General features: G+C 41.2%; 5 protein-coding genes and 1 long non-coding RNA gene across 6 annotated transcripts; 4 read left to right on the top strand and 2 right to left on the bottom strand.

Annotated features, from left to right (window-relative positions):
- Window positions 1-799: 799 nt before the first annotated feature.
- On the top strand, window positions 800-19,237 carry adnp2b (ADNP homeobox 2b). The gene is made up of 4 exons (XM_080837773.1): window positions 800-898; window positions 3,074-3,190; window positions 9,246-9,338; window positions 15,885-19,237. The coding sequence occupies exons 2-4, from the start codon at window positions 3,083-3,085 to the stop codon at window positions 18,705-18,707; spliced, it is 3,024 nt and encodes a 1,007-aa protein (XP_080693899.1). The 5' UTR covers window positions 800-898; window positions 3,074-3,082; the 3' UTR covers window positions 18,708-19,237.
- A 3,491-nt stretch (window positions 19,238-22,728) lies between these two features.
- Window positions 22,729-24,811, top strand: txnl4a (thioredoxin-like 4A). The gene is made up of 4 exons (XM_080836773.1): window positions 22,729-22,800; window positions 23,335-23,509; window positions 24,062-24,165; window positions 24,286-24,811. Exons 2-4 carry the CDS (start codon window positions 23,357-23,359, stop codon window positions 24,455-24,457), a joined length of 429 nt encoding a protein of 142 aa, XP_080692899.1. The 5' UTR covers window positions 22,729-22,800; window positions 23,335-23,356; the 3' UTR covers window positions 24,458-24,811.
- Window positions 24,767-29,471, bottom strand: LOC308363884. Its single transcript, XR_013968611.1, has 4 exons — window positions 29,450-29,471; window positions 27,286-27,393; window positions 26,784-26,908; window positions 24,767-24,904 (listed from the first exon to the last, which is right to left on the bottom strand). It is a non-coding gene; the product is annotated as an uncharacterized lncRNA (long non-coding RNA).
- A 170-nt stretch (window positions 29,472-29,641) lies between these two features.
- Window positions 29,642-34,639, top strand: neu1 (neuraminidase 1). Its single transcript, XM_080837182.1, has 6 exons — window positions 29,642-29,763; window positions 29,939-30,131; window positions 30,319-30,581; window positions 30,786-30,968; window positions 32,996-33,215; window positions 33,397-34,639. Exons 1-6 carry the CDS (start codon window positions 29,671-29,673, stop codon window positions 33,615-33,617), a joined length of 1,173 nt encoding a protein of 390 aa, XP_080693308.1. The 5' UTR covers window positions 29,642-29,670; the 3' UTR covers window positions 33,618-34,639.
- A 2,213-nt stretch (window positions 34,640-36,852) lies between these two features.
- Window positions 36,853-39,980, bottom strand: zbtb8b (zinc finger and BTB domain containing 8B). Its single transcript, XM_080837905.1, has 4 exons — window positions 39,909-39,980; window positions 38,255-39,284; window positions 37,704-37,882; window positions 36,853-37,177 (listed from the first exon to the last, which is right to left on the bottom strand). The coding sequence occupies exons 2-4, from the start codon at window positions 39,264-39,266 to the stop codon at window positions 37,133-37,135; spliced, it is 1,236 nt and encodes a 411-aa protein (XP_080694031.1). The 5' UTR covers window positions 39,267-39,284; window positions 39,909-39,980; the 3' UTR covers window positions 36,853-37,132.
- Window positions 39,981-51,808: 11,828 nt separating this feature from the next.
- heyl (hes related family bHLH transcription factor with YRPW motif like) lies at window positions 51,809-56,157 on the top strand (the record flags this gene model as incomplete). The annotated part of the gene is made up of 5 exons (XM_080837512.1): window positions 51,809-51,888; window positions 53,854-53,920; window positions 54,349-54,432; window positions 54,569-54,650; window positions 55,520-56,157. The coding sequence occupies 5 exons, from the start codon at window positions 51,809-51,811 to the stop codon at window positions 56,155-56,157; spliced, it is 951 nt and encodes a 316-aa protein (XP_080693638.1).
- Between the last annotated feature and the right edge of the window lie 15,472 nt (window positions 56,158-71,629).

Here is a 71,629-nt window from a genome sequence, read left to right on the forward strand (position 1 = left end):
AATTACTGATTGCTGACAATGTTTTTGTTCAGGTAATCCGTATTTAAAACTGTTAGCTGTTCTAATGTAGGATGATCCATTCGGCATTCTGTGTGGGCGCTAAAAAATACAGGTGAATTCGTAACCTAACAAATTTCGTTGTGTATCCAATGCACAATGACAAATAAAGTCTATTCTATTCTTAAGTAAACATTCTTGGTTCTGTAAGTAGGAAACAAAGAAAGTTACTTGGACTGAGATATATACTTTTCTAGCCAATCAGCATATTCAGGATTACGGAAGGGAAGGGTGGATTGGATTAGAATTGCAACTGTACCTTTAACTTTTCTTGCGCCATACCTATTGGCTGTAAAACTATGGGGTGAGATGATGTCACTACAAAATCCATTCAGTCCCACCCATTGGATCTTGTTGCCTAGCAACCTGGGCTATCCAAGGGAAAGGACTAGCCTAATTTCCCTTAAAGCTTTTCCAAAACTTTTGAATGTCATGTTACAATAATGATCAACACTATTTTGTTGGTATGTATATCACCTCTATTCACTACTCACCTGAAATTTTAGAAGTTACAAAAGTTTCCATTCCCTAATTTCATTGGCTAGTTCAATATTATGTAAATTGAATGACGGACGTCATTTCCTTTGAAGGTAAACGCCATTTTCTCTTCTACCGAAGATGATTGTGTGTAAAATTTAGCTACAGGGACGAACATAATGCATCTACATTTAGGTGCAATTTCCTGATATCATTGTTAGCATACATTTGAGCCAGCCAAGTACTGTGGGGAGTGCAGCTCTATACTGGCACCTACGCTCACTTTTGTGCAGCTTGTGTGCTGACTGGCGGATATACTTACAATTACGAAAAAGCGGGAGCTCCTTCCAAGACTCGCGTTAAGGTAATGGTTAGCGTTTTAAATAATGGCCGAATATTTGTAGCTAGCCGTTGATAGCATGCATTCATGAAGGACCCTTGTATGCTATGTATGGTTGTAACAGCTAACTGTTAGCTCTGTATGTTAACGTTGTAAATAAAGAACATTCTTCATATCCTGTTAAAAGAGCTAGCTAGCTACGAGTGTAGTGACGATATTTGTGGGAGTTTAATGATGGGTCTCCTGGAGTTTTCGATGCAGTATCAAGATTGTAACCATTTCAAACTGGTTTAGGCGCACATGCTACATTCACTTATCATTCAACCAGTATCAAGAAAGTAAGATGACTTCAGCGTGAACCATCCAGATAATTTGGGAGATGAACGGTCCTGTTATCGACGTCTCTGTATAGCAGCATCGCGTTTATTGCATCTGAAATACTTCTGATTACAAGATAGGACTCTTTTGCGAATCAACAGTCTTCATCTGTAAATTCCGTAAACTGGATGAGGTAAAAAAAAAAAAAAAAAAATGGTCTCTGAAACAAGGGCAGATATGAAAGTTGCGGCATTGTATCAAAGCTAATTTTAACATAGTAACAATCGCGTGTCTTGACATGTATACCACGTGTCTTGACGAGATACCACGACTGGAGTTATCAGCATACGCAACTTTGAAGTGTAGGTGCTACCCTGTATTTGCACTAGTCTACCGTACTGTATTGCCTACTAGCTTACTGGTGAACTTAGGCCTTGCCCACCCGGACAATATGCGACTTTATCCCTGTGTAAGCGAGGGTAGTGTGAGTTGGTGAAAGCAAATCTGCCCCTTCAAGATAAATTCGAAAGTTTTGTGTGTGAATACATTTGTAATTACACATGGATTGTAAAAAAAGCCTTTTCTTTGGTTTGTCATTCATGTGTTCTTGCCATTTCATCGAATCTGAAATGTTGTGGAAAGTTATGTAGCTGCTAGCCTATAACTTTTACCATGCAGTGGGTTTTGTACACATTGCAGACATGTGTATTCAGTACATTGTTGATACATATTTGTGAGTGCTAGGCTTATTCTGCAGGTACTCTAATGCAAGTAACTTGTGCTCTGTCCACTAGTCTAGTCCAATAACCAAATCCTGTATTTGTCCATCACATAATAAGTTATTGTCCATGGCCCATGGCTACACTGAAAATATAGGTTAGTGGAGAAGCACATAGATACTCCATAATGTGATAGCTATTCCATGCTAAATGTATGTAATGTACATTATCTCTTAATAATTGCTTAGACATGGCTTTGTTGGTGTGGGACAAAATTGTGTAGGCTAAAATTTGTTCATGAATGGCTATAAATAGCACCACTCAGAAATGAGTAGAGATTTTTGCCTGTATTAGAGCTTAGAAACCTTAATAGTGCATACTTAAACATGCATATTCTGGTCATTTTGAGACCAAATTCAAGTGTCTACGACCTTGCTACAGATGCGCTGGACGCGTGCTAAAAATGCGTGGCAAAATTTTGATGTTCGCTCGGGTTACAGTAAACAACGGCACCTACTTTTGTTCCTCATGGTCAAATTAGCCAGAAACCGTTGAGAAAAGTAATGCCGCTCATAATTCATACTCAACTTGAGCCTTCTACTGTGTATTTGTCTGAATAATCTGGTAAATTGCCAAGTCTGGGCGATCTAGAAAACATTTTGGATGACATCTTATTGGATAACATTTTATTTAAATATACAGTAGGCCTTATTGTAATCTTGTAATATCTTGTAGCCTATGTAAAGATTGAACAATACAGTGAACATCAATACTGAAACCATCTTTATGATCTTCATGATGGTTTACAGTGTTTCATGTGATATAGCCTAATAGCACTGTGTTTATTGTAGGCAGATAGCGTGCTATTTGCACTTACTGACTGTTGTTGGTATTGCTGGTTGTTAATACTAAAACTTGTATCTGTAGCCTAGGGCTCGACGATATGTCACATATGGCCCTAGGCACTAGGGAACAGTAAAAAAATAATATATTATCATCCATCACACACAAAAAAATCGAGTTAACAATTTGTGGTCTTACGGCCCAGCCCTAGGATGGGGTAATGTGAACATAAGACTTAAAGTTTTTGTCTTTGTTTGCTTTTTTCTTGTCTTTGTTTTGTGTTTATTTTTTAAACACATGAAAATATTTGTCTTTTCAGGTGCAAGAAATGTATCAAGTTCCTGTTTCAGGCTTGGACAAAATCAGAAGATCAAGAAAGAATGTGAAGAGTTTCTTAAGTGAATTTGGACTTGAGCAATGTCAGGTCTTTTCCCAGGTAAGATGTGTTTTTCACTGTAATGTATACTCTTGTAGTCTAATACTTGATTTACGGTTAATGGCGTCATGGCATCCGTGTCAAGCTAAACAACATGTTTTTGGAACTACAATTTTTATGTTTACACTGTCCTTGACTTCAATATACTACATTTATGTCACGCCATTGAGATAATGCACACACCATTGAGATAATGTATACGCCATTGAGATAATGCATACGCCATTGAGATAATGCATACGCCATTGAGATAATGCATACGCCATTGAGATAATGCATACGCCATTGAGATAATGCATACGCCTTTGAGATAATGCATACGCCATTGAGATAATGCACACCCCATTGAGATAATGCATACACCATTGAGATAATGCATGCACCATTAAGATAATGCATGCCTTTGAGATAATGCATACGCCATTGAGATAATGCACACGCCATTGATATAATGCACACGTCATTGAGATAATGCACACAGCATTGAGATAATGCACACGCCATTGATATAATGCACACGTCATTGAGATAATGCACACAGCATTGAGATAATGCATACGCCATTGAGATAATGCACACGCCATTGAGATAATGCATACACCATTAAGATAATGCATACACCATTGCACTTTTATATCACACTACCACACCTGCAAGATTTGTACACAAAGAAAGACGTTCACACGAATAGGGGAATTGAAGTAAATGGACAATGTACACCTAAGAAAAAAGTAAAAAAAACAGGAATTGCTTGACGCCTGTTTCATGCTGCTGTAATGACTTTAAAAATTAATATACCAACACACTATGATTAATTAAATGATGAAAAAACGTGTAATTCATTAATTTTACCATTATGATCTGACATACCTTAATCACAATCATTATTAAAGCCTATAATTCATCTGACATTTTGCTTGTGTTCATTAAGTGACCGTAACCTCAACAATACGCTATACTTTGTTGTGCTTTATTCACAACATAACCTCCGGTAAATCTTGCTGACAGTTTCTCTCTCTCTCGTGTGTTTGTGTGTGTAATTTAGTTTTAACATGACACAATGACATAATGTTGAATAAACCATGGTTAAAACATGAGTGTGGTTAATGCATAGGTTTTTAAAAATGTAATACAATTACATAAAACGCTGTTATGTGGTTTATATACAGTGCAGTTAGTAGTTGGGAAACTATGCTAATCATTTCCACCAATACTAAACTCAAATTTCCTCCAAAGTAGTGGTAATGTCGTTAACTATTAAAAAACTACTACTAAATATGCTAATCTGAAACGGATTCAAACCCATATCACGTCTACACCAACCATTAACCTACCAGCTGTTTGACCCATGACACACCACAGACTGGTGAGCATCAGTGACCCTTGTTCCACATCGTTGGCACTAGTTGGACCCCTGTCTGGCTATTCAGAAGATTGAGCATGCTGCATTGGCAGGGAAGCCAGTTGGTGATCAATCACTCTGATTGGCAATTCAACAAACATGATGAAAATAATATTATATCCCTCAGACGAACATTTGTGTTTATAAACATTTTGTTGATAAATTACATGGATTTCTATGTAAAGTCCATGTTAGGCCTAGGAAAAAAAAAATTGTGTTTCCTGTTTCAGCCCTGAAAAAATTAGGGTAGGAAGTAGTGATGCGCGAGAGGGCGTTATTTTAACACCCGCCCCAACCCGCCCCAAGAAATTTTCCAAACCGCCCCGCCCGACCCGTGGGGAAGTCTGAAGCGGCCCGCCCACCAATTTGACCCGCAAAAAAATTAAAATAATAATAACAACAAATAAAATAAAAAGCTTGGGGCTGAGGGTTATGCCTAATTTAACACATAACTAAATGAGAAGGATTTGCGCTAAATTCGCATTATTGTGAAACGTCAACGGCAGGTCTACATCAAACAACAACAACAACGACAGCTTTACGCAATTATTTATTGAAGAACTGTTAACAAATGCGTGGAAGACATAGATATGTCTGTCTATGATGTTCCCACAAACAGACACATAGCGCAGGCAATGCACACGCACTAACTGGCAAAACTATCAAAGGCAATGTAGCCCAGATATATGACAATCTGATTAACTAGACTCTTAAGGCCGAATTATGCTCTGTTTTAGACGTGACGCGTAAGCACGTAAGATACACAACCCCCCCTTGCGCGGTAAAATACCCCCCCTTACGTGCTTAAGTGCGTCGCCCAAAATTCCTGACTATGCGACTAAAACACTACGGCCCTACACAGCTCGCAAAGGCTGTGATTGGCCGGCTACCACAACCTTTCACAGAGTCTCACGTTTCCGGGTTAATAGCATACAGTCTTTTTTAGACCCAGATATTTTTTTTAAATCATGAATACCCTGCAGACCGTCTCACAAGCCTTTTCTTATTGATTAGGAACAAACATAACAGAAGAGGTCCGAAGACATGAACTCCTTTACAAATCCTCTTTAAACACTTATAAGGACGCTCAAATTACCGCGAATATCCCACTCTCACCCGCGATTGTGTGGAGAGAATGTGGTCATTCACGAACAAAGGTACTTTCATATTCATTTTCCGCCACTTGTGAGTCATGGCGATATCTTTCATTGAGTTCATATTGACGTGAATCCATCAATTGCACCAGCGAGTTTGATAGAATGAGCCCGGTCTGCTCATATACAAAAGTTAACAGTAACCTGCCGTTACCTTGTGGCCAGCACCATTGTAGTTACAAGCATTGACAACATGATGAGATTCTCTCGCCGTTTACCACCTCATCTTTGAATAATGTAACTCATAAACACATCGTTTTAAAGCCTGTCGCAGTCATTAAAAGATGTCAATAAACAAACTTTTGCGTCATGTGCTGTCTTTTTCGCCACTGGTACTGAATTGCCAACATTTGTATTTTGTGTAACACATGTATTCATAACATCAAGCCTTTCGCCCACTACACTTTCATGCTCCGGTAAGTTTTTTTCCTTTGTCCTGCTGCAATAAATAGGCTTACTTAACTCAAAAATAAATCTACAGTTCTGGCGTCAATTTGCTTTGCAACACGCAACACGGCTCACAAGCCTTGCAACACGGCTCGGCGTCTAAAACGAACCTTAAATCAAAACTTGTCTAAAACAAGTTCCTTGTGTAAATTACGTGCTTACGTGTTACGTCTAAAACAGAGCATAATTCGGCCTTTAGCGCAATTTTGTCTAAAACAAAAGTGGAACAGCCACTTCATATCAAGTAGCATACTCAATAGTTCACCTGACTACAAGGTTCCTACAAAATAAAATAAACAAATAAATAAACTAACATCAACGCAATGTAACCATAATAGGCTATGACAACGACTTTTTAGTGCAATTTTGTCTAAAGAAAAGTGGAGCAGCCGCTTAATAACAAGTAGCCCACTAGGTTTCTACAAAATAAAAACTCAAAAAAATGATAGGCTACATAGAACTACTGGTCCACTGTTTTATGTCAGCTGTTTGGAAGCACTGTGGAGAAATAGGATGGCATCAACGGTGTCTGGGTTTAGCCTATTTCTGCGCGCTTCCAACGAACTGAACGCACGCTCGCTGGAAGTTCCGGGTTGCGGGTTTTGACTATTTTGACCCGCCCCACCCGAACCCGCGATACTTAGAGAAAACTGCTACCCAACCCACCCGGCCCGCGGGTGCCCGCGGGTGCCCGCGGGTAATTGGGTAACCCGCGCATCACTAGTAGGTAGTAGGTTATCTTTTTTTTTAAATTATTATTATTTTTTTTTTTTTTAAACAATTGTGACGGACCGAGCCCCCCGGTAACTGTCTATCCGTGGGTATGGCCACAAGCTCAGAGTCAGAGTAAAGTTTTCCAGTTTTTTTTTGGAATTATTTTTCAAAAGTTCAAGTATCCAAAAGTTATTTCACAACTCATTAATTCCATTCCATCAGGCATTCACAAATCTCACAAAGAACAAAATTCTGTTGAGCCTCTAAAGCAGTAGTCCCCAAACTTTTTAGGCCCAGGATCACCGACCTTTGCCTTGGTGAAGGCAACATCTACCTATTTAGGCGTTGAGAGAAAAAGACTGTCCAGACTCCAAACTGCACTTACAGCTTATGTTTGTATTGGGCCTAGTTGTAATTGAATTAAATCAAACACTTTGTTCCAGCTTTCAAATTGATGTGACCAAGAACACATTTAACCAGGGGTTCTCAATTATATCAATTATCAATCCATCTCAAACTATAATTTTTCTAAATTATTTCCACAGCCCATATAGAACCACAGACAGCAATTATTTCATTAGTTTAACGCTGAAACTATGTGTCAGATTTTCATCTTAATATCCAATTTGAAATCTCTATCTGTCTGCAATACCGCTCGCGGCCACTACTTAACTTCGGCGCTCTCACACTTGCCATGCATACACAGTAATAGAAAGCACACGCAGCATCTACTGTTTGGGCAAACCTGGATACAGGGCTGTTAACGATGTGTTTTTCGCCTGGAGGTCTCTAGAAATCTGGCACCTTATTCAATTTCAAGTTCAATTTAAGAATCCTCCTGAGAACACTTCAGCTGTGTTCAGAGCTATTTTCTGACTATGGTCTTCCGAAGTAAGAAAACAGTTAGAAAATGAAAATTAATAATTTTTTTATATTTTTTTGGGGGAGATCGACAGGGAAACGCGGCCGACCCCAAAAAAAGTCTAGGGTCGGCAGTTGTTTTTAAGGGTCGGTCAGGAAACAGTAAACACAACATTTTTTTTCCTAGGCCTTAAGAAGTACACTTTTCAAGATCATGACCATCATATCTAAAGCCGCATCTGAGAGATGGTTGTATTCCCAAAGCCCTTATAGGCAAATCTCCCCACTCGTAGGATTGGAGGTATCCAAAAGAAATGACCTTACAGATACCTACAGTGGAGGCGTTTGACATAGGACTAAGACTAAAATATAGCTGCAAGCAGCAATGGCGGTTTCCTCCTCCAAACATTGCGAACCAGGGAAAAATGTTATTTTGTGACAATTTGTCACTTTAAAGAAAAATCCATGCTGCAGACTTGCCAATGGGATATTAAATTTCAAATCCAACATTTACAATGCTTTTGTCTTGAAGTTTAGACTGAGTGGAGGTTGTGTGTGTGCGCTTACCCTGTGTGTCTGTTAGAATGTATGTGCGTGACACCAAGCTGTGTGTCTGTGAGAATGTGTGTGCCGCGCGGATGAGGAGACCGAGAGACATTCTATAGAGAACCACCCTAGCAAGTGGCCAAGCATGCGTGTTTCAAATATTCACCAAAAATCTACTTTTCATCTTAGTCAACTTTCTTTCAGATTTGTGTACTAAACATTCTCAAGTTTCTTCATATGAACTTGTGATTGAATCAGAGTATCACTTTTTGACCTGCGGATGTGTAAAGCATTATTTTAGCGTTAACAATGTATCCAATTTGCTTTATATCAATAATTTTTGAAGATATGAAGTTGCTTTTGCACATGGGAACATGTTGTAGTGTCTTCCAAGTGACATACCAGTTTGGTGTTGATTTCTCAAAGATTTGCCAAGATATGACTTCACTTCCTGTTTGGCGACTTTTCTGCTAAATTTGAGTGGCTGTACCGGACAAACGGTTGTGAGGATCAAAATTCTGTTCGATAACTTTTGTGAGGCTAGGTCTGAAGATCATCTCTGGTGATTTTGAAGAAGATTTGCCAAAAATTGTAGGAGGAGTAGGCTTTCAAAGGTTTTTGATAAAACCGGAAATAGCGGAAAATCTTTATAACCGGAAATTTGGGTTTAATTCGTCTTGATCCAGAGAATCCAATGGTACCTCATTTTTGCAAATCGGTCATACGGTTCAAAAGTTGCGTGTGTTACAAAAGTCCAACGTTGACCTGTTGGTGGCGCTAGAGTGGTGTAATGATCCTTACAGAGGAAACCTAATAAGAAATTGCTGACAAAAGGAACACTACTCAAAAGGTATAACATACTTCTGATGTATGGTATATTTTGTGTGTTTGGGCTGTTGAAAATAAATGCAATTTTGTGTTTCTTTGGTAGGAGCTGCAGGAAGATGATCCAGTGGAAATAGCCTTCAATGACACTGAATGGGATGATCTCACAGAAGGATACCATGGCAGAGGGAAGAAAAAGGTGATGCTTGTGGACAAGTACAGAACAAAATAGAACGCATCAATAGAACGCATGATAGAATAGAACGCTACCCAAAACACAAACCACTCGCTGTTGCATTTGATCTCAGTCAGAACAATGACAGCCTGTCATTGGCCAAAGCCCGCATAGCATAAACCAATCAGGCTGTGTTCTCAAAAATAACGCCAAGACCTGGGCCCTGTTCGGCGTACAACTGAAGCTAAGATAATTAATTTAGCTCGCAACTGGAGATAAACTAGCTCGCTAAATGAGAACAGGCCAAGCCGGTCTGGCGACGGGTGCTAATTTATTTTAACCTCAAGTTAATTTATCTCGTCAGCTAAATTGCGCGTGCACGTCTTGCTTCAAAAGGCAAGAAAGGTCGATCCCCAAAACCATGATTTTTTTTGAAAGGTACAATGGTCTAAACTCAAAGAAAAAGACTCATTTTTTTCTCCGCTAAGGCGGGATATGACCATAAACGCCTTATGAAGAATTCAAGACCATAATCATGTCAAAATTCATCACTGTTGCGACTGCAACAGCATTAAAGAAACTGTCCATAGGCTGTGTAAGTAGTGATATCTTTTCTTGACCCGAACATGCAACTTTGGGCAGAGCGTAGGGCTTGCATGCAGTTAATCGCCGGTTCGATTCCCTCCACCTTCGTTAGAATTGTAGTTTTAAATCGCTTTGAATAAAACCGTCTGCTAAATGACTAAATGAAAATGTATTAATAAGAAATTCAATAAATTGAAGCAATGCAAATAAATTGTGTTTCTTTCTTTCTTCTTATCATTCAACCACCTTACCATCCACCATCCACCACTGCACAAAAACTAGACACGTTTGCAAAACTAAACGTTTGCAATGATGTAAGTTAAAGTAGGTAAAACAACTTTAGCCAAATCTCCGTAATGGTGATGGGTTATGTGCTCAAATTTCCTGGGATCAAAGAAAACGTTAGTATTCATGTGCAAACTAAAAATCACGTCTCAGGCTGAGCATGAAAGTTATTTCTGGTTTATCAACTGTACCAATGTCATATAATTATGAGTGCTTTTTTCTCCGCATCGCCGACATTACAAAAATAGAAGACATTCAATGTTCGACGGTGGTGTATGCAATAAATGACTCGAGAAGGTCTTTTAAATTAATTATTCCTTGTCTGGTGGATCGGTAGCACTCATACAAGAACTCATCATGATGGAAAAATGGATTTTCTTGGCGATCGCAAAGAACTCTTCCTACGCTAATCAAACTATTAACCTTGTCAATGGGATCCCTCCTTTTGGCGTGGGTGTGGCAAGTTTAGCCAGCTAAACTTTGCTTAGCCTGTCCTGGAGCAGGCTAGGGCTAAGCGATTAATTACCATGGAAATTGAGCAAAAGTTGCTTCGCCGAATCCGCTAAAGCGGTGTTGTCTTTTTTTAGCCTGGAGTTTAGCTCGCTAAACCGCTTAGCGAGTGTCGCCGAATAGTATCCTGGAGAGAATGAGTGATTACAACTCCCATTCATGTCAATGGCCAATGCTATGCTAGCTACGCTATTCAATTCAATGGCCAATGCTATGCTAGCTACGCTTTACCAATGGCCAATGCTATGCTAGCTACCCTATTCATTTCAACGGCCAATGCTATGCCAGCTACTTCAGCCAAGGAAGATAAATGGTTGTTGATAAATAATCGTTTTCCAACATAAACAAAAGCAATATATGAACACTGCTAATAGCAGTGAATAAATAAATAAGCACTAAACTCAATCGTGTGGATATAGCCATAGTGGAATAGAATGGACACATCTACATTCTGCAACAGTACCTCCACCTCTGCCCCGGTGAAAATAGGTCTGGGTTTACCGGTGCTTGTTTTGACATTATTTTGAGCAGTCTCTGAAGTTGCTTTCACGTTGCCTGTGGAGTGTGCACACGTTGAAATAGCATGCCCTTATAAGGAGCTGGCAGGGCGTTTCTGTATGCACGGTGCATGAGAAAGCACGTTCAATTAACAACACATTTCCAGCCGTTCATGAATCCGATAGAGATCATTTCTGAGGTTGGTCTTCCGAGGTTGGTAAGAAAATATGTAATAAGACACTTAGGAAAATGTTTGAAAATGAGGTCCATTGTTTCCTCACAACTCAGTGTTTTCAATTATTGAACTGCATTGAACCGTATTGAATCGTTTTATCAACATGCATCTTTTTTTGTATCATAATGGAGCATGAATCGGATCGTCTTTTTCATGAGACATTTACACCCCTACAGATATCTCAGCAGTGAGATTCATAGGAAGTTATTAGCTTCCCAGTGAAGTCTTTCTACATTTGAACTGTTCTAATTCATCAGTTGTTAAACTAGCTTTGGATAGTTTCTGGATGATGGAAAAATGGCGTCAGTTTAGTGCCAAAACTCAAATGCGCAATAAACGTCTATTCAAGCAACTTTCAGATTTTCGCAAGCGTGAATTTCTTCTGCGCACTTCATTTTAGCAGCTGCCAGAGAGGAAATGTAACTGACATACTTGGTCTGTGGGCTCTTCTCTGATTGGTCCTGATCGTTAAGGCTTTGACAGAGTTGTCACGTCCATAGAATAAAGCAATACGTATTCTATGTCTTTGGTCAGGTCACTCACTTCAGTAGCTGCATATATGTAGGTGAAAACTGATATTTAATGACGAAGTAACTGTAAAGTCCAGGCAAAATAGCCCATTTTGGAGCCAAAAATAGAATTAATTGTAAAATAATTTTTTTCAGCGTAGATCATTTCTATGAGGTGTCCAGAACAACATACTAAAAGTCCTAAGAAATCCTACTTGAGGAAATATGTTTAATTCTCATCAATCTGAGATGTGTGCTAATAATGCATGGCAAAAATACACCTCAAAAATGTAATTTTTTCCTTTACTCCTATCAAAATAAAACTTTACACAATGAAAGTACCCATGACAATTAAAAAAAAATTGTATTACAAGTTTCTTTGAAAATATGTTTAAATATGCAAATGAGCTATACACTAATCGAATATGCCCAAAATACACCCAATAGGCTTAATTTTTTCCTTTACTCCTAACACAATTAGGGCTGCAACTAACGATTATTTTGGTAATCGATTAATCTATCGACTTTTTTTTCGATTAATCGACTAATCTAACGATTATTTCCATAAATTTAAAAAATGATTCAAAATGTTGGAATTTGAATTTCAAATGTATTTGAGTAACAAGTTAATACAAATGTAATCATCATAATAAATACATGAAATAGTAATACAAATTAAGAGTGCAAATATGCTTATAAAAGTAAAGAGAAAGTGCAAATAAAGTTTTAAAAGTAAAGAGAAAGTTTTAAAAGGAACTCAAAATAGCAATCAAGCCTCTGCAAGTGCAACATAACTGAGCTGCAGGTGACATTCAAATTCAACATATGAAAAAAAAAAAATCCACAATCTTTTGTTTGAAGATTGCTAAGTGGAGGAGGTTATCTATTCAGAACAAACGAAAATACAGGCTACTCTGATAATTCACTGATTTACCGCATTGCACTTAACATAACTGAAATAGCGTTAGCAAGCATCCTCCATGAGACGTTCTGTTTTCAAACATTTAAGAGTAAACCTTACAATAAGTTATAGATATATGTCTGTGATAATTGCTGCTAGACACTTACTGTTCTTATGCTCCCACAGCCCGTTCTCTTTGAAATACTGTAGTAGTACTTCTTAAACTACTAATAATTGACCATCATTGAGAAAAATGACAACTTTTCTGTTAGCCATATCTGATATGCAGCAGCTGCTAAACCAAGCTTTGTTTATTGTTTCCATGGTAACATGAGCCATCTCAAAATAATTCGCTTTTCGCAGCTATTTCGCACTTCCTATATGCAATTCCGAATGAAAAGTACCGGTAGCTCTGTTAGCGTCTGCAAAGAAAAAAAAGATTTATTTATTTTTTTTTATATTATATGACGCGTCGACGACAAAAATCCGCGTCGACCATTTTTCACAATCGACTAATCGTTTTCGTCGACTAATCGTTGCAGCTCTAAACACTAGGGATGCAAATGATTAATCGACTTTAGATTAATTGTCGATTAAGAGGTTGCTCGATCAAAATGTATTAATCACGATTAATCGCTAGAGGGCGCTAGCGCGAGAGACCGGTTGAAAACAAAATGAAGCGAGCGAAAAGAAGTGCGGTGTGGGACCACTTCAACATTGTCAATTCAGGCAAAGAAGTCAAATGTTCTCTGTTTAATGCGGTATTGAAATACAATAGTTCCACTAGCTCACTCAGTTATCATTTGAACACATGCTGCTGTCCTGCATGGCACCACCAGTTCACCTGATCAACCTAAAATCACAGCTACACTGTATTATACCTTCTCTCGCTTACTGCCGCGAGGTTAGCTATTAGTTCGTTAGCGGGCTAGCTCACTGAGACTTCATAGAGTTAGCTACCTAGCTCGTTAGCGGGCTAGCTCACCTGGCTATGAATATGAATATCTCTGTCTACTCCCGTGCTAACGTGTGCCCGTGAGTTTGGCTCATGAGAGTTAGTAAGTAAGTAAGTAAGAGTTGAGTTGGCTATTTAGCTTGATAGCGGACTAGCTCACTCAGGCTTAATGATATTATATACCTAGCTCGTTAGCGGGCTAGCTTACCTTTGCCTGATGGCTTGCCATTAAGAATGTAACTACTCTATCCCTCACTACCGTGAGCGCGAGTTAAACTTCAGAGAGTTGTGTTGGCTAGTTAGCTTGTAATAGCCTAGATGCAGTTTCTTCATAATCTATAGGCTCAATAATATTCTGTTTGGCTCTCTATTTAATTTCTTCTATTCTTTTTTTTTTATGTCTGTTTCAAATGCAAGAACTGAGCCAGTCCATCATTTATTTCTTTGTTTTAAATTAAAGAATGTATTTTGTTATACCATAAAAAAAACTTTTCTGCTTTCTTTTCCTAATGCATAATTACTTGAGGAATGTATAATAGAATAGAATAGAATAGAATTATCAGAATGTAATGTAATATAATAACTCAACTATTTAGCTGATATTTGTAAAGGCCCTATTGAAACACTGAAACTCAGGTGAAAAACGCCGCTTATCAATTAATCGAAAGTCGATCGATAAGATTATCAACTAATGATTAATGAATTAATCGATAATTTGCATCCCTACTAAACACAATAAAACTTTACATAGTAAAAGTATACATAAAAAGTATCTTTTTATACAAGTTTATTTTGAAATTTATTTGAATATGCACATGAGCGTCACACTTATTGAATATGTCCTGATTGCATAGGAAGAAACACCATACCCCTGGCAAGCCAGGCAGTTTTCAGGTTAGGGGCCAGTCTAAAAGCAACATTGCCATCTCCCATTGGCAGTAGGATGATGGGATGAAGATTGGGCCGATGTATTTGTCATACATATGAATGGGATTTCTGCCTATGGACATATTCAATAAGTGTGGAGCTCATGTGCATATTCAAATTCATTTCAAAAGAAACTTGTAATACAAAAAAATGTACTTTTCATGGGTACTTTCATTGTGTAAAGTTTCATTTTGATAGGAGTAAAGGAAAAAAATTAGGGATGCACCGAGCAGACCAAGTATGTCAGTCTCTGTGCTCGCAGTGGTTACATTTCCTCTCTCGCAGTTGCTAAAATTAAGTGCGCAGAGAAATTCACGCTTGTGAAAATCTGAAAGTTGCTCGAATAGACGTTTATTGCGCGTGGGAGTTTTGGCACTAAACTGACGCCATATTTCCATCATCCAGAAACTATCCAAAGCTAGTTTAACAACTGATAAATTAGAACAGTTCAAATGCAGAAAGACTTCACTGGGAAGCAATATGGAAAGGATTACTGGAAAGACATTTATTTGAAAAACATAATGGGACTAAATTAAACGTGGAAGCTTTCTTAATGAAGTAACGCTAAATATGTATAGTTCACTAAAAACGAAAAGCTGTGGGCTACTAACGAGGTCTATACAAAAATGTTATTCTGTTTAAATTTAGCTAAAAGTAAATCACAGATTAGGTTGTAAAGCAGAGGACGTTGAATAGTTCAATTAGTTAATTACAATATACCGTACATACTTTTTATTGAATGTTGTGAAGCTCAATTGATAATGCTGATGGTCATGTGAAGGATTAAACCTGTGCCTTACTAGAGTAGTCATTCCCAGCAGTTCCAGACTTTCTCTTGCACAGCCTTAGTCAGAATCTTTTCACTAGGCACTTAAAAGGGCTTTTCAGATTTCTGGCACAAGCCTAAAAGTAATTTCAACATTTATAACCTGATAATGGGAAATTGTGGGGTTGAGGCATAGCATAATTGTTCAGGTGTTATTTTATTTGTTGGTCTATGCGTCAGCACATGATTTTTTGAGATCTTGTATGCATAAGAAATAACATGTTTTGTGTTAAGTGAAGGCGTGCAGAATGAGGCAGGAGGTGTTGATTCTAATGAGTTATGCTTTAAAAATTCCAACCTATCATTAAAACCTGTCCCCCTTTTATCTCCCCTATCCAGTGGAGGTATCGGACTCAGGCACTGTGCTGTAGCCTGTGTAAGTTCTCTGCACGCTCTTGGAATCAGTTCCATGGCCACATCAAGTACTACCATCCAGAGGACAAGAAAATGGCACTCCTGGGTGCTTGTTCTGCCTGTTCATTTATTGGTCATCCCAGAGCCCTAAAGAGACATTTTTCCTTATTTCATTTCGACCTTCCCAAACCCCAGCCGCTGGAGTCTGGAGCCTCGGCATTGAAGAACACATCAGCTGTTGATAAATACATCTGTAGGAAGTGTCCATATGAGGATTCCTTGCTTTACTGCATAAAGAAACATGTTCTCTTCAGACATTGCGTTAGTCTGTGGCAGCAATATGCTGGTCAGAAGACGGAGAGTGAGCAGAAAGCTGAGGGAGGTCCTGATAAATTCTACTGTAAGAACTGTGGTACATCTGCTGAGACCACTGAACATCTGGTCTATCACATTTTGACCTCTGAGAAACACAAAGATCTAGACGGCCACATCCATGGCTTGATCTGGCAAAAATTTAAGCACAAAAAAACATACCCTGCTCTTGCTCCAAAAGCCCAGCTAACGCTTGCTCCAAAGCCATTTCCAACCAATCCAGTCCAGACAAACATCCCTGTGGTTGCATCACCCAGCAACCGGCTGCCAGTGAGCGGTGGACCTCCACCTGGTCTAGTTGTGCAGGGGTTATCCAATAGCAGTAACGTACTGATGTATGGACAGGGGGGCACACAGCTCCTCCCTGCTCAGGCTGCTGCCCTGGTTCAGCTGGCCAGTGCGGAGGCTAAGGGTTTTCTTCTACCTGATGTTCCAGTGACCCTTCCCAGCGCACAGCCTGCTAAAGTCATCAATGACCCTATGTCTACACTTGGAAGTGTACCCTCGGTCCTGCCTGCAATGCCAACCGGTCCACCCACACACCTTCAGCCGGTTGGGCCTATTAAGCAAGCGCCCATGGCTGTTGGAGCTTCAGGACCCCCGACGGTCAGGCAGCAGCTGATTTCCCAGCAGAGAGCCTCACTGAGTGTTCCTAGACAAGGCCTCTCAGGTCCAGCACCTCAGCCTGCTTCAATAGCCCAAAGTCAAACTGCTCCCAGGCCTACGATGCTCACATCCCAGTCCCTGCTGAGTCATCTCATTCCAACGGGCAACAAGGTCAACGGCCTGCCAACCTACACTTTAGCCCCGCTGCAGGTTAACGTATCTGTTCACTCAAGTAAGGGACCAGTGGTCAGTAAAGTGCCAGTTCCAGTATCCCAGAACAACTCTGCATCCCAGCCAAACAAGCCATCTGGCACATCACTGGAATCTGGGAAAACCAAAAAGTGGACAACCTGTCGTTTCTGCAAGGAGCTTTTCCCATCTTCTGTCTACCATGTTCACATGGAGATTCACAAACTGAAGTCAAAAACAGGTCTGGCTGCAAGGGCACCATTCTTAAGGAAAATGCCTGACAAAACTGTTAAGTGTTTGATGTGCAAAGTCCTACTTTCCGAAAAGGGACTTTTTGAGCATATGCAACATGGAATGACTTGCCTGTATTGCCCAGGGATGTTTTATTCTATCAAACACCTTATAGAGCACATTACGTCGGACCACAGCCCTATGCAAAAGGAAAACAGTGATTTTGTGAGAAGAGAATATAGACTTTATTCAGATGAATGTGGCAATCTGCTGTTCCCTTATTTTGACATCAACACAACTGCCCCAAAAGAAATAATGGGCGAACATGAAGTGAATCTGGCATTAGTGACAAATTCCCTTGACCTCATTTTTGTGAAGATGTCACCGAGTACTACAAAACCATTGTGTCAAACATCCACAAAGACAAACTTCAAGCTCTGTCCGTTCTGCTCAGATGAACTGATGAGTGCAGAGGACCACCGCATACACCTCAGAGAAAAGCACTTTATCACTCCCACCATCCACGCCATTCTCAAGACCCCAGCATACAAGTGTGTGTACTGTGGTGGCGTGTACACAGGCAAAACTACCACAAAGGCGATCACTGTTCACCTCCAGCGGTGCAAGTGTGCCCCCAAGACAACAATTGATGCTGAGAGGCTACTACACATAAATGCACATGGACGTATAGGCACTCAGAGTAATGGAATCAACCAGCTTCTTAAGCCAACACAGCCCATGCCGATGGGCTTAAAGACTGTGCCAAATGCCACAAAACCCAGTGTTGCAAAACCTGTCAAACCGAATGAGTCTGATGTGGAAATTCAGAGGAAGATGAGGCTCGAGATGGCCGTTAAGGAGGCTATGGAAGCAAACAAGCGTGAGCGGGAGGCTCGGGCAGCCAGAAAAAAGCTCGAAAGGGAAAAACATGCTGTTGCTTCTCCCTCTGTTCCACCAGAAGTCCAGTTAGATCCCTCTGTGCAGTTAGCCTTGGATCCCACAGGCATGTGGAAGCAGTCCTTTGAGGACAGACGGGAATTTCTCACAAAGTACTTTCACACAAAACCTTATTTGAACAAGACTGAAACAACTGCCCTCGCCAGTCAACTACTGCTTAACAAGTCAGACGTGGCCTGCCACTTTGGAACCAAGCGCACAAAGTGCATGAGGGCCATGCAGAGACAGAAGTCGAAGGTTCTTCTGGGTTTCAACATGGCTGAACTGCGAAAGGTCAAGCATAACCTGTATGTCCCTGAGATCGAGCCGGAACGAGAAACGGAGAAAAGTGATAGTGAAGCTCAGAGCGAAGAAAATGACCCTGAAGTTGAAGAGATGGAGACACAGGACACAAACTATGTGGGTGGGCAAGAGATCAGAAGAGATGACGTACAGAAGCAAAATAACGTGTGATTCACCCTTCTGTCTAAAACTGATTTTGAATTTGGTTGCTGCTGATTTTTGTTAAAGTTTTCGGTTCAATTCTTTTTTTTTTTTTAAGTTACCGAAGAATCCAATTTAATTGATCCAAGTATTGTTCTGGGTACATGTACTCAATCTTTGCTTTAGTTACATTGTGTATAAACTGCTTAACAAAATTGGAATGAAGGTGTTCTTTACCAAGGCAAGTGAGTTTCTTTTTTAAGTTCTTTGAAATAAATTGTTGTACAGTGATTTTCTGCTTTCTATGTTTTCTTACTTTATTAATTTATTAAATGAAAGTATTCATAAACCATACTTCAAGGCAACCTGTGAGCTAAAACACTGGTGTGGTTTATGAAACAGAAAGGGACAGAAACAGAAAGACCTTGCGATATGTACTTTTTTTACATCAATTTTCATATTTCCTGCTATGTGCTTAGACAGCATTGCTGCATTGGATTTTCTTTCCAAAGAAACTGTCCTGGAAATATGCCCTTGTTTGTTGACCTAAAGACCTTTATTGGCGTGTACCTGAAAAGCCCAACAAAAAAACTGAGCAGTTTATTGCCACTGAATGTGTGTATTGTCGACCTATTAAATGGATGTCTCTTCATGCCCCTGGATTATTTTTGTTTTGTTTTGATGCCTCTTAATGTAATGTTGAGAAAGTCACTATAGATAAAAAGCTTTTTAATCTAATGTTCAGTAAATCACTATAGATGAAAAAGCTTTTTAATCTAATGTTTAGTAAGTCACTATAGATAAAAAGCTTTTTAATCTAATTTTTAGTAAGTCACTATAGATGGAACGCTTTTTAATCTTATCTTTAGTAAGTCACTATAGATTAAAAGCGTCTGCTGAATACCTTTAGCCTGGATACCAGCCTGAACTCCGCCCACAACATTTTTGGTCTGGGAGATTCAGTCTGGACTTCAGCTAGTTGGGAGAGATTCAAGTTCTCGGAAAAGTGATCTGACCAATCAAATTGTAAGGGCGGGCTTTATACGTTGATGGACAGATGACCAACCAACGCTTGAGTTGATTAGATAGATAGATTATACAGCGAACAAAGATGGCGCCGTCTCGGGAGCTTAGTGGGACATATTTTATATGATTTAAGCTATGTACACGACTTTTTAATGTCCACATTGACTCGGTTAGTTGTGTATGTGCAACACCAATGTTGCAGAGGATTGTAGGTCTTAACTGAAGCGCTCTAGACCATTAATGATAGGTTATTGCTAACGCTTAGACGAAAAACCCATTGAAACAAATAGTAGCTAGCTATAGCCTAAGTACGTGAGCAGACATCTCACAGATATTGACAGCGCTTTCATTTTGAAAGAGGAACAGAGAAACGCGATCAAGGCATTTGTCGATCGAATATATGTTTTTGCCGTCCTTCTTACGGGATCCGGTAAAAGTTTGAATGTATCAGATGGTCATACTATGTTGCCCTGATTAGTTGTAGGTATCCAATTAAGCGAAGAGGCATTTCTTTTCCTGGTTCGATGAAACACGCCCCATAATCACAGCCCAATGGCTCAGCGTCAGACTCATATTCTGACTAGAATTATGAGTATGACATCGTCAGGCTAGAATACCTTTACAATAATGCTAATGCATCACCAGTTTCACAAGGTGAGCAGAAGCTAACATATCAAGCCACTAACTCACACGTGTAAGTTTGACCGCTATTTGAGAGTTTACTGTATGCTTACAATATTTGGTAACTGTTTTTGCAATATATAGGCCTACATAGACGTTACATTAACTCTGCAATGTTGTTATTGGAACACCTCATCATAACTCATAACATCATCATATTGTTAGGATTATTTATCGGATTGCTAACATTAGCTCTACAGGTTACAGGTACATTAGCTCCATCTCTTATGACTCTGTTCCTGAACAGAAGTCTTCATCACAGTCTTCTGGGTTGGATGGTACTACACAGTTGCTCCCTGAGAGTTGATGGTAAGCAGATGAAGGGGCTTGCCTTGGTCAGACACTAAATTGGTGCTACAATCAGACTGCAGTTGCCTTGGAAGGCCAAAACGAGAGAAGAAACTAATAAGAGCCTTTAGACCTGTTTTTGCTTTGATACTTCTCAAAGGCACAGCCAGGCTTCTTGCAATAAGGGCCAATCACTTCACTGGTCTGACCATGTAAGGGTTTAAAGGTAGCGCTAGCCTAACTGCTCTAGAAGTAACGACTGTATCTAGTTCTGGACATCACAGGCATGCAGCCATTTATCAAACAACAGTTCCTGCTGTCTAGCGAGATTGACATATGACTGGTAAGATTTCGATTTCAAATGCAGAACTGTTGCATGTAGGCCGTAGGTACTAACTTGTAAGCCCTACGCACTTAACCACCTCATATTAGATATGTCTGTTTTACCCAAAACACATTTGGTATCAAATGGATTTTGATAATTTACCCTTTCCATACCATGGAAAGTTCAGATAATGTGGACTTAAGGATATTTCAGAGATGCCTTAGTCCAAATATTACAATACAATACTTTATGACAATATATAGCCTCTGAATATCCTGTTATGTCAGATGGACCATTTTTTAATAGTAACATCTCTAATGTAGCATTATTTTTCTCAGTCTCAGTTCAATTGATTGTTCTTTGAGGTCTCCTCACCACAGACACGCATAGATTGGTGTCACAACAGCCTCACAGTTGTATTGCCATATCACATTTTCAGCCACCTCCTTTTATGCTGTAGTACAGTCATACTGCATCTGCTGCAGAAAGCAGCCCTTTAAATTATGCAAACTTACATTCATGGAAAACGGTATGCTATGCACATCCCCTTTCTTTCAGTTGGTAATGATGAATTAAATGTGTGGACCAAAAACATGATTAAATCATTACATTAATCATTCATTTAATGGTAGTGTATTTCACCATATTAACTGTATAATGCTTATTGCGTACATGATATGGCTTAGAATGTTAACTAGCCTGTTCCTAAATACATTTGAGCTTATGGACTTTGCATTGCATTGACAACAACTCCAATAAATGATTAAGTGGAATGAGAAAATCTGAGATTGGGTCACATTGTCAACAGTGATGAGCAGCTAGAGTCCATGTATCCTATTTAAAGACCTGTGTCAAATGAGATGTGCAGGCTTTTCTGGGTGAAGCAGCGAGTGATGGGAAAATGATGGGCTGTGATTACTGGCACTGGAACCTTCAGCAGAGCTAGTCATGGTTTAACACAATGGATACAACAGTGCACAACTGGTTGATGACAGCCACAACACCAGAGATCCGTAAAGGCCCTCCTTACAGTAACACCGGTATGCACAGTGCAAGTGCCGATTCCGTTATTCAATATTCCTGTAAACAGACTTAAGTATGGACTTCATCAACCCACTTAAAATGTGAAGCCACCACAGGTATAGAGCCATCTGCATGGCTGTCTGCAGCACCGTAATTATGAATACCCATTTCCATGTAATTAAATGGCAAAATGAACAAATTCCTTGATTTTCTCTTTCATCAGTCATATTTCCAAATCTCCCTTTGGTGTAAGGAGGAGAGATACCAAATTTAATCTTACCATAATTAATTTAAAACTCCATCCACCATTGGATATCTCGCATCTCATAGACCATTGCCTTTTTGTAAGAAGTGGTTTTACACATAACAAGAAAGCTGCTACCCATCTTCACTATAAAATAATCAATTTGAATCACAATAGCACTCTGATCTGATTTATTGAGACGAGGTTTGTGTTTTCTAAGGGTTAGGTTTTCTTTCTTTAAGTATTGTGGAACGAGTTTTAAATAATCCAGACTTGTTTTTAAACTGCAGATATGTTTTTGTATTATAAGTTGCCCAAAAAGAGGAGCTTTGACATGGAAAACGTCATGTTAACCAGAGCCCTTTGTAAACCGACTTCTCCTTTTACTGCCTGTAGTTGTGCCCAAATATCCATGACCTTTATTCTGATAGGGTTTGTTTTTATTCTAAAGTAGCGGAAACCGGAAGAGGTTGAGAGGAGTGAGCAGCATAGCTATCGTCGTCGCCTGTTTTTAAACGCAGAAGCTGTCTTAAAAGGTATGTTCCTGTAATAGATGTGGAGTATTTCGAATATTTGTTAATTAAGTAACATTTATTTAAACATACATAGAGCAGACTACCTTATGGTAACTTGAGCTGCGAGCGGGATATGGGGTCTAAACTAGCTAAGATAACATTTTATTTGGCTAGGCTAGCTATTTACTTGGCCCGCATTGGTGGTTGTGCTTTACCATAAACCAGAAGTCATGCCTTCTTCCAAAAAATGTGTTCAATTCTAATTTATATTTCAATTTGATGTTTCATCTGAAACACTGGCAACTTTGTTTCCTAGGGGTTGAGCTTAATAGGAAACTAGAGTATCGCAAACCATCGTTTCTTCACATCAAATGAATTGCTATTGCTGTAGTCGATGCATTGTTGACTTTACTTATCTATGGACACGTAGTGTGTAATATTAAAGTCCTAACGTCTCTGGCAAGATCTGTCAAATCCGTGTGCTTGGTATGTTATTCATGTGATAAATTATCCCTCGGCTAATCGGTTTCAAATATGGGTTCTTACTGTATACAGAGCGCCTCCTACCTTGGCGAGGATGTCTTACATGCTTCAACATCTACACAATGGCTGGCAAGTGGACCAGGCCATTCTCTCAGAGGAGGACCGTGCGCTGGTCATTAGGTTCGGACACGACTGGGACCCCACTTGTATGAAAATGGATGAAGTGCTGTACAGTATTGCTGAAAAGGTATACATGCGTTCTTCTTTGAAATATTGTTGTCCCCCCACTGTACGAGATATGCACATACCACCTTCTTTATCGCCCATGCCATTTGCTTAAAATCTCAATTTAATAATTATGCGAGCCAAAAACGACAATTCAATTTGTTCATGATTGACGTTCAAAAATGAGTCTGCACGTCACTGTTTAATTTTGTGCTTTACCCCAGTACCTTGTATAATGCTAGACCTTTACTAAGGTCTAATTCGCTTTCTTAACAGTTCTTGAGGTAAACAAACCGGTGTTTCTCTGTCGGGATCCCTTCCATGTTGTTAGACACTTAAAATAAGTCATGAGCCAGTCAGTGGCGAAAACAAGTGGTTTACTTTGACGTGCATTCTTGTCCCATAGGATTCCATTGTTTAGCCGTTTAGCGGTTGCTGGTTTTAGTGTAAATTTTTGTCCCTAGTAAAAAGTTGGACACAAAGATCAAAGAATAAGGCCCAGGTTGAGAAATCCCGAAGTTTTTCTTAAAAGAAGCTGCTACTGAATGCCAGAATCTTTGGTGTCCCTCTTTAGGTGAAAAACTTTGCCGTCATATACCTGGTCGACATCACAGAGGTGCCAGATTTTAACAAGATGTACGAGTTGTACGATCCTTGTACAGTCATGTTCTTCTTCAGGTGAGTGTCTTGCTGCTAAAGACAATCTGAATGTTGGTTAATTAAAATGCATTATATAACTATATATATGTATATCATATCATGTCTTGACATACAGTTTGTTTCCCTATTGCTTTGTAGGACCAAGCACATCATGATTGATTTGGGCACAGGCAACAACAATAAGATCAACTGGACTATGGAGGACAAGCAGGAGATGATAGACATTGTTGAAACGGTATACAGAGGAGCAAGAAAGGGAAGAGGTCTGGTTGTTTCTCCCAAAGACTATTCCACCAAATACAGATACTGACCTTTCTTCTTCATCATCATCAGGAACAGGAGTGTCTAGATTTTTTCACCCAATTTTCAGTTGTTATTTTATTACCATTTCTGACCATTATTTTATTTGACTCTTATGTAAATTAACATCCTTGTTTAACACATGGTGGATCAGTATGCGCCATTATAATTTCACTGGTGTGAACCTTGAAGAGTAAGTTGGAGTGTATGACTGGGGAATGCTGATATGTTAATTAGGTGTGAGCAGTTATTTGGGGTTCTATGTTTATCATGGGACTTTTTAGACACAGCCATATTTGGTTCTTTCTGCCCGTATGTATTTCATTCGATGTAAAATAAAATGGAAAAAATTCAAGAAAAATAATATGGATGTCTTTTCTGATAATGCAGTATTGGTATTGTATGAGAGGTAGAGTTTCTTCCAGGTTGTCTGCTGATGAGTATTCCATCACTGTCTCTGCAAACAAGAATGGAAAGAGATCTCTTAAACATTGTTAAATGTCCAGACATTGTTGTGTTATGTTATGCTGTTGAACTCGGTTTGACTTGATTTCAGTTTGGTTACAGTTCCATACAAACGTTTTGGCATGCTAGAGCACTTTTAAGTGAAAAGAAGAACCTACATCAGCTGTAGCAAACCGGTATTTCAAATTTAGAATTTCTTCAAATGTATATGCATTGTTCGTTTTTTAACTTTATAATAGGAAACAAACACTAGCATATGCAAAAGCACTATTCTCAGCACTTCTTAGGTCTTAATAACCTTACATTTCCATTCAGAATCATAGGCTGAATACAATTTCAGATGCTGATCAATTCTGTTGACTCTTAAAATGGCTTAGTTATACTCAACAAAAACTTTAAATTAAGCTATTTTATACCCGAAAGCAGCAGAAGGTCAAAGCATTTCCAGCTCGCAATTTCTAATAACCAAAAAGAAATTGCTATTGAGGGTAACTGTAAGTCAAGGAGAGGTTTATAAGATCAAGAAGTCTTTTCTCAGATAAACCTACATGAACATCTAGCAGGCACAGCTGTGGTGCTACACCATTTCACTGTGGAGTGTTGCTTGCACCAATGGTCTACTAGGGCTACTGGAGGGGAACTACCCACAACCTAATCAGAAAAGGTAATGAGTGAATTGTGCACATGGTAACACCTAGGCAGGGCAGGGTCATTTTGGAAATGTAGACCGATGGGACCATGCACGACCACAAAAGTTATGTTAGGAGAATAACATCAGCATTTGAACCTCTTGCCAACTGCTAAGCATACAGAAAACCGATTCCACTAACTATCAGGAATTCCAGATGTGAATGTCATACAGTCAGTCAAAGCCTTAAAGAGGTTGACTTTGACAACAGGGCAATGGGCATACAGAATTAACTACTTAAAAAATATTAAACATGATGTGTGTGCAAGACAGCCTACAATAATCTCAGAACTTGAAATGGTCTGCAAGGAAGAGAGTGAAAACTCATGAATCAAGAACAAAGACACTGTGCGGTGATGTCTGCCAAAGGTAGGGCGCCCAAACTTTTGCACAAATACTGTTAAAAAGTACCACTTTATTTGCGCAATTGCTGATTTTTCAACAATTTGTAAACGAATGCAATAAAAAGTAAAACTGTATTTGCAACATCATGATTGCACAGCATGTAGTCATGGCCCTGAGCAATTTAGGCAAATGTAGTTAACTTCAAGAAATGCAAAGCTATATTCAAATCTAGCATGTTCAGTGCCTTGCAAAAGCATTCAACCCTTCAATTCAGAAGGGACGTGTCCTGTAGATGAGATGCATGTAGCCTACACACTTGGATATTGGGTAACACTTAATTAGTCCGCCTACAGAAAACCAACAAATAGTTGTTTTCATAGTCTGAGCATCTGTAGATGGTCTTTAGGGGCTCATCAAATAAATAAAGTGTGACCTGATATTTTCTGTGCATTTTAGTTTTTTCCCGAACAAGGCATTTGCCTTGTCTTTTTAGCCTTAATATTCTCTGTTATTTCACAACCTGGCTAAAGACCCTTGGAGTGATTTTTATATCCAGAAGATCTCTATTTGAACCACAGTTATGGTTAGATAAGTGGCACCTCTATCATTTGTGCACATTCATTTTTAATGTTAGCATACAAATAATTTATAGTGCCTTGAGACCTGAAAATATGTCAGGACATAGATGTTTTCAATACAAATACTGATTGGGATGGTATGTCAAAGTATGTATTGTAAAAATGGTGATGACTGTTAGGAGGGTTGAATACTTTAATAAGGCACTGTGAAATAACATGGATGGCACTGGTTACAAATTGGTGTACTGTTTTTCAACTACCTTGGGAGGCGCCTCCTCTGTTTGACATTCATCCATTCCTGATTGTCTCATTAGGTCAGCCACAGTTTCTTCCAAGTCCTCGATGTGCGATCCCATTTCTTCCAGTTTTGGTGTTCAGAAATGTTCTTATAGAAAGTGTGATGCAGATAGTTGCTTAAAGATACATAACTTTAAAATGAATTAACAATTGTGCACCTCTTCAGAAATGGTTGAATATGGGCTTCCCCCTCAACATTATACACAAACTGTACACTGAATAATTTGTTTGAAGACAGGAAGTAGATGTAAAGCTTTCCTCAAATAATGTTTCCGGTGTGGGATGGAGCTATGTACGTATATTCAAACTGAAAGGATATTTCTTGACAAAATGTTATCAGAGATAGCTTGGAACTTCTGACTTAGTTTCTGCATAGTGGTTTCCATCTGTAAATATGACTTAACATCATTAGGAGTTACACTGGAAGCATTTACCAAAGAAATGCAAGAGGTCAAGTCCACTCACCACTGGTGTTAAGTCTTGTGCTGCTTTTGGTTGAGGTTTATCCATAGTGCTCGCATGTGGGTCCTTTTGTTATGTCTGTATCTTAGGAGAGCTCTTTGCAACATTTAACTGAAACAAAGAGTGATTTCATTTGTATCAGCAAATCTACACTGGCAAAACCAACTAGTTAATGGGCTAAATAAACACATTCATCAGGCAAATCTTTGTTTGAGGATGTTTTGTGCCTCAAAGTCTAACAGGTCTTCTCAGTAAAAATACTTTCACACATTTTTCAAAGCCTTACAGTTATCAGCCTTTGTTGTTTACGGAATACCTAAAAGAAATGTTTGTGTTGTCTCGATAGAACTAGCCCACTCAATGATATGAGCCCCCAAACCAGACAGCCTATTTCAGCCTTGAATATATGGATAAAGGCTATCTAACAGTGGTGGTCCGTCAGGGCCTTCAAGGCCTTCTCTGCTGGCCTAAACATCATCAGAAAATAAATGTAATAAATACATTTAATTTTAATATTTTCTTTTCATAAATATGTATTCAATTATTCCTCATAGTCCATTATCTTCATTTCATAGCTTCCAGCGTTGTTAATTTATGTTAGAGCTTTCATCCAATCATATTTCAGCTATCATGTGTTGCCACGCTCCGAGAAACCTTCCCCGAGAACAGAATTCTTCCCTGAGGCCTTCAGAATTCACATTGAAGGCCCGTGTACATCTGATTGGTTTTCACAACTGGCTGTTTCAGTTCATTTAAGTTGAATGAACTGAAACAGACAGTTGTGACAACCAATCAGATTTCGAGTTGGCGACACTGGGCCTTCTAGAAGGCCCGGAATATTTCTTTCCTCGCGTTGAACGTGACACGTAAACGTCCTTTGATTGGATACTGAGGCAGACCGGTGCAGTGCTTCAGTGCTCAGTTTAGCTGGCTAATGCGAAAACGGAAAACGACGTACATCGGTTTCAATGCTTATTATGCTAGTTGTTTCAATTGGTAAGACTAAATATAATTACATTAACCAACTCAAATAAACTAGTTTACACCAACTTGATAATTCCAGTTTTTGATACAATTACAACGCCATTTTCAAGACGGAACTTTCAAGAAAAACTGGATATCGTGAGGATGGGAAGTTTAATGAAACTGCTTTGCAGGTGGGACAATGCGATGTTTAGTGGACAAACTTGTTTAAGCTCTCATAGGCTACTTTCGGTAGACTTAATACAACTTTGTAGACTAATCCCTGAAAATCGCCTTTTATTTTTAAGTTGTGACAGTAATATCCAAGCGATCATATAACTGAGAGTTTACTACTCTCAATGTATTGTTAATACGGGTGTATTGATTTTAAATGCTCCGGAAATATTAATAAAGTCTGTTGTACTCGACTATGTTAAGGTGATGCAATGCTCACTTATACTGCCTTTCTGTATAAATATAATGGTTCGAGAGCCATGGCGTCATAATGATAGTATTAGGAGGTGGATTCACTCAGTTTAACATCGTGTAGGACATCGCTGAAGGCCCAGTCGTGAAATACACGGACCGCCACTGCTATCTAACTATACTTTCAAGAAAATATAAATAAATAGTAATACATGTGTATGTGTGCTATATCTATGACATTATGTATCAAAACATTGTAGGCTTATCAGCATCATTGTAGAAAAACATTATCATTGATATCATGCGCATTTAAGTGGAGACACAGTGCGTGACGTAAAAGTCACATGAACATTGTTGTTAACAATGTGTTTTTGATTAAGTTAAAATGCAGACTGTGCTGCCAGTATAATTAAGTTGTATTCTGAGTTTGGAATAATTGCCTGCCTAAACTTTTACTATGTAACCGGATAACTCTAACTCCGCCCATAATGTTTTTTGTTGGTTGTTGTAAAACCACATCGCTGGCTTATTTGGTATTTTAAATTTATTTGGCATTTATTTTTATTCATATTCTGCTTTAAATCGCTTGTTCTACTACTGTTATTAAGACCTTAAAAGCCACTAATGAGCTCGAACATAATCTGTGAAGAACTATCATACTCAGTCCTGAAGCACTTTGCAAATTATATGTATATATGTATGTATACATTAATCGTCGTATACGAGAATGATGCATTCATTCGCGGCATAATTTAAATGTTTAAGTTATTATTTTTACCAGTTTTGACAAGAGACAGGAGCTTCTCGTGTTCCCACCCACACAGGTCTCAAACGTCTTTTGATCATGTGACATAATATGGTCATATGACAAACTGCGCTCGGACTGTCTCCAGCTTGAATGATAAAGTTTTGTGGGCTTCATAATAAACCTCGTCTTATATCAAACAGTACAGCCTACGTAGCCTCCTTTACAAACGTATTCGTTGCGTGAACAGCAGCATGCTTGGAGCGGTCTTTTCCAGAGGATTGTCTAGCCTTATTGTGATCTTACTCTCGGTTGATTTACTTCCGTGTTTGTGTGCAGATGTAGAGGTAAACTCGACTTAATGTTACCCTGATTTTACATATCAGGGGCAGTTTTTTTAATGATTTATCATGATAACCTAGTTGAGAATCTGTTACCCTAAAATATCGAGAAATCTGCCTGTGACGCATCACAGAGCTTGCCTGATCTTCACCCCTGGTTTATGTTTTCCAATTTTGCTAGCAAATAAATCCGCTAGTGCTCGAGGAGTTGCTGCTATGGGTAGGTGGAGGAGCTGGATCGGTAAATACCTACCGGATTCCGTTGCTGACTTTCACGAAGCATGGCAGCTTACTGGCGTTCTCTGAAGCCAGGAAACAAAGTGAAGGCGATACTGGAGCCAAGTTCATTGCTATGCGCCGTTCCACTGACAAAGGTAAAAAACACTAACTTCAAATTAATATGAAATTTAGCTAACTACAAAATCTATAGCATAATATTGAATTGGTTTCTTGATTAGAATGTAATAAATGTAGGAAATTGTATTGCTTGCATGACAGGGTAGGATATGAATTTGAATGATTGTCTACATCGTTATTTTATGGCAATCCTCCCCTCTCCAGGAGCGACCTGGGCCCCCACTGCCTTCATTGTGGATGATGGCTCTCTGGCTGATGGTTTGAATCTGGGATCAGTGGTCATAGATGAGGACACAGGCTCTGTGCTGCTCATCTACTCTCTCTGCTTTCATCGGTACCACTGTAGTCCTTCCAGCACCATGCTGGTGCAAAGCCTTGATGATGGCCTCAGTTGGAGTGCTCCACGCAACCTGTCTGTCACGCTGGGGGTCAAGAGCTTTGCCCCTGGCCCCGGATTTGGCATACAGGTGCTTAAATTAGGCACATGATATGATCCAGCATTCTACATCTCTAAATAATTCATGCTTGTTTGTGATTCAAGGTGGGACACCACCATAAATGTATAGGCTTTCAGGAAGAAACATACACCCCAGCCTACGGTACATGTTCAGTATCATCCATCTTAAGAGGCTCTCTCAGTCATGTTGCTGCCCATCTTGTGTCCATTACAGAAGCGGTACCCTCCAGCTGTAGGCCGTTTGGTGGTTTGTGGTCATGGTTCAATCGCTGGGGACGGGGTCTTCTGCATCCTTAGTGATGATCATGGACTCTCCTGGAGGTATGGGGCTGCACTGAAGAGCATCCCTTACAACCAGCCCAAACAGTCCCTGGATTTCAACCCTGATGAGTGCCAGGTGAGGACACACCTCTCGGACAGCATGTGCCAAACTGATTCAGATGTAAAATGTCAGAATAGATATGTTCACATGTCCAGTTTCTGTGCTTAACATCAGAAGGACCCATTTGTAAGTTCAGTTGTGTTTAGTCGGCACAGATCAGTAAGTGGGCTTGGAAGAACTTGGATAAGGAAGAACGTTATTGCAGAGATTTAACCCCATGATTCTGGTTAATCAGAAGCCCTTTGGAGCCCTTTTTATTACGTTACTCACTGAAAAGCCATTCAGCCCATGAGAAAAGTAATGTGACACTAGTTAATATTTGACAAAACTAGGCAAAACAATTCAACCACCCTGTACTTACATGACATTACGTGACTTATCATTTTGTAGATCTTGCCCTGAGACGTTGTGGTGTTACCAAAGTTTTGATTTGAGGTCCCCTGATACGTCTCTAGGCCCCAGACCTATAAACATTTTGCTGAACTGCACTGATGACATTAATCTATGCATTTCACTGTACTTTTATATAAGCAAAGACAAAAAAAAAACATCAGATTTCCTGTGTTGTCATTCCTTGGCTGCACCAGGTAATGACCTATGCCCCCTTTACAAGGAGTCTAGTTTCACTGAATCATTTTTCACACGTATCGAATCTTTGAATTCCGTAAGGACGGAGCCTGGTAACGAGAGATTTGCGTAAAGACCGACTGTAGTACATCCCCCACGCCTTTTGGTGGCGCTTTAGCGCTGCTACAGACAACTGAAAAAAACGTAGAAGAAAACAGGAGGACACGGGTAAACAGCCAGTAGACAAGCTACAACTAGCAACGTTTAGCCTAACCGCATAACCTACATTTAATCTGCACAGTAATACATTATGGTGGTTAATAAAATCGGTGGTCAGAGCAGACTATAGGTTATGCGAAAATGAATTCTATTTTCTATTGATAATAAAGAGTCTGGAACAGTGCAACATGATATGTCTGTCATCCCATTTCCCATGAGGCTTTGCTCCGACCATTCTACATTAATTTTTGAACAAAAAAGCAAATTAAATCGCTGGCCAATTTATATTTGTGGTCATAAAAGTTATTTAACGTCTGAATAAAAAGAATTAGATCAAGATAGGAGGCTAAACAAAAATCAGTAGGCTGGATTAATGAGAGTGAGTTTGAGACACACCATGAGTGAGATGTAGAGAGACAACAAGTGTTATATATATTGGTTGGAGATCGCGATGGGATCACGTGGGACAATGACGTCATCAGGTTGCGTGAATCTGTGCACACGAACACCAGCCCCCGTACCGATTCAAATCTACTCACTTTCTACCCCCGATTCGAATCTTTGCAGATACCATGTGCGGATAGAGAGTGTTCGTCTAAATGATAGGGCTATCTGTATTAGTTTCAGCTCGGACGCAGACAAACTCGACTCCGTGTAAACTAGGCTTTAGATAGCCTTGGATCATCCCTGGAGTTGGGGCTGAAGACAGGCATTAAGATAGGCAGTGTTAGCATAGGCTGCTGGGATAACTTAGCTAGCTTTTGAAACCTAAATTCCAGGAGCAGTTTACTTATTTAATTACATTTTAATGTCCATGTATTGCCAGCTCTGACTTTTTCTATACCATTACTGCTAAGTTCTATTTACAAGTCACCAGTGGTGATGTTCTCTCTTTGCCAATGTCCTCAATGTTAGAATTCCCAATAGAAATAAAAGACCAAGATTATTCAGTAGGTCCTTAGCCCGTGGAGAAACCTCAGGCTGATATCTTTTCACTGGTGCTTCAATCGAAGCAAAAGCACTGGGCTGGCCTTGGTCATTTTACAGCTGTGTTTCATGAAGTATTTTTCTTTTGGTCCATTTTTATTCTCTCTGGTGATTTTATAGCAGCATGTCTTTTTTTTTTTTTTACCTTTCGAAAAAATATTTACACCCTGTGTGTGTCTATATACATACACACAGTAATCCTTCTGTAAAGTTGTAATATAGAACATATAGCTGCAATAAGAGCCTATCTGATATCTCTTCCTTCATAGCCAGTAGAAATGGAAGACGGCAGTATTGTCGTTAACGTCCGCAACAACAACAACTACCACTGTCGGTGCCGTATAGTGGTGAGGAGTTTGGATGGAGGAGAGTCCCTGCCTGTGGACGAGCTGGTCTTTGACCACACACTAGTGGACCCTGCGGTGGCTGCTGGTGCTCTGCAGAAAGAGGGAATCCTCTTCTTCACCAACCCATCCAATGAGCAGCGCAGTAAGACAGCAAACAGATGGGGTCGAGGGCTTCTCTCTTTCCATCCTGGCTGAACAATGCTAGTACCTGTGTTTTTCTCTAATACGTCTCTAATATTTAATTTATTCTCTCTCTCTCTCTCTCTCTCTCTCTCTCTCTCTCTCTCTCTCTCTCTCTCTCTCTCTCTCTCTCTCTCTCTCAGGAGTGAACCTGACTCTGCGCTGGTCTCTGACTGATGGTCAGTCCTGGGAGAAGAAGGCTGTACAGATATGGGCTGGTCCAAGTGGCTATTCCTCCATGACATCAGTTAGAAGTGACTCCCCGGTAGATAAGAAGTTCATTTATGTCATCTATGAAAAAGGACACAAAGACTATGATGAGTCCATCTCCTTCGTGAAGGTTCACCTGTACGGCGGGCGATAGGATGGAGGGATCTCAGAGGGAAAAGGGTAAAGGGATTCCAAAGTTATTTGACTTTGCAGAATGTTATGGAAGATTACTGAAAGATTACTCCCCCAAAGTAATGCACCTGAGCCTGCTGTGAGACCCGTGTGTCTATTGGAAGTAGTGAACCTGTTTTGTGGGAGTTCAAGTTATGTTGCACGATCTCCTCCTGCCCAGTGCTTGCAGTGCATTCAGTCTGGTCCACCTGAGACTGTGATTGGTTGGTTTATTAGCACAGGATTTAGCCAAATCTCCTGACCATAATGTGAGTCTGTTGATGCATTGAAGTTGTCACTTTACCTGATCATGACACTGTTTTCACATTGTTTGATCACTTGATGAGTGATGTTGTGTTCATAACTTAGACTTCTGTCTGTTCCTAGGGTTAATGTTTTTATACCTCATAACCATGAGTCCTCATGTGCACATCAATTTGAGTGAACTTTATATAAGGTGATCTAAATAACCACTTTATATAGGGTGATCTAAGTAGAGGTGATGAGTGAGTTTGGAACTGGAGCCTTTTTCCATTGGAGTTGTTGCATGCATTTATGACCCATTCTCTCGTCAAATTAACAGTGGAGTTAAAGATATTCCAATAATTATCTGTTTATATTGTGGATGCAGTCATCAGAGACTCTGTCTAGTATGATTAGTCAAGTTTGAAAAGTTGTGTTTTGAAAGTGGCGTTAACATGACAACAACAACATAAACAACCTTTGGGTAATGCTATGGTAACTGTCCTGAAGATTTTAGCACTGTTTCTTTTTTTGGTCTTGTGACACAAATTAGTTTAAAACGGATTTAAACATTGTGTGTAAATGCTAAAGGCAACTTTGTGAATTGTGCCATTTTATTAGAAAAATCTGCCTGTTGCATGTTGACAAAGGGAAAAAGGGATGTATTAGTTGTTTACTTAAAAGTGTAAAGAATGGATTGTCATTTTGCAAACATTTGGAAACATCTCATAAAAGCTTTCCCTTTATTTCTGTATACTTTTAGTAAATTTGGTCATAAAATTGTCCAGCTTGATGCAAATCTTTAATATCTAATTTTGAATTAAAAATGTTTTAAGAATATGCTTTTATTTAACCTAATTCAAAGAGATACAATGACCTGGATATTAGAATGCAGGGCTTTCAGTAACGGGCATCACCTGTGAACAGATCACCTCAGATGGCTTTTATGTAATTACTTTTTGTATATACTGTACATTATCTTATTTTGCTATAAACAACTGGATCAAAAACAATCTTTTCCTGTTTTTTTTGTAGTTTATTATGGAAATATTAAGTTATAGCAGTTGATGTTACTGGAAATACAATAGTTTAACTGAGCTTTATTGAATATGAAAAGGGCTAAACTGATTACAGGCATCTCCTGCAAACAGCCTAAGCACCCAGCACACTTTGATATAGTTACAGATTCATGGCAACATTCCAAATGATAATGACTGATTATTCTGTTAACATGTTTGCAAACAAGGAGTTTTAAAGAATTCCGAGGTACAAATGCCCTCTCAACTGTACGCCATTAAAGTGCCTGAGGCTGCCTACTCTGCATATCCTGAGATGGGGGTCCTGAGTGAACAAATGACCCATGGTTTGCACCATCCATCAAAGATGTGTCTGGACTTGACATCCTTCTACAATGTGAGAGACAATCTCTTGTTTGAGGACAAGTCTGTTTTCAGAGGTACAATATTGCTTCTAACTGTTTCCATCCACCACACTGGTTCCTTTGGCCCGAGGGTCATCATCAAGAGTTGTGCACACGCAGAAGAATTTACACAACCTCTATTGGTGGCCATTTGCTTTGCTGACTATGCTGCTGGTAAAACTTTTGGTCCTGAGCTTTTTTTTATGGCCTACTCTACTGCTACAAGTGCTCTATGTCATGTTCATCAATCCAGCCAGTTAGTTGTAGCCGGTCATGTCATAGGCCGTTATGATAACATATATGTTGGCGATGATAGTCTTCTGCTTACTACCATCAAACTATTGTTGAGCTCTTGTGCATTGCTACACAAGTATTGAGTGGCAGCATTCGATTCATAGCAATACTTAACTTTATGAGTACAATAAGCCCCCTCTATGTTATAACTGGTATTTAGAAGGCCATGTAAGAAAAAAAGATGTTTCTTGTGGTTGATGCAGCAATCTGTCTTTATTCCCATAGAGGACTGCAACAAAGCACGTGAAACATATGCCGGAGTCAGTGGAGTTAGTCTGAACCACAAACATCTCCATTATGTTTGGTTGTCACTGTAGCTGCTTTGTAGCATTTCTCATATTCTCAGGCAGGATAAACCTTACAGCTTGCATCTCACTCTCCCCTATCTAACCCTACTGGTCATTTTTATATGTATGCTTGAGAACATATTTGCTGCTTCTGTGCTAATGTGTTTACTCCTTTACTGATGTGTGTAGAAGTTCTCTGGTTTCCTTCTGGTTCTCTGTTCCTCTTCTGTCCCCCCTCCTCTCTCTGTCCTCAAGCAGATGGGTAACCCTTTGAGCTGGGTTTTGCTCACATTGGACATAATTGCCAAAGTTTGTTCCTCACTCACATACCCATATGTCACTATGGATAAAAGTGTCTGCTATATGAAATTAAAAATGTATATGGTTGAGGTATACTGTAGGTTCAACCAATGAGTTTGTTTTAGGCAGATGAAGGCAAGAGGCTTTCAGAGGAGACAAACAAGGCTAAAATATAACAAAACCCTTCAACATGGCATTTACAATCATAGATTTTTAAAAAGAAGAGTCAAATGTCATTAAATGTTCTGCTTATAATTGAAAAGATGTAATGACATCATCCATCCAGTGATGAGTACTGATGCAACTGAATGAAAGAACAAAACAGGAATCACCAGATCACCAGATCCAACTACAATTTACACCCTTGCTTTGCACATCTTTGGTCTCAGTGATCTTAGGAAAATGACACATTAATGGAACATACATAGTCTTATATCTCTATACAGGATTGAGGTAGCTTCGTTTTTCTTTTAACATGTTCTTCCAAATATACAAAAGGTGCAAAATGTCGTTTCTTTGTGAAACATACTATGCAGTGTTTTCAAAACTATACTGCTCCCTAAATATACTGTTCAACCAAAAATAGGTATATGAACCTATATGATTTTGCCCCCCTTTCCAAAGGACACTTTGCTTTAATATCTGTTTACAGGACATGATAGGGCAGAGTGATTGGTCTGTCACTTGAATAAGCAGATAGTCGAATGGGTGACAATGTTCTAAATGAGGATGTTAAACTTGAGTTGATCAGAAGAGTGTCTCTCATTGACTCTTGTGTCTGTGTCTTATTATTGTTTATCTCCATCCTAATGGATGTAATGGTGATGGGGGATTCTCTTCAGTTCCCCCTTCTGTCTCCTTGGCATCATCAATGAAGACTTGCCGCAGTCCGACCCCTCTGACTGACTGCTGGGATTGGTGGAAACCGGGTCCTCCTTCACAGGACAGACCATCTTAGACTGTGAGAAATGCCATATGTGAACTGCAGTTCCGATGTACCTGCCACCCAAACAATCACAGACAAGGAAAACAGACAGAGACAACACACCAAACACAAATAAGGTTAGAGAGCCTATTTTCAGTTTTCAACATGGTCTCAACAGTCTATTTAAAAAACAATTAGGCGTTGACCCTAATTGTCAACGGCATTATGGAAGTTTATATTGGACTTTATTATTTGCAACCCATTGAACCCAATCCACAAATGTATACCGTTATCCACAAATATTTCACTATCCACAAACATGCATTTTTAAATTTGTGTTGTGTAAAATCATATCCACAATAATACGGAGCCATTTGTACTTATGAATTGGGTTTTGTACATTTGTGAATTGCTTCCTGTGAATTTGTGAAAAATCATACCCACCAAAATACATTTTCAAATACGCACAACTTACTATTTAAAAACGTATTTTAAAATGGTCATGCTTAGCTATTTTTGAAAAGTGAAAAGTCCATGTTTGTGTGCTGTATGGGAGAGATGTGGTACGTCATTCTAAGGCATAAGCACATGTGCTCTTACACTGAGGACATGACTGCGAAGGTGCTCCTGGCGTGTGAAGCGCTTGCCACATGTATGGCAGGGGTACGGGCGCTCCCCAGTGTGGCAGCGGATGTGGCGTTTCAGGATGCCCCTCTGCTTGGCAGTGTAGGGGCAGTATGGGCATTTGTGCAGTTTCACAGACCCCACCAGACCATCCCCTAAAGCACAAACACACCAACAAACACAAACACAGTGGCTTTGATTAAAACGATTAACAGACAAAAGCAAGGTATCAAAAACGGCTGTTGTTTTTTAAGCTTGGTTTACCTGTTGTTAGATGACAGCAATGGAGATTTAAACATTTTAGCTACAGTGTTTAATGCAACAGTATGCAGCAATGTCACTTTTTTGTGTCTATTGTCAAGAAGTTTTGTTATCAACTTCAAATTAATTTTGATGTTATATGATCATGTGAAGGACAGAAAGCCCTTAGCCAGTAGTCCAGTACAGCACTGGTTTCCAAAATGCAGATGTATGTCTCTGACTTTGCCATACTAGTGCTAGACAAGAACAACTAGGCACCCTCTCACCTGTGTCCTCCCCAAACCAGTCACTGTTCATCTCCATACTGGCTGTGCTTCCAGGCCCTATGCTTTCATCTCCACGCCCTGGTGCTGCGCTGCCTCCTAGGCCTTGACCGTAGTACTGCATCAGTTTGAGCTGATAACTGTCGTACTCCTGTGCAGCTGCTTCAGTACTAGTGGATGGGCTTGCCTCCAGTGTCCGGCTATCAAAGTGAGTGGACCTGGTATAGAGCCCTCCTTCTCTAGATTCTGGGGACTCCTCAGTCTCCTCATCTGGGTCAAACTCTACCTTGGGATGCACAAGACCAAACAGCAGGTTCCCTGAGGAGCAGCTCTCTAGGTTCTCAGGGTCTGTCTTAAGAGGGGGGCCTACAGGGTGAGCAGCTGGGAACTCCCCCCGTGAGCTCTCACTCTCCTCCGAGTTCCTGCTGCTTAAAGCAGCCGAGGTGGTGGTGTTGGAGGGAGTATTGCGAGAACATTGAGAATCAGTGTTGGGCTGTGTCGTCATCCTTCCATCTTGAGAGGTGGGAGACACAGTAATGCTGGAGCCCTCAGCTGGTGTCCTCCTATCTGCTGCAGGCCCCTCCGCCTCCTTGTCCGTCTCTCCCCTTGTCCGCATGTCCTGCTCCTTGCCTCGGGTGCATATCTCAAGTGAGGTGTGGATGTAGTTCTTGCAGAAGGTCACCACATCAGTCATCTGAAGATAGCTGGCAGCTGACATCACCTCAATAACGTTGCCACTACACAGATCCAGTTGGCCAGAGTACAGGAAGTCCAAGATTAGCGAGAAGGCTGTTGCCGTGACGATATCCAGTGAGGCCGTGCTGTGTTGCTGCCCATTGTCCTGCAGATAGTGGACCAGTAGGGCACGGAAGTAGCCGCTCCCAGCAAACAGTATGTTCCTGTGTGCCTTGAAGACTTTACCCTCCACAATGATACTGCAGTCACAGAAGAAATTCCGCTTGCGCTGTTCGTTTAGTTCACAGAGCAGCTTAGACGTGTAGCTTTGGATCTCCATGGTCCTCCCCACACACCGCTGAGATTTACAAAGAAGATAAAACAACCAAGATAGCTACATACATTTCCAGGGTTTTAAAAAAAGGAAGAAAACAGAGCAAAATAGAAAAATCTACATTATAAATGTCTTAATAATTGTAGTATTTGAGTATTGATGTCCTTTAAACAGGACATTTTTAAAACTAGCCAATACAAATTAAATTATTTTATCATGACCAAGGTTAATTTGTGAAAATATTGTTATTTCTATTTTTGGTCATATCACCTAGTCCTACCACACGTTTTCTTGTACATGTCTTTTAATGGATAATGTCATTGACTGTATAGACATACTAAACAACAGTCATTGGATAGGCTACTGCTTGAGCATGGATAATGTATCTGCTTTCCTTTCTCTTAATTCTCTTGACAATTAAACTACATAATCCCCAGCCCCCAAAGGACCATACATAACAGAACTGCACTCAAACGTCATTATAACATTTCGTATCCATGCATCGTTCATTATACGCTTGCTGACAGTAGGAGTTAACTTAACCCGTGGCATTAGCGACATATGTTTAAAGGATCCATCATGGCATATCACACTTGACTGAAGAACAATCTATGAACCTGTACAGCCTAATCTGTAGGAGCTACTTACCTGAAATATATTAAGTCTTTAACAGTCTTTAACTACCTTTTAATATTGTTTTTAGCATTACCTACTGGCTTTGTTTTCAACCATTAAACAAGAAACACTTCCTGTGTATGGTCGAACAAGGTTTCCGGTCGTTCATAACTCAGGGAAAAGTTCGTCAGAATAAAAGTCACAGAGAGAGGTTAATTGAGCAATAGATCAAAACATTTTGACCACTTGCCTAATACGCTGATGGTTTTGTATGTGCTGGTAAAACAGCTCCAGCCTGTTAATGCATAGTCTACTAGACATATACAAATTGTGATGGACTTGTTTGCCAATTTGCCTACCATCCACAGATGCCGAACTCAGGATTTCCCAGTGGAACATTGCCGAGGGGCATCATAATCGCTCCACTGGGTTTTTTTTTCACAGTGCACCCTGGTGCCATCACTTGAACAGGTAAAGAGCAAGTACATTAATCCAGCCATTCACCCAATGTAAAAGAAAATGTGACCTGTGTTGCTCTAATGTTTTAGCTATATGCAACCATTCCACTTGCACACACAGAGAGCAACACGGAAACACGTGTAACTTGTTCTATCACTTCAGGCTCAGCTAGTCTGGTTTATTACGAACGATAATTTATACATGACACAGGTGTCACCTAGTCCTCAGCATAAATGAAGCAACATTCAGCTTCGTACACAACATTTCATCCCCGCTAAGATATGTTGTCAATTAACACAAAGGATATTTTCTTTAACACAAAATACAAGATTTCAGCTTTATTGTTTTTGTTTTACATCAGATAATAATGGGTGGTTGTCTTCTTGTATTGGAAACAATATGTCTCAGAACTCACAGTCTTACGTACATCATTATATTAACTATGCAGTGTGTTCACTCAGCACTGAGTGAAGAAGGCCCCTGAGCACTTGAATGGTCTTCTTAGCCTACTGACTGTGATGCTGTCCATGATATGCACCTCAGGCCACTTGGAATGTGCGTCCCCACTGACCAGGTACATACAGTATGTCCTTTAAAAGGACCTGCAAAGTCAGTACCCTACCCGTGAGCTAACCCTAACCCGAAACTTTTTCGAAAAGTAGAGATTACCCCCGCAGCTCCCTTCATTAACCCAAACTAAAAAATGCTAGAAACTTGATGACCTGCTAATTGATGACCAGCATAACTTTTCACAGTATATGGCTACTGTCTCAAGTTTGATCTGTTTTACTCTGTAATGGTTCAGCTACTTGTGGTAGTCTCATGGTTGAACTGTTTCACTCTGTAATGGTTCAGCTACTTGTGGTAGTCTCTAGACAGGACTGTTGCTATCCCAGTGGCCCTGTCTGAATTTAAGCGCAGTGGGGTTTTTAACTTTAGCTTTGAGATTTGTGTGTTTGTGTGTTTGTCTACCCTGTATTTTTCTCTCATTCTCATTCTGATGCAATACATAATATTGCCACAAGAGGGTAGAAGACTAGAAGAAAAAGTTTCTTTTAATTTCTTCAAATGTGCTTTGCCCCTTCCTCACAGCTATTCATTCAGTGACAAAAAGGATAATGCTTCCTCTTGGAGATAGAAGGTGTTTAATTAAAAATGTACAAAAACAGAAGAGTTGTTTTTGAAGACAAACATATATAATGGAGAGAAAATAACAAAATGTGTTGTGGCCCATTGTGTAACTGCAGAGGTGAGGAGAGGTGACTGTGCCCACCTCGGGTACACTTCGCCACACCCCCGGGCTTGCCGCATTGTCAGGAAAGACTTTTGTGAATTTGCTTTTGTGTGTTTTCGCCGTGTTTTAAAATACCTTTTGACTTTTGAATCCCATGAAGTAAACATGCTGTCATTGCCTTCTGCATCACACACAGTACACAATGCACATGTCTCAGAAGTCTGTCTTGACACCCAGGGGTCTCCGGGTGACTTGTTTGTGTAGAGAATTTTCCCATGGTAAAACCAATGAGCACAAAGGCTCTGTGGCGGCCTCGGCAAACCTCAGAGTAGGCGGTTGCACATCAGCCACCATCCTCCCTCTTTGATGAGCATTTATAGCACCTCATAAAGTTATTCATGCCAATAATCCCTATATAGAAACCAGTATGAAGCCACGTGGAGTCCCCAGTGGCTGTTCCCTAAGCCCAATACACTGACCCTTCTAACTGCTCTACATATCAGTACAAACCAACATGGCAGGCGTTGGTTTGAAATGGACACACACACTCTTGGGTAGAGGGAGAGGACTGCAACACACACTGTGTTTTTGCTGATGTATCCCTGGGATGTTTTGTTCAGATCGTGGTACTAAGTTGACTGTAGCAGTGATGTGGCCACTGACTCCACTGTTGTGTTCCACTCAGATGGGTCTATTGTGCCGAGGCTCCTATGCTCCATCTCTCTGGGGTGCCATGTTTCTGTGTGGCTGCGCATGGCGCAGACAGGGGCAGCTGTACTTTCCCAGGACGGGAACACACACCGCAGTCCTATTTAGAGGCAGAGAGAGGAGCGCTGATTAAAGGGACAAGACAATGGGCACAGATTGCCATGGTACGGTGGCATTTTCTGTCTGTGTGGCTGGCCCCTGTCGGGCACACAAGAATGCAGCGTGAAACTTCAGAATTACCCCAGCATCTCAAGAATGCCTCTTGTGGCATCAGCACAGACCCCTGGCTCATTGATCACAAGACTCACCAGCCACAGACTCCCTCTGTCTTCTGCGTGGCGGCCTGAATGCTAATACATGTGCGTGCATGTCTGATGTTGGTGTGTGTGTGAAGTCTGTGGGCATGTGTTTTCAGGCGGATGTTGTAATATATCTAAGCCAAATGAAAAAGGTCCCTAGGGGGTTAGTCAGTGATGTCGTCCAATAGTTTGGGAGTTAATCGGACAGGCGCCCGTGCTGGGATCTAAAGACACCATGCTTTTGTGTGGGGAAGTGTGTGTGTGTGTTTGTCTGTGTGTGTGTGTTTGTGTGTTTGTGTGTGTGTGTGTGTGTGTGCAAAGACACAACTCTTTTCTGTGGTGGAGGGAGAGTGGGGATGTCTCCTCTCTTCTCCCTGTAATTTACACTAATGTACTTGTGCTGTTCTCAGAGGAGAGACAGACGTCTTTTTTTCTCTCTCTCTCTCTCTCTGTCTGTCTCTTTCTCTCCTTCTCTCCTTCTCTTTCACACTGTGTTTCTCTGCGAAGCTGACAGCTTCCAGAAATACCCCTGTAAACCTTTTTATTATCTTATATTTGGCAGGAGAGGTTCAAAAGATCTGTGAGCACATGCTTCCAGTGAGCTGGTGACAGGGGAGAGGCCACTCTTTAGTCCTGCCTGTAGGTGTGTGTCTGCATGCTCAGAAGTCTGTATGTGTGGTGTGTGTGTGAGAGAGAGAGGCAGAGAAAGAGAGAGCATGTGTGTATTTGATTGTCTACTTCATGGGTATGCGTATTCATACATACTTCACAAATTAATTGTGTGTATCTAAAGGGTGTGTTTCACATTGTGTGTGTGTGTGTGTGTGTGTGTGTGTGTGTGTGTGATTAATCAGGAGAGTGACAGGTTTGTGTGTTTGTGAGTGTGTGTGTGTCTGCATGTGTGTGAGTGTGTGTATGTCTGCATGTGTGTGTGGTGATTACAGGGCAGTGCTCTGACAGTAATTAAACTCAAACATAGCAGCACACCGCTCAGCCGGCCAGAAGCTGCATAGACTGATAGCCCGGAAACACCAATTAGGCCAACATTCTCACACACACACACACAAACACACACACACACACACACACACACACACACACACACACACACACACACACACACAGACACACACACACACAAACACACACACGCATGCACGCACGCACACACACACACACGCACACAAAACACACACACACACACACACGGACGCACACACGCACCACGCACGCACGCACGCATGCACGCACGCATGTATAGACATCTGTATGTACAAATATAGAGCCCAGCTACATCCTCAACACTCACACCAACCAAATACACTCACCTCAGTGACATAGAGCCCAGACATCTTTCTTTCTTTCTTTCTCTCTTTTCTCTCTCACTCACACATATACAAACACAAACACACAAAGCCCAATAACACACTATAGTTGCACAATCCTTGGCTCCAAAAAGAGCCAACTTGTGCCTGCAGGTACCAACATACTGAATATCTAGTTCTCACCCACATCATACTCAGCATTCCTACATTAAGTATGGGCCTTGGCTCCCACTGTATCTTTCAACCACTCTCCATTTTTTTAGTTTTGGTTGGGTTAGTTTGTCTTATTTCTGCACTAGAAATATTCTGACTATTGTACACATCCAAACACATTTTTAGGACTACCAATATGTGCACTAGCCAGGGATTATCTTCATATAGCATACATAGATATTTCATAGAATATCTGTTTCATATCCAAAGTATAACAGTAATGAGAAGAGATAACCCTTTCATTTGTTCCTCAGAGTGCTTCAATTCCCATTGGTTTTTAACACACATCACCACTTTGTTTTGTGTGCTAAACATATCAGTTCACAGCCACTCCTCTGGTTTTCTTCCACTTCTGTGCGTAATCCTTTTCAGGGAACTCTAAATTTAACCCCCAGAGGAATGCCACGGCCTGCGCCCTGATGCCCGGGCGCTTATTTCTGCTCTCTTCCAATGACATTACAGCGAGGTGCCAGAGAGATGGCCAGTGATAAGGTACGGGTCCTGTGTGTGAGAGTCTTGTCAAAGGGCCGTACTGACAGCCAGTAGTGTTGAGTTATCAGTGAGAGGCGTGGAGTGCTTTGTTCTCAATTTGAATCTGATAATATCATCAATAACAACATGTCATTGTTAGTTGTCATTCATTTATAACATTATTCAAAAAAAGTGGAATTGAGTGAAACGGGCCCAATTAAATATATTAATACCATAAGTCCAAAATTTAAATTATTAACATGATTATGAATAAAATCCAAACATTTATTAGAAAACAAAGGCTATGTGTGAAGAATAAAATAATTAAAATAATTTTTCATGTCATAGAGTGGTTAACTTAAAACCACTCTGTTCTCTGTACAGTCACGATACACCAAATTGAAACAATCCCTAAAATGAGAACAGTAAAGTCATTTAGCACTTTCCTGGTGGCACACACTGGCCTGCATGGAGGAAAGAGTGGCACACACTGGCCTGCGCTGAGGAAAGAGTGGCACAGGGTAGGAGAAGGAGATGAAATATTTTCACCCTTTTTTCTCTGCATTTTTTTCTCTCTACAGCCCATAAAAGATTGTGTCTTGTGTGTGATGTGGTTGGTGAGTGTGTGTGTGTGTGTGTGCGTGAGACTTTACTCAGAGAGAACTGATTACCGCAGAGCTGCAAGTCCTTTGAATCATGGCACAGAATGACATTCTTTAGACTCTTAAAAATAGAAACCGTTTTCATTCTTTTTTCAGGGCATTTGTTTTTCTCATTGGATGTCTGTGGGGCATCGTTTCTCGATTCGAGGACTGGAATCATAACCAGATTTTTTTTTATTTCTTCTTTTCACTCTCTCCATACTCCACTTTCTTCTCTGTGTTGTTATGGAGTTTGTTTCATCTTCAGAAGAAAATTGGTTTAGCGTGGGAAAGTCAGAAATCTTCAAGGATAGGATTTTGGTTGTTTTAGAGTTGTGTGTGTGTGTGTGTGTGTGTGTGTGTGTGTGTGTGTGTGTGTGTGTGTGTGTGTGTGTGTGTGTGTGTGTGTGTGTGTGTGTGTGTGTGTGTGTGTGTGTGTGTGTGAATGTATCTATGTGTATTAAGGCCAGCTAAAATAAACCACTTTTTGCCAAAACCTCATGAAGTAAAAAAAACAATAGGGAAGGTGGCCACAACACCACGACAAAGGTATGGCCTGCTTATGACTAAAAGCCTTTACAAATGAGAATCTTAGAAAGAAAGAGACAGAAAAGGAAAATAGGATTGACAAGGGGTGACTTGAAGTAGAATGGAAAAGCAAGCAATGTGAATGGGTTGGGGGTGTGTGTGTGTGTGTGTGTGTGTGTGTGTGTGTGTGTGTTGGGGAGGGGGGGAGGAAGCATTCCCCCTCGGCCACATTAAAGAGATGAAAAAGAAAACAAACAGAAAAACATGTCTGACATGAAGGCCCTGGTTTCTGTGGCGACGGACAATGCCTGGCTGTGGCATGGGGAGGCCGAGCCACCCGTCTGAGCCGCGGCACCAGCGAAAGTCACCGCAGTCAGCCCCGCGACAGGGGCTCCCTCTGTGGGAACGCAGCTTGAAAGGGACCTCATTGGGGGCCTCAAAGAGGCCTTTCAGCTTCCTCTTGGTGCCTTTAACCCCCCCCCCCCCCCCCCCATCTCCACCACTCTATCTCACAGAGCTGGATGAGGGGAGCTGAGAAAACATCAGTATTCCAGTTGCTCTCCTCTTTCTGGTTGACAGAGAGGTCTGGGCATGGGTGACAGTCGACCCAGGTTACAGAGTTGGGGTTTACAGTTTATCCTGTTTAAAGGGGCTTCATTTTTCAATAAAGACCTGGGTTGCTCTACGCTGTGAACAGTAGACGCTGGAGGGATCAGATGTCTGGAGAGAGGTCCGGGCGGTGAAAGGGAAGGAAAGTCAGCACACATACACACAGTACTTAGACATTATTTTTGTTGCTGTCCCTGAATGTAGAATCAGATCACATTTCCTCTAAAGCAATGTTACAGAACAGGCAAATAGGCTTCCTCACATTAATTATTTTAAACAGCAATGGATTTATGTAAAAGCAATAGTTGTGTCAAATATTTGCAAGTTATGCAAGGGTACCCAAGAACACACATGCCCTCCCACCCCAAGGAGATTGGCAGCCTTCTCATCCACTCTACTTTCTACAATGGCATTGGAGAATCCACCCACTTTTACTCACACATGCACAAGCACACGCATACCTATACATTCCCATACATGTGTGCATGCACACACACACACACACACACACACCACACACATATGTGGCTTGTGTTGTTGCATGACTTGAGGCAGTCAATGAGGCAGTCATCACCAGCAAAGCACATCGGGTTTGTACCAGAATGTATTTGTTAAAGAGAAAGAGTAGTCATGCACAACTAACTGGTGACTAACACAATATGAATGTGTGTGTGTGTGTGTGTGTGTGGTTGTGTGTGTGTGTGAGAGAATGAGAATGGCAGAAATATAAGCCTGTTCATTTCCATTGTGTGGCTATTCTTGTTGTGGTAAAGGGGAGGGGCCAGTGAAAGGTCTGAAGTGGCCAGGCAGGATCGCAAGATATCTCCCAGAATCCCCTCTGCCCCTCAGAGCCTGGATTCTGTCTCTTCTTCTTTTCCTTCTCCTTCCACTCTCTCCTTTCTCTCTCTCTCACAGCTTTTCCTTTTTAATTCATTTTCTAAATTAGATTTTTGTACTTTTACGTTTTCCTTTTTATTTTTCATGCTATTTCATGTTTACCATCAGTGCAGGGAGAGCACTGAAAAATTAAAAGTAAGACTTGAGGAAGAAAATAAGGAAAAGACAGTAAAGGCTGATTTTTACTTTTACGATTAGGTCGTAGAGGGACACTTTGGCACGCCTTGGCACGCCTTGGCAACACCTTCACCCAGGTGTTGACGCCCATTCGAGCCCTCAGAGAGCTGGTCGGAGAGGAACGCTTTTTTCTAACTTTTCTTAAAGAGTCGGAGAGAGTCGGATACCCCCTTGGCTGTGATTGGTAATTTCCAAACTACATCATTTCCGTAATCACACATGTCCCCACCTCACATTTCCTGTTTTCTGTCAACATGTTTTAGTACCACTTTGGTAAACTACAAAGCCGCACCGCTTGCATCATTACGGCTACCGTATTTTATACAAACCCTTGAAAAGTACATTGCTCCCGACCACTGTTGGTCTCTTGGCTGGTGGCTCGGTGTTGAAAGTGCCTTCTCCAACCAGCTTGAAATGACATCTAACGTAATTTGCAGCGGAGTAATGCTGGGAGCAATGCTCTGTATCCATTAAATAGGACATGTATTTCACGTATGTGCAGAACCTATTTAGAATGGCTGACCTTACATAAAACGGCAGTGAAAGAGACTTGAGGCAAACATTACTTTTGCCTCAATGAGGGTGGCGTGTGAGAGCATATCAGCATGATAACGTTGTACTTATTAGCAGCGAGGCTAGCTAGCTACTATGTGTTTCAATGGATTTTTGGTCTAAGTATTATTAGTTATTGTGAATACGCTAAACGCTTGATTTAGCGGAAAATGTAGTGGACGTACATACCACCTGCGCCTCCGTCTCCTGTTCTGTTGTTGTTGTAGTTGTCGCTCCAAAAAAATCGCCACAAGCACGTCCTCTGCTAATAACTCAAACCAGTCCAGCTCCACCATCAACCGTTGTCTGTTAGTTGCCAGTTCGCTGTATGTGAGGAATGCCGGGAGGAGGTATTTATACAATAAACGTCTACCACACACCAAAAAACGATTTCACTAAGATCGTCTTCTTGAAAATTGGGCATTAAAGGTGTCCAGGCAGAGGATCATAAGTGAGTGTGCTCCTGTATGTGTTTCATCATATTCATGGTTGAAACGGCAGTCTAGGTATCAGAATCAGAATCATGTTTATTGGTATAACTATAACACTGCATGTTGATTGGTATGATGATTGCAGTGGGTTTATTTTTCTGGCCCTTTCCTCAGTGTTTGGGGGGTAATTTTGTTCGAAGTGGGCATGCTTTGTTTCATAGTGACACATTCACGTTACTACTTTTTGACAAGGGCAACCGTCTCGTGGCCAACAATGAGTGCATTGTCATAGCGTTGTAGTGATATAAAGGTTACCCAGCAATCATTGCAAATCTAAATGTGACAAAAATACCAAAGAAAATAAGAACGTATTCATTTTATTGGATCGTTTTATAAAAGTTTCTATATTGTATGTAAGATAAGCATATCGTTTTGTTATAGATCGTTACTATGTTTTTCACAAAAAAATTACCACCACGATGGAGATACATTTGCCTTCTCAAGTGAATATATAGCATTAGACATGCTGATTATGACTAAGCTACATGTCTCCAAGGCCCATGTGACGACACCTGTTAGACAGGTCCAGAGGAAGCCTACATGTCAGGTCAGTGACAGATGGGAGGAGGAAGGAAAAACAATCAATGACTTTATAACAAAGAGGTAATGGGGTAGCTCCGGCCTCGACAAACAGTCGTTACCCCACCCAGTGGTCTGGCGTTGAATAGTTTTCAGCACGCATAGCCGTCGGAGTAGTATGTAGGGCCGATTAGTACGTTCAAATTTTTCTGAATCCACCGCCCGCCCATTTTTTTTCGAGGACGGAGAAGGATGCAGAAGTATATTGAGGCCTTAAGACACAAATGAGAACCCTTTTTGAAAGACATATAAAGTGACGGGGTGGGGGGGCTTTGAATTTTTCAAAATAAATGCCTATCTATCTCTCTCTCTCTTTCTTGAGCACACACACATACATTTTCCATCTGAATTACTAGTCTACAGGAAGGAACTGTATATGCACTATTTGGGTCAAAACACTCTGCAAATACCTAACCATGTGCAGTTGTAGTATTTGGAGACATAGATGTACGCGCACAACACACACACACACACACACACACACACACACACACACACACACACACAAACACAAACACAAACACACACAAACACAAACATGCACATACCAAGTGGCCTTTTGGGTCTGGGTGCCAGAAAGGAAGAGGTGAGGTTGAGCAGAGCATTGCGTGTGTGTTATGTATGTATTCATGTTTGTATGTTTATTTGGATGTGTGTGTGTTATGCATGTATTCATGTTTGTATTTATGTGATGTGTGTGTGTGTGTGTTTATGTGGATGAGTGTGTTATGCATGGATTCAGGTTTGTGTGTTTATGTGGATGTGTGTGTTTGTGTTGATGTGTGTGTGTTATGCATGTATTCATGTTTGTGTGTTTATGTGGATGAGTGTGTTATGCATGGATTCATGTTTGTGTGGATGTGTGGATGTGTGTGTGTTATGCATGGATACATGTGTGTGTGGCTGTGTGTGTGTTGTGTGTTTATATGGATGTGTGTGTTATGCACACATTCATGTGTGTGTGCTTATGTGGATGTGTGTGTTATGCATGTATTCATGTTTGTATGTTATTGTGGATGTGTGTGTGTTATGCATGGATTCATGTTTGTGTGTTTATGTGGATGTGTGTGTGTTATGCATGTATTCCTGTTTGTGTGTTTATGGGGATGTGTGTGTGTTTATGTGGTGTGTGTGTGTGTGTGTGTGTGTTATGCATGTATTCATGTTTGTGTGTTATTGTGGATGTGTGTGTGTGTGTGTGTGAAGGGCAGTAAGTCACCCTTCCTGACATTGGGCTTTGAAGGCGCCTAGGACTCATGTTGCTAGGACAACCACTTCCAGAGCGCTTCCCACGGTAACAGTGGAATCAGGCACTGAGTGTCATAGTGATACAGGAGAGGGATGAGTGTGTGTGTGTGTGTGTGTGTGTGTGTGTGTGTGTGTGTGTGTGTGTGTGTGTACGTGTCTCTGAGAGGGTCACTTGTACACTTGACAGAGTTTGAGTGTGTAAGCAAGGATGTACATGTGTCTTGGAGTGGACTTATCTTATCCACTCAAGAGATCCTCAGACACTCATTGGCTGATTCATCTCTTGACAAGAGATCCTCAGACACTCATTGGCTGATTCATCTCTTGACATCCCACTCTACCTCTCAGACACAGGCCATCGTTCAACCGCCATATCAACGCACTACAATACCTGTGTAGAGGTCAATGAGTAAACATTCTCTGAAGGTCATATACACGTGGGCACACACTCACACAGCCAGGCAAAAACACACACAAATACTGGTAACACAACAGTCACTTACCACTCTCACACACACACACACACACACATACACACAAACACATATACACATACACACACATGAACACACACACACACACACACACACTCATGCAGCCCACCATTTCTCAGCTCTCCTCCCATTGTCCCGCCAAAGAAGAAGACTAATTAAAAGAGAGGAGACAGGGGGGAGGTGGGGAGGGATGAGACAGAGGAGCACCAAGCTTAATTGAAAGGAGAGCGGTGACAGAGAAAAAAGAGGGAAGGGTTGATTAGGGGGTGGGAAGCAGGGTGAGAGAGAAAGAGGGAGGAGAAAAAGAGGCAGAGAGGGAGGGAAAGGGAGGAGAGCAAAAACTGGCAACTCTGCCAGAGTGCCCAAGTGCAGTTTAGTGGCTTGTGTCACCCTTACTGAGAGGAGCCAGGAGACCAGTGGCCAGAGAGAGAGAGAGATGCTGTTAGCTTGGTTTAATGCCAAGACTGTCTGTATGGATATGGAAAACTTCATCTTCATCTGTTGAAGTCTGCCTCTACCCAAACAGGTTCGTGACACAGCAGTGGGGGTCTGCTTCAGGGAAGAGGAAACAAGATCCACAGAACCTGAAGGCTTTGACAGTGAGAGAGAGAGACCAAAGGTGGTCTAGCGTGACAATCTTCTACCGATGTGTGGAGGTAGCTAGAGAGGAGAGGAGAGGAGAGGAGAGGAGAGGAGTAGAAAGGAGAGGAGAGAGAGAGAGAGAGAGAGAGAGAGAGAGAGAGAGAGAGAGAGAGAGAGAGAAGAGAGAGAGAGAGAGAGAGAGGAGAGATGAGAGAGAGAGAGAGAGAGAGAGAGAGAGAGAGAGAGAGAGAGAGAGAGAGAGAGAGAGAGAGGAGAGGAGAGAGAGAGAGAGAGAGAGAGAGAGAGAGAGAGAGAGAGAGAGAGAGAGAGAGAGAGAGAGAGAGAGACTCAGATACTCAGATACTTTCCTGTCTACTCAAATAGAAGCATCCATTTTGAGGAAGAGGAGGAGGAGAGAGTGATACGATGAAGAGACCTCATGACTACACCTCTCCTGAATCAGAGGCGGATGAGCTGATTGATGTGGGCCAGGAAGACGGCTTCTGGTAAGAACAGGGACAGCACCAGTAACTGACCACATGCATCCACACAGCCTACTGTCACCTGTGCACAAAGTGTCCCAAGTCAGAGAATGCTCCTCACGAGATGCATGCTATGCAAAGAAAGGCACATTTCTGCTGGGAACATTTTGTGTTTTAGTACAATCGTATCGCATTTGAGGAGTTTCTGTGTAGAAATATAGCTTAAATGTTTTGCTTACATTCAAAACTATGTATTTCAAAGTTTTTCAGATTTTCAATGTAGCAATGTGAAGTGATGCAGCATCTCTGATAGTGTGAAATGTGTTTTGTTTAATGATTTAAGCCAGTGGTCGTCAGTCCTGTTACTGGTGTCATCCCTCCTAATGCATTAAGACAGGAGCTCTCAGTTATCTTTCCTGTGTTTCGTAGTCTCTATCTAACCCTGCTTCAAGCTTACCTGAGCAGGAAAGGATGGAGAACACACAGAGCCGAGCGGGAAACCAGCGGGATTGAGAATCACTGCCTTTAGATGATTTAAAATGCAATGATTTTGAAGAGATCAATTTGACCTAAAAGTCCATTGGTATGTTATATATTTAGAAGTGTGAGTGGGTGTCTCCGTTTTGGTATGAGACGCCTAAACTTATACACTAAGCTGAGCACAAGCACAAGACAATATTATTATTAGATTAATAGCGGTGGTCAATGATAAGGTATAATTTGTCACCAAAGTGCTGAACATATTTCTTATAGTTCTGACTTCAGTCTCTCTGTCAAAGAAAGAGAAAACACAGCGTTTCCTTTGTACAGAGGCAGCGAGGGAGAATGATGCGAGACATGCTTATTGTATTTGACTTGTTTTTCTAAAAGCGCATTTCTTCATATCAACGTGGCACCGCAAATCCTGGCTTTGACAAACAATTTGCAAAAAACGCTTTTCCGGCCTCCACTGTCTGGTTTCCATTTTTGACTTGTTCTAAAAAACTTTTTTTTTTTGTCTTTTGGTGGGGCTTTGTGACAGTTCTGAGGGGTAAAAATCAGGAGCAGATTTGGGAATGGTTGAGAGCGGAGATGTGTGTCTTTGATATGCACAGCAGAGAGGCTAATTGTTTCTTACTGGTTAGAGCTTTCATCTCGGGAGGATTCAGATGCAAGTTTTCAGTAACTGGCTGCCAGGGCCACTTTGAGTGTGGGACAGCTCCCTATGCATATGGATGGGCTAGGTCAGGGTGGAGAGACAATATGTCATAAGAACCGAAATGTTATCTAAATGGACCTATCTAAACGTAAGCATCTACCAAGCACCACATTGTTAAGGTTGACAGTTTGATAGATGTGCTAGTTTGATGAATGTTCCTAGAAGGTGTTCATGTGTCTGTGTGTGTGTCTGCAGGGGCTACTGTCTATCCACAGCTCAGATAAACATGCATAGCTCCTTTCAACATGTCGTGTGGTAACATGCAATGCTGGTCTAATATTGGCCAGGACAAATGCTTTTGGAACTTAGAAGAGGCGTAGCATGTTAGCCAAGTGGAGCTAATAGCCAGAAAAGTGTTAAACCCAAATAATCTCATCTCCGCTCTCCGCCAGGGCCTCCTGAGCCTCTCTGCTCCCAAAGACAAATTAGATTGAGCCTGATGATGTGCTAGGCTGTCTCTGCTTCCTATTAGGGAGTAATGACAACAGTATGAAATTATTTCAAAGCTCATGGCTGTCCCTCTCTCTCCTACTCTTGTTTCTCTCTTCTCTCTCTGGGTTTTTTTCTCTATCCCCATTTTTCTCCATCTCCCCATTACTGGTATTCGCTTTCTTCCTATCGTGCCTCTACTGCCATTCTCTATCTCCCTATCTCTCTTCATGTATTCCACTCATTTTTTCACTTAACACTTCACTTAATGTTTTTATATCTCCTACTCCTCTCTTTTCCTCGTGTTTTTTGTCATTTTTCCACTTCTCATTTTCTCTCTCTGTTTCTTCTGTCTTTGTCAGTCCTGTCACAGGGTCCATGTCTCCAGGCTGCACCTCTCAGACTCTGGCTCGTAAGAAGAGGAGAGGAGTGAGTTCACATTATTCTATCTTCCCAGAGGTTGAAAAGGACCCTAGAATTCTCTCTGGACTGTGCTGTCTGTTGGTAGTCTTATAGGAGCAAACCACTTATTATTCTGCTCAAATAGAGTCTCTATAAAAAAACAAAAGAGCTTTCTATCCAGTAGATGCATCTGGCAATATAATTACAATATATACGAAAATATACAACTGAGTGAAAATATACAAAAATGAAAATAAACAACTGAGTCATTTTTAAATATTTGTATTTATGTATGAGGTTTGCATTGACCTCAGCAACCTCCAGAATGTGCAACACCCCACAAAACAGTCATCAAGTGTGACATCAAATACAAAAACCATTGCACAGATGCTTCAGTGACACATCCATGCATTCCTTCCTGTCTGATTGGTGTGTTCTTTTCATCCGTGGGTCAGATCATCGAGAAGAGACGACGTGACCGGATCAACCACAGCCTGTCTGAGCTCAGGAGACTGGTGCCCAGCGCCTTCGAAAAACAGGTCAGCAGCTTTAGCGACACCAGTCGAGCCATGCATCTTCATTGCTTCATTGCCTCTTCTTACAATCCTAAACATGATGAACATGAAAGTAACTACTGCGCTGATGAAAAAACCTTCTTGTCTGTCTGATCGTCAGGGTTCCTCAAAACTGGAGAAGGCAGAAATTCTTCAGATGACTGTCGATCATCTCAAACTGCTGCATGCCATGGGGGGCAAAGGTGAGATTTGGGGCTCTATAACTGCCAGGAGTTATATTGTTAACAAGTGTAAACCTGATTCATCTGATATTGAACTGAATTTACATTTTCAACTATGAAGAAACAATGATGAGACAATATTGCATTGAAACACACAAACACATATACATACATAACCACAAACCGACATGCAAAGCAAAACAATTACTTTAAACCGTTCTCTTGAAGAAAATTATAAATATGTTGAAAAATATGTTTTTGAACACTTGATGAACAGTCCGTTTAAATACCCTCTCCTGGCATTAATAAAACCCATACAAATTCAAATCATAAATATGTAGAAATTATATGTATATATACTTTTTTGATTAAACAAATTCTGTCATGGCTTAAAATGTCTTGGATATAGGTCTACTCCTTTGCCTTAATTAGTATTCCAAATCTATGAACATTCAAATACGTCTCTATCTCTCTGCCTTTGGCTGGACTCGATATCAAACAACTAATAATATCTTGCTAATGTTAGATCAACTTTGGTCCCGATCGCCAGCTCTGGCTTAGCTAGACTTAAATGATGAACATCCAGATTTGCCGTTTGGGAGAAACGCTTTGAAACCCTTCCCTCCTGATGGGCACCTTGACAGTATGGGTTCTTTAGGTTTGTGAGACTGTTGGTGGTACACTACTGTACCAAGGTGAAAATACTCAGCCATGGCATTGACTGCTCATTTGGCTCATGATGTGTTGTTTATCATATAGAAACACCGTGGCTGGATATGGAAACAAGGTTAAATACTTTGATTTTGATTTTCACTGGAGGGGGTCTCAACATTCCCTTCTCATCTCCCTCTATCCCATGGTTCCTCTAATCTCTCTTCCTCTTCCTCTAGGCTACTTTGATGCCCATGCCCTGGCAGTGGACTACCGCACGCTGGGGTTCCGTGAGTGTGTGGGGGAGGTGGTGCGCTACCTGAGCTCCCTGGAGGGCACAGAATCAGTCGACCCAATCGGAGCTCGCCTGGTGTCTCATCTCAGCCACTGTGCCAGTGAGATCGACCCCCTCCTGCAGAGCCCTGCACTCCCTTTCCCTCCCTGGCCCTGGGGGTCCTTCCCTCCCCTGTCCACACCCCCCTCCCCTGCATCCTCTCCTTCGTTCCCCACTGCCAGTCGACGGGACCTGGGCCCCCACACTGCCGCCGCCCTGCTGGCCTACCCCTCCCAAGGCCTGCGTGTGGCGCCTCTCCCTGGCACCCAAGCATCTCTCCTAAGTGCAGGCTTCTCAGGGGTGCACCGGGTCCAGTTGATGCCATCGGTGGCACACAGACTGTCTCAGACATCCTCTGAGGGTTCAGCTGGGGCTCCACTTATTCATGCTGTTACACGTTCTTCATCTTCCTCGTCCCCAGCTCCTCAGCAGACCTCGTTCAGGCCCTTCATCCCCGTGGGGTCTCCTTCTCCTCAGCGCAGGGACACAAGTGGCTCCAATAAGCCTGGACAGAACTGGGGGACGGAGATCGGGGCCTTCTGATGCCCCCTCTCCTGTCAGGCTCTAAGATGCAGCCCAAGTAGCCATGGACACTGGGAGAAGACTGAAAAGAAAAGCTTGATTGCCATATTATGAACTTACTATGCTTTGAACTGTATTGACTTCACTAAAGAATCTGATCTCAGTAATTCAGGATAACCAACTAGGGCCAGAGGTTTGGCACCCTCTCACACCTTTGCTCCTCTCTCTCTATTGGCTCTCTCACTATGTGAGAACTAGCTGAGTGGTCAGCTGATTGCCAGGTCTGCCTGCCTATACTGCAGCGATGTTGATGATTTGTTTTCCATCAGGACTTTGAGCAGTGGCACTCCTGATAACTAAAGGACTTGACTAAGTGTACTGTAACATGAAATGAACTGAGATTTCAGTTCAGACAACTCTCTAATCTTTATTGTGTTTTTTTTTGTCAGTTATTTTGTCATATTTACCCACTTTGATGCATTTCATACAGTTTTTATACTGATCCACTGATAAAAAGTGTCCTCAAATTTTTACGACTGCTTTGAGTCTGTTTAAATTGGCATGGATACACAAACACTGAATGCCCTTTTGCAGAGCAGTACTACATTGACCAGGACTATACAGAAATCACACTGACTGAGGTTTACCATAGTACAGAAGAGGTTGACCATAGTACATGAGAGGTTGACCATAGTGCAGGAGAGGTTAACCATAGTACAGGAGAGGTTTACCATAGTAAACTAGAGGTTACCTTAGCACAAGAGAGGTTGACCATAGTACAGGAGAGGTTGACCATAGTACAGGAGAGGTTGACCATAGTACAGGAGAGGTTTACCATTGCACAGGAGAGGCGACATTAAACGCATCAGGTTGGATGACACTATGAGGCTTTTTGCCTCTGTCATTGAAATGTGTCTCGTTTTCTGATATGTCCAGATATGATATGATGTGTCCAGATATGATATGATTTGAACCTGATTAAGTTTACACATGGTATTAATATTTGTCTCCAGTGTCCACATTGAGATCCGGTTGAGATCCGATAACTGTCTCCAGCTCATGTCACATCTTCCTCTTGTTTGCACGGGTCCAAAAACACGACAAACAAAAAAAGATAGAAGAATTAGAATACATAAAGATTTAGAATAGATGAAGAATTAGAATACCAAGAAGAATTAGAATACATAAAGATTTAGAATAGAAGAAAAATTAGAATTGAAGAAGAATTAGAATAGATAAAGATTTAGAATAGAAGAAGGATTAGAATTGAAGAAGAATAAGAATAGAAGAAGAAATAGAATTGAAGATGAATTAAAATAGAAGAAGAATTAGAATAGATAAAGAATTAGAATAGAAGAAGAATTAGAACAGAAAAAGAAGGTGGCCATCTGTGAAGCTGTGTTGTTGTGTATGTTTGCTTTTCAAAACCTTGCTGGTTTGGAACAGTCATGTGCGATTACGTACTTCCACCCACGTAAGTTGTTGTATGTGGATTGACAAAGCATTTGCATTTACACTTGTGTTTAATGTGGTCACAATGTGTCGCTGACCACCTCCAGAGGTAGTTTGGCCAATCAGATCGCAGTCCGTCCTCAATGTGTCTTGAGTGCATGTACACCTGTACTTTTCTGTGGTCAAACACTATCTGATTGCAATACGATGTAAAAAAAACAAATTTTAATGCCAGGTGAAAAAAGCCCCATAACGTTCAATTTGACCAAGCGTAAGCATGAGTGCAGTCTGTTCTGCTGTTGCTAGGCTGATAACATAGCACCTGCAGATAATGTCAAAAAATGCTGACACATTTTTTTTTTTTTTTGGCGTGTGGGCAGTGGGGATGGCTCATGGATTTTCAAGGGTTTTAATCACTGACCTCAGTGATGTCAGTCATGTTAACTTGACAGGTGTGATTATCACAATAGCCCTTTACTACGCTTCACTACGCTCTGACCGAATCAAAACTGTCTTGACTGCCCTTTTAGTGCAATGGAGTATTCTCAACACATTCCACAAAATCATTACTGAAATACTGCATCTCATAGGCTAATGGCCAACTTTAAGAGCTTGGAAATTCAATTGAATTCAATAAAACTATTAATTCTAGGGCTTACCACTTGAAAAGACTAAAAGTGTGGATTGTTCTCTGAAGTCAAAGTGACAGACCATGGACAACTGAGACATGAAGAAGGGGCCACCCCTAATTAATAGTATCTTGCATGTTTATGGCGGCCTATGTTTATCCAACAGGTCAGAACACAAGGGTGGTCAATGGTGAAAGCTGTTTTCTGTCTTGCTTCCTTCCAAAGGGGTGTGTGTGTGTGTGTGTGTGTGTGTGTGTGTGTGTGTGTGTGTGTGTGTGTGTGTGTGTGTGTGTGTGTGTGTGTGTTTGAGTGTGTGTGTGAGTGTGGTGGGAGCTGTGTGGCATTCCTGGGCCACAAAGAGAAAACATGGAGGGGGCCGGTGGACTGGCGCTGTTGGCCACAGTAACCACGAGGAGGAAACGGAATGCTGTGAGCTCTGTCATTCTGGCCTGTGCCATTCACAGACACGACAGAATGCAATTACAGTCACCCTTACTGTCTCTCCCATACACACACATGCACACATGGTCACTCGCCAACACACACTCTAACCATCTATCACAAAACCCCACACGCCATGTCTCACACACACACTCAGGGTTACAAATATAAGTAGACATTAGCCTTTCATATATACACATATTCATACATTCCCATTTACTGTCATGTAAACACACACTCATGCTATCTGTTTCCTTCACACAGATACTCACCACAAGGGATGGCACAGATGCTTATTTTGTTTGTGTACCCATAAGTGAAGGCCCTGGGAAAGAGAGCCTGTGCTGTGCTGATTACATGTTACCCATATTATCTGTCTGCTCCAGCCCCTCACAGTCTACAGCCCCGATATTACACACAATAACACACAGTGTGTCTATGCTTTACAAGAGCAACAGACAATAACACACAGTTTGTTTATGCTTTACAAGAGCAACAGGCAGAGAAAGAACAGAATATGGGAGTGGATATATATACTCTTACACGTATAAACTCTCACACATACTGTATGTTTATGTGTGTGTAGAGAAGAAAAGAAAAGTAATTTGTTATTGCCAGACAGTCTCTGTTAGCGTGTGTAATTTCTGATTAGATTACTGACAGCATTTCAAACATCTCTTCACCCTGTAGTATTTAGACCATGGAGGTATTAGACCTAGAGAGAGTGAGAAAGGACCATCCCCATTCATTTTAATGGCTAATGCTATGCATGCTACGTCAGCCCAGAAACATGCCATCCTGTGGGTGCTCACTTCCAGCATCATTTCGATGAAAAGCCAGTTAGGTGCCGCATTACAGATGGTCACAAAAGTATGTTGACTATAAGGATGAGTGGATGTTCCTGGCTTGTCAGTTCATGCAAGAGTTTAGGGTAGGGCACAAGCCTCCTCATGCGTGCATGTTGACAACATTTTTATTTCAGGGTAGCGGTAGAGGAGCTGAGTAGTTTTGGAATAGACATTGTTCACAGCCAATACATGAAATGCAATCATGCTGTTAATTGCCCTCTAATGGGCCTACATGTAGCCTAAGGGTGCACTTCTATTCTGCACTTCTATTGGTAAAATAATTAGCTTGGCGTCGGAAGGATAACACACTGCAAACCTTACCAACCGCGGTACAAAACGTCTTGTAGTCTAATTAGGCTACTTAATTGTCCTACAAAGTGTTACCCTACCAGAAAACCATGGAACTTGTGCCATTCCCTAATTTCCTTTGTGACAATCATCACGGTTTTCAACATCCACCAATCTGCATAGATACACTATTTGTTAGTGCCTCGTCATATGTTTTGTGGAGCCTAATTAGCTTTACATAGAGATGCTGACGGCAGTGAGCCGTGAACATTTTTAAAGATGTCGGTGGTCAATCTGGATGCTAACTGGCTGGAGATCACCCTCCAAATCCTGACCCTCTGATTTATACAGTTCTTATGCATCATTATCAGCCATAAATAGTCAAAACAGGGAAGAAAAGTAAGTTTAACTTCATATTATTATAACAAAACAAACCACAAAGAGAACGATTCATATTGCGCACATCAAAGCACATAAGGTTTCACGAAAAATCTTACCCAAACCATGGCGCATGCATACTGTGGCAGTATTTTCTTAATAATTTATAGCTGTGCCTATGCATTTGTACATTTGTAAATGTATTTATGCGTGTGCTTATATGTGAGTGTATAGAGTATTTGAGTAAGTTGAAACAGGTGACATTATACCAAGAATGTGAGTGTGATGCACGTGACATAAATATGTGTTTGCTTGTGTATTTAGTTGAAGTGTGGTTTCTGTGAGCACTGTAGTCACAGGAGAGAAGAGTCTTCTGGAAGTGAGGAGTTGAGTCCATGTTTATACAGACCATTGTGAGTTCAGATTATCATTGTGAAATTATTAGTTTCTCTGGTCTACTATTTATAGGTATGTGTTTGAGTAAAATTAACATTTTAGTTGATGTTAACTACTGACATTTCTCCCATATTCCAAATAAAAATATTGCCATTTAGAGCATCTAGGTGCAGAAAATGACAACTGGTCAAAACAATAATAAAAGATGCAATGACCACAAAAAGAAGTTGATGGCATGCACTCCAGCAGTCTGTCACACGGTGTTAAGTGACTTCATGCCACTGCTAAACTCCACCAGTCTGTCACAGCGGTAAACACGTTTTCGCCCTCTGCTGGTCTGGAGCTTTGTTGTCCTCGCCGCTGCTGCTTGACCTTGATCTGATAAACCGCCGTCTTTGAAATTTGTAGGATGGAGGCAACTTCACACCCACTGTATCCCTCTGCCAGTAAAGCCGGAACTGAAGCCCAGTTTTCTTTATGACTTCTGAGGAACTGGTAGCACTGATTACCCCATCAAGCTGGTCCTAATGCAAGAAGATAGTGATGACCACAGCAGTGTTTAAAAAAAAAATGTCCTTATTGAATAAGGTTCAATATTTGGTTCAGGTTTTGGATCACCTAATCAGCACCTCATGAAGTAGAGTGAAGTGTGCTTTGGTTGGAATTCGACACTGGAATGGAATGGCTGCCATACATGTAGAGATGCTGATTTAACACAAATTTGAATGGTCTCTTAAGTTTTTCCAGAGTTGTATATCTTTGTGCATGTGTGTGTATATGTGTGCGTGTGTGTGTGTATGTGTATTTGTTCGTGTGTGCTTGTGTATTTATGTGTGTTTGTATGCACGTGTGTGTGTGTGTAAGAGGTCCAAGTAGACAGACTGTTATGTGAATGGCATGTTAGTTGTGAGTGTCTCCTGGTAGATGAGTCACCATGGTCACCACAGCTTCCAGGCAAAGAGGCCACAAAAACACAAGCCTGTCTTTCCCACGGGGATGGGCTAGAACCAGACAGAAATGGAGGGATGCCGCGTGACAAGGTGGTGGCAGAAGGGAAGAAAGGCAGAAAGAAGGAGGGCAACACAAAGGGGAGAGGGGCAAACAAAAGACAAGGAAACTAATCAAACAAATATAACAGAAAATGACAACTAAGTATACTAGAGTGAGAAGTGGCATGAATAGTAATGATTTACACATAAACACAACAAAACACACACACACACACCAGAGGTTCCGCTAGAGAAAAATGTTGCCGGTCAAAATGACCGGCATAGTTTTCATTTGCCGGACATTTTAATGATAAGCCGGCCAAATATCTATTCCTGCTTCTAAATTAGCCTATTGAAGAAAACTGACGGCATGCGTAGCTGCAGGCCCGTAGCCAGGATTTTGTATGGGGGGGTTCTTAATTTAATAATTTGGGACAAATTTTGAAATTTCAACCCTTTGAAATGGCATTTCCTGCGTTTTTGAGACGATTTCAAAGCAAGAAATGGAGACTGCCAATAACTGTCTTAAGCAGTAGCCTATGTTATTTTATACATGTAACCTTTTGTGTTGGGTTCGTTCAGGTGAAATCCTCACTTATTGAACAGACGAACTGGAGGGAGACAAGCAAGGGCGTAACCATGGTTTAGACATGGGGGGGGGTCCACAAAAAAAAAAAATGTGTTAAGTGCAGATGTCACCAGGTGACGCATGTAAACAAATGCACGTGTGCTGTGGGCTGAGCCGATGGCTCACAGCGTCGTAGCACCAGGCACTAATCAACGTGACCATGAACAGTTTAACAGGGAACACGATGGGGACGGGACACAGAGCGTGCAGAGCTCCAGAACACAGGGTTTGAAACCTAAACGAGGAAACTGACGGGAGCATTCCGGAGCCGGACTAAACTGACGTGGACTGAGTGTGCACGATCGGAGCGTGGGCTGGAGCACCGAGATACTGCTGCGATAATCGTGGACGCTGAACTAAGCTAAGTAACCATCCCCTACCCCACGCTATGGTGCCTAACTGACGGCAATTAACTGCGGCTGCTTGGAGTTCTGTAGGTGTGTCTCATAGATCGCCCTTTACGAAGTACACTTTCATAAAGTGCACTTTCGTACAGTGCACTTTCATACGTAGTGCACTTTGTCGGTGATTAGGGCTGACTCAAATGGAACACTTACGTTTACCACTTGGCGGAAGTGACGGACGTAAACCTGCTCGCGACACCCGCAAATTAAATGCGGAAGTGACGGACGGAAATCTGCTTGCGCCACCCGCGAAACTTAACAGAAAAAATAATAATAAAATACAAATCTAAACCTGCCGACATGTCTGAAAATAAACGTGCTTCTTGTCCATTTACTGTCCCTAGTTTACCCCTTTCTCCACCCCATGTGGAAATTATGACACACTTCTGTTTTTTTATTTGTTTTGATGTGTTTTTGTGATTTAATTGTACAGCTCTTGTGTCAGTGTGAGTTGTTTTTAAATGTAATTTATAAAAACATTTCACTTGACCCCTGAAATCCTTACCTTCACAACCTAACCTTATGTGGTAGTTGCAATGACATTCTCAATTATCTGTCAGAAGCCTACTTCTTTGTAATTCACATACACACCATATGGAAATAAAACATGACAAATCTGTACATGTCCCTAGATTTCAATTAGTTTTAAGAATTATCCACTGAAATCTTAGGCACAATCTGCTTGAATTTGCAAAGTAGTAGGCCTACCTGGACTGACTGTACTTTTATACACATCTCTGTTGGAGTTAAGTTTACCCTGATACAGGAATCAATTAGCAATGGAACACAAAGGCATATGAATTGTTGTTACAAACATGCATGAATTGTAATATACATCAGAAAATGCAATAATAAAAACTACAAAACCTCAATGGCACAAGATTTTATTGATTAAAATACTTACATATTAATATATTAATGTAATCTTCCCTCCCCCTCCCCACATACTCTACAGCAGTCACCCTGCCCCAAGCGGCACTGCCAAATTAATCTCTCGATGCCACTGCTGGTATTGTACTTTGACGGCCACAGTGACCTGAAGGTCGACTTCAGGCTCTCCAGGGAGTCCTTCAATGCACTCATGTGCTGTGCTGGGCACTGAGTGGGACCACAGATGGTTTGCCAGCGGCACCTCCTATGGCCCTCCGTTCACCAGGTAATGCGGGTGAGTGTGAAGATCCATGCACTACTCTTCACAGTGGTCCAGCATCCAACTGTAGAGGAACTCCCATGCCTGGGTGCCCGCTTCGTCCATCTCGCTGGATCAGCAGCCTTCAACAGAGTGTTGGTTGGGGCTACCGTCAGAGGATGCAGCCTATTATTTTAACAGGAAGCTGTTCCACTCCATCCAGCTGCAGGCCAGCTGTGACGACACATGTATATTTCTGGCTGTGTTCGTGGGGTACACGGGGTCAGTGCACGATGCCAGGGTCCTGGGGAACAGCCCCATCCACTCCATGCACGTTTACCCTCCAACAGGCTACTGTATCCTTGGGGATGGTGGCTACCCCTGCCTGTCCAAACCCATCTCATAACCCCCTTCAGGCAGCCTGTCCGCAACCACCGCAAAGCTCGCTACAACAGCTGCCTGTCGGGATTCTCAAGACGCGATGCCGGTCCATTTTCCTAAAGGCTCTGGAGGTGGATGTGAAGTTTGTGCCAGAGGTCATTGTGTGCACTGTGCTCCACAACATCTGCTTGACCAACGGTGACCTGCTGGAGCCAGATGATGATGTCGGGAGGGCAGCAGCGGACCATCCAGCACCAGTACCTCCAGAAACCGTCTCTGGGGCAGAGAACATACAAAGAATAGCCATACAATGTTACACTTAAATTGATATATTAATTGTTTATATGTATATTTATAGTACTTATTCAAGCCACATCCATACTTTACAGTACAATAGAAACATGTAAGCATGTATTAAATAAAATAGCTTGTTTTATTAAAGAAGTTCAACCACATTCATGATCATTTCACTTATTATATTAAACATCGCTTGTCTGGCTATACAATATGCTTGAATACAGGCGAAGGGACATCCAGAACCACATCAAGCGCTCACACTGCTGCCTGCAGACACCTCACCAGAGAACAGACAAAGAATAGCCATACAATGTTACACTTAAATTGAATTGTTTAAATGGGGTTCTGATGTTTTTCAATCAATAGCCCTGTTTTTCGATTTCTCCACAAACTGCCAGTAGGAGAAAAAGCATTCTTGTTATTTTTCCTGGTAGCCCACAGTGACCTTAAACAATAGGGCTATGGGTCAAAAAACACCAGAATTCCCCTGTTATTGGAAAACAATCTATGAGTTCGGAAATAAGCATTTTCTTAAACAGTTGATCAGTGATTACTTAGAAACATTACTTCTTGTGCAAACCACTTGTAATGATGCTAATCGCGGACGCGGTCTCTATGGAATTTCACATATAAGTTAGCATTACGCTAACGAAGCTTCTATCACAATTAAACATGCAATGCTAAGTGATTGTTTATAGAAACGAATGTTACAAGATAAGATAAAGATGTATTCTTTATGTCTGCTAAGTTTTACAGTGCTTCCTAAGTAAAGATATGAAAATAACTTCAAGCTTCAGACTTGGGGAAACACTTATCTATCTGCCAAGCCAATGTAGCAGGTTGTCATGTAAACCCATTATAAAAACTGAGCAAATCGATTGTTAAACCATTATTAAACTTAGCATTTTGATTGTTAAACAGAACAGCAGTTGTTTGACACCCTTCGATAACTGACAGCTATCTGGACTGCCCTTTGGAGCGAGCGCCTGGAGCCCTTCACTTGCCCCCTCTCGTCAAGCGAAACGTGTCCGAGAATAATGCACCTTCTTCGGTCTGACAGAGAGGGCCAAAGGCGTTTGTTCCATTGGCTTATAGCATAGTATAACTGCCATACAAATTCAATGGCATCTAATGCTACCTAGCTAGGTATGCTAACTGTCGGTATCCATCGTAACTCAACCAAAAACTCATGTCGCTGGCTTTAATCTGAGTATGGCATGTTAGTAGTACATTTAATATCAGTACAGTGTTTAATTACCGCTGATACTTACATTTACGTTCTGTAGCCTCGTCTGCTACTGCTACTTCCACCGTAGCCATTTCGTCCGCCATTGTTTTAGAAAATAAATTCAAATGCTGCCTAACGGGCTCCTCCTCTTCCGCTACGTAGCCAAGATGGCGCCCGTATAGGGCGAGCAGTGTAGATGAGTTCCACACTGGATATTTTGACGTTTCAGGGGCGCATTCCGGGTAATTTCAGTGCACTGAATTATTTAGTTTTTTTCCGTGTGAACGCCCTAAGCCCTCAAGTTGGGGTTCCAGGGGCACAAGTGTGATCTATGAGACACGGCCTGTGTCCCCCCTCTCCGTAATCTGATTGACCTATAGCTAAGCTAACTGCCCTGTCTCTACACGGTGATTGACCTACATTGGAGGTGCTAACCGTAGCTGAGCTAACTGCCCTGTCCCTACCCTGTGATTAGCCTACACTGGAGGTGCTAACAGTAGCTAAGCTAACTGCCCTGTCTCTACACGGTGATTGACCTACACTGGAGGTGCTAACCGTAGCTGAGCTGACTGCCCTGTCCCTACCCTGTGATTAGCCTACACTGGATGTGCTAACAGTAGCTAAGCTAACTGCCCTGTCTCTACACGGTGATTGACCTACACTGGAGGTGCTAACCGTAGCGAGCCAACTGCCCTGTCCCTACCCTGTGATTAGCCTACACTGGATGTGCTAACAGTAGCTAAGCTAACTGCCCTGTCTCTACACGGTGATTGACCTACACTGGAGGTGCTAACCGTCGCTGAGCTAACTGCCCTGTCCCTACCCTGTGATTAGCCTACGTTGGATGTGCTAACAGTAGCTAAGCTAACTGCCCTGTCTCTACACGGTGATTGACCTACACTGGAGGTGCTAACCGTAGCTGAGCTAACTGCCCTGTCTCTATCCTGTGATTAGCCTACACTGGATGTGCTAACAGTAGCGAAGCTAACTGCCCTGTCTCTACACTGTGGTTGACCTACACCGGATGTGCTAACCGTAACTGAGCTAATGCCCTGCCGACTACACTACCCTTCCAGCCTTTCTCTGAGGTACCTAGCTGTCGCCTGCCTGTCCCCCGTGTGCTGCCTCCTTGCTGCCGTAGCCCGACATTGGAACTGCTGCCCCGTCTGCCAGTGCCCCCGGACCAGCGGCCTGCTTAAACGTGTGGACTTGATGCGAGTGATTTCACCCAAGCCTTTTGTGACGTGTGTTGTTTGGTGGTGACTAAGTTGCCTATTGTGTGCTCCACGGTTGCAGTGTGTGCTTCCCCCCCTTCTGTCTACAGGCCCGGTCCACGGGGTGGTGACAGACATAGCCGCAGCCAGCCAAAGTGCCGGGAGCCTACGGTAACTTCCTGCCACAGCCCGGAGGACACGCAGCTTCCATCGAGTGGGGGAGTGTGGGAGACCATCTAGCGACGCAGAACAGCTCAGCTCCACGTTGCCCCGAAACTCCTTGCTCCTGTTTTTATTCTTGGACATTAATAAAATAAATTAGTTTTTAACTGGATCCTCTGTGCCTCTGACCCTTATTGCCGGGTGTTGCTCCTTGGGAGAGAAGGGAAAACGGTGGTTGGGCTAACGCCGCCACCTGGTCACACATTGCCTACAATTCTATATGAAAACTGACCTTAAACACACCTACTAATTACAACTAGAAAATGCATTTCCTGAAGGAAATACCAGTGCATGAAATGCAAAAGTTAGGAAAGGAAGAAGAAAAGAAAGAAGAGTGAAAGAAGGAAATAAGAAAGGAAAGAAGAGTGGGAGAAGGAAAGAAGAAAGGAAAGAAGAGTGAAGAAAGGAGAGAAGATAGGATGAAGGAAAGAAGAGTGAAAGAAGAAAAGAAGAGTGAAGAAAGAAAAGAAGAGTGGAAGAAGAAAAGAAAGAAGAGTGAAGAAAGGAAAGAAGAGTGAAAGAAGGAAATAATAGTTGAAGAAGGAAAGAAGAAAGGAAAGAAGAGGGAAAGAAGAAAGGAGAGTGAAGAAAGGAAAGAAAAGTGAAAGAAGGAAAGAAGAGTGGAAGAAGGAAAGAAGAGTGGAGGAAGGAAAGAAGAGTGGAAGAGAAAAAGAGAGTGAAAATATTGAAAAAAGGAGATAAAAATGGAGTGAAGAAGAGAGAAAGTAGACTGAGAGGGATAGAGAGAAAGATGGAGAGAAAAAAAAGTAGAGAATGGAAGGTGTCTTAATGTTCCTAGTTACAGTTAAATTGAGAGGGACAGAGAAGAGGTTCCTTTGATTTGGTGCAGCTGTCAGTGAAGCACAGGTGCAAGCCAGTTTAAAGACCCTATTATGATGTCATAATGGCCCAATCAATGGGAAAATTTAGATTCGTTTTTATTTAATATCTTAAAAAGTATAAAGTTCAGAAAAGTGAAAAATACATAGCATAAGTGTCCTTTACAAGACCTACGCGACAAAGTTTGAATGAAGTTTCTACGTTAAGCGGTTCGGGCTGAATTAATCGCAGAAAAAGGTAACAAGAATAAGAAGAAGAAGCCTAGGAATAACAATACAGGGCATTTCATGCACTGTAATTATGCTTTTCCAGTAGTAGCCTACTGTAGCAAATATGACAGCATCTTTACATCATACAACATACATACAACATCTTTAGCTACCAGTGGCGGCTGGTGACATTTTTTTTTTGGGGGGGGGGGGGGGGGGGGGGGGCGCAGTTTGGCGGCGCGGTTTAAATAGCTCTCCACAGTGAGAAGAAAACAAGTTTTGAGTAGAATATTTGCAGTGATGGGCAAGCTTCTTGATATTTGTAGTGAGCGAAGCTATCAGCTACTCTACAATACATTCAGTTTCACTACACAGAAGCTACACCTCATAAAGAAGTAGCAAGCTAAGTTACAAAAACCTGTCAAAAGTAGTTTGATAACTTAGTAGCTACTTTCAGTTAAACAAACTGCATGCCAAGTCAATGCAATTGTAGTGATCAACACAACAGTCAGATAAAAACGGTAAATTAAATTCAATCACCTGTACGTGTGTTCGTATGTTTGTGTTGGATGTCATTATGTTGACAGGAACTTTTCTTTGGCATTTTCCCAATTCGACTCCCTGAGCAGACAGCACGGACTTCCTTTATTACAGTGCATGAAATGCCCTGTATTGTTATTCCTAGGCTTCTTCTTCTTCTTCTTCTTCTTCTTCTTATTCTTGTTACCTTTTTCTGCGATTAATTCAGCCCGAACCGCTTAACGTAGAAACTTCATTCAAACTTTGTCGCGTAGGTCTTGTAAAGGACACTTATGCTATGTATTTTTCACTTTTCTAAACTTTATACTTTTTAAGATATTAAATAAAAACGAATCGAAATTTTCCCATTGACTTACATTGGGCCATTATGACATCATAAATCTTTAAACTGGCTTGCACCTGTGCTTCACTGACAGCTGCGCCAAATCAAAGGAACCCCTTCTCTGTCCCTCTCAATTTAACTGTAACTAGGAACATTAAGACACCTTCCATTCTCTACTTTTTTTCTCTCCATCTCTCCATCTTTCTCTCTATCCCTCTCAGTCTACTTTCTCTCACACTCAATCTCTCCTTCACTCCATTTTTATCTACTTTTTTCAATATTTTCACTCTCTTTTTCTCTTTCACTCTTCTTTCCTTCTTCCACTCATCTTTCCTTCTTCCACTCTTCTTTCCTTCTTTCACTTTTCTTTCCTTTCTTCACTCTCCTTCCTTCTTTCCTTCTTTCACTCTTCTTTCCTTTTCTTCTTTCCTTCTTCAACTATTATTTCCTTCTTTCACTCTTCTTTCCTTTCTCCACTCTTCTTTCTTTTCTTCTTTCCTTCTTTCACTCTTCTTTCCTTCATCCTCTCTTCTCTCCTTTCTTCACTCTTCTATCCTTTCTTCTTTCCTTCTTCCACACTTCTTTCCTTTCTTCTTTCCTTCTTTCACTCTTCTTTCTTTTCTTCTTCCTTTCCTAACTTTTGCATTTCATGCACTGGTATTTCCTTCAGGAAATGCATTTTCTAGTTTCTACTTTATTACAGTGCATGAAATGCCCTGTATTGTTATTCCTAGGCTTCTTCTTCTTCTTCTTCTTATTCTTCTCACCTTTTTCTGCGATTAATTCAGCCCGAACCGCTTAACGTAGAAACTTCATTCAAACTTTGTCGCGTAGGTCTTGTAAAGGACACTTATGCTATGTATTTTTCACTTTTCTAAACTTTATACTTTTTAAGATATTAAATAAAAACGAATCTAAATTTTCCCATTGACTTACATTGGGCCATTATGACATCATAATAGGGTCTTTAAACTGGCTTGCACCTGTGCTTCACTGACACCTGCGCCAAATCAAAGGAACCTCTTCTCTGTCCCTCTCAATTTAACTGTAACTAGGAACATTAAGACACCTTCCATTCTCTACTTTTTTTTCTCTCCATCTCTCCATCTTTCTCTCTATCCCTCTCAGTCTACTTTCTCTCACACTCAATCTCTCTTCTTCACTCCATTTTTATCTCCTTTTTTCAAAATTTTCACTCTCTTTTTCTCTTTCACTCTTGTTCACTCTTCTTTCCTTCTTCCACTCTTCTTTCCTTCTTTCACTTTTCTTTCCTTTCTTCACTCTCCTTTCTTATTTCCTTCTTTCATTCTTCTTTCCTTCTTCAACTATTATTTCCTTCTTTCACTCTTCTTTCCTTTCTTCACTCTTCTTTCTTTTCTTCACTCTTCTTTCCTTTCTTCTTTCCTTCTTCCACTCTTCTTTCCTTTCTTCTTTCCTTCTTTCACTCTTCTTTCTTTTCTTCTTCCTTTCCTAACTTTTGCATTTCATGCACTGGTATTTCCTTCAGGAAATGCATTTTCTAGTTTTATTTTAACTTTCATCATCTCTAGCTGTATCTGAATATCCACAGCATTCTAGTTATCCGGTTGTCTAGAATATGCATGCAAACTACCCATTTAAAATTAATTAATTCTAAATGTATGAGCAGCGTCTGTTGTACTTGAAATTACGATACCTAGCTTTTCACTAGTCTCCGCTAAAGTGACGTAGGCCTACTGCTTAATTTGTCTGTTTGATGGATACAGGGAATGTATGAACATTAGAAATGTCCAGGATACATTCTTTCGAGGACACTACTGCGCTACTTGATCAATAAAAGAGCTTAGCTACTGAAAAGTTACTTGGTTTTGTAAATATCAACGTTACTGCCAACCAAGCTACTAAGCTAGTAGCGTCGCTACAAGCATTACTCACTGAACAGCCCAGCTCCGGTCGAGGTACGTCCTCCCGCGGTCAGTGCTTAAATCCATACATTCTGGTCCCATGTCTTTTAGTCTCTTCTCATCGACATCTAGTCGTCGATTAAAAGGTATTCCACGAATAGATACTAAGGAGTTTTCAGTCGCCATACTCTCAGATTCCAATTCTCTGCTAGCCTAGCTATGGTGCTCCGGTAGATATGTGATATTTAAATGAGATGTGAGGGAATAACAAAAGGTCTCTGATTGGACAGTCCTGTCAGGATGATATATAAGAAGCCCTGTCATTGGCTGTGGGCGCACTTGATGTGCGCCCCGGGCTCGACCTGTCATCCGCCAATGAGAAGCTGTCCTTGCTCAAATGTTCCTGCCCCTTTTTTTGGCTCCCATAGACTTCCACTTGGTCGGCGCCCACAGGGAGGAGTGGCTTCTCTCTCAATGATAACGAATGGCAATATATTATATTTGGTCATATTTAAGTGTTTTTTGACAGGGGCTTACGGTCTCCGGCACACATTTAACGCTTTAAAACGGTACATTTCTTATTAAATTATTTGATATATAATGTTTTTTGACATTTCATTTTTGTTTTGTTTTTTTTTCATCTCAAAATTGTAGGGTGGGCGGCGCCCCAGCGCCTTGTATTGACGCACCGCCACTGTTAGCTACACTAGCTATGTTTTCTCCAGTAGTGGATGTGACCTGATACAGGCCTATGAATTTATCTCTGGGCTGCAAG

Source organism: Sprattus sprattus, assembly GCF_963457725.1.
Source record: "Sprattus sprattus genome assembly, chromosome: 4".
In the NCBI taxonomy this organism is placed as follows: Eukaryota; Metazoa; Chordata; class Actinopteri; order Clupeiformes; family Clupeidae; genus Sprattus; species Sprattus sprattus.

Bases quoted from the DNA above. Each gene is read 5' to 3' on its own strand.
- zbtb8b (XM_080837905.1), bottom strand. From the start codon at position 39,266: ATGGAGATCCAAAGCTACACGTCTAAGCTGCTCTGTGAACTAAACGAA. The intron at 37,883-38,254 runs GTGAGAGGGTGC...TTTGTGCTTTAG, and splicing joins CTGGTTTGGGGAGGACACAG to GGGATGGTCTGGTGGGGTCT. The intron at 37,178-37,703 runs GTAAGAGCACAT...TTTGGGTGGCAG, and splicing joins TTCGCAGTCATGTCCTCAGT to GTACATCGGAACTGCAGTTC.
- neu1 (XM_080837182.1), top strand. From the start codon at position 29,671: ATGCTTGGAGCGGTCTTTTCCAGAGGATTGTCTAGCCTTATTGTGATC. The intron at 30,132-30,318 runs GTAAAAAACACT...TCCCCTCTCCAG, and splicing joins GCGCCGTTCCACTGACAAAG to GAGCGACCTGGGCCCCCACT. The intron at 33,216-33,396 runs GTAAGACAGCAA...TCTCTCTCTCAG, and splicing joins CCCATCCAATGAGCAGCGCA to GAGTGAACCTGACTCTGCGC.
- txnl4a (XM_080836773.1), top strand. From the start codon at position 23,357: ATGTCTTACATGCTTCAACATCTACACAATGGCTGGCAAGTGGACCAG. The intron at 23,510-24,061 runs GTATACATGCGT...GTCCCTCTTTAG, and splicing joins TGTACAGTATTGCTGAAAAG to GTGAAAAACTTTGCCGTCAT. The intron at 24,166-24,285 runs GTGAGTGTCTTG...ATTGCTTTGTAG, and splicing joins ACAGTCATGTTCTTCTTCAG to GACCAAGCACATCATGATTG.
- adnp2b (XM_080837773.1), top strand. From the start codon at position 3,083: ATGTATCAAGTTCCTGTTTCAGGCTTGGACAAAATCAGAAGATCAAGA. The intron at 3,191-9,245 runs GTAAGATGTGTT...TTTCTTTGGTAG, and splicing joins AATGTCAGGTCTTTTCCCAG to GAGCTGCAGGAAGATGATCC. The intron at 9,339-15,884 runs GTGATGCTTGTG...TCCCCTATCCAG, and splicing joins ATGGCAGAGGGAAGAAAAAG to TGGAGGTATCGGACTCAGGC.